Source organism: Pavona decussata, unplaced genomic scaffold (assembly GCF_977016875.1).
Source record: "Pavona decussata unplaced genomic scaffold, jaPavDecu1.1 SCAFFOLD_156, whole genome shotgun sequence".
Classification (NCBI taxonomy): Eukaryota; Metazoa; Cnidaria; class Anthozoa; order Scleractinia; family Agariciidae; genus Pavona; species Pavona decussata.
In genome coordinates, this window is record NW_028145568.1 from 375,664 (window position 1) to 447,752 (window position 72,089).

General features: G+C 39.1%; 1 protein-coding gene and 1 long non-coding RNA gene across 2 annotated transcripts; both read right to left on the minus strand.

The window, feature by feature from the left end:
- Nucleotides 1-15,878: 15,878 nt before the first annotated feature.
- LOC146465139 (uncharacterized) lies at nt 15,879-16,659 on the minus strand. The gene has a single exon (XM_085128793.1). The coding sequence runs from the start codon at nt 16,374-16,376 to the stop codon at nt 15,879-15,881; it is 498 nt and encodes a 165-aa protein (XP_084984919.1). The 5' UTR covers nt 16,377-16,659.
- Nucleotides 16,660-26,130: 9,471 nt separating this feature from the next.
- On the minus strand, nt 26,131-27,388 carry LOC146465140 (uncharacterized). Its single transcript, XR_014868342.1, has 3 exons — nt 27,194-27,388; nt 26,552-26,823; nt 26,131-26,338 (listed from the first exon to the last, which is right to left on the minus strand). It is a non-coding gene; the product is annotated as an uncharacterized LOC146465140 (long non-coding RNA).
- Nucleotides 27,389-72,089: the final 44,701 nt, after the last annotated feature.

Genomic DNA, 72,089 nt, shown 5'->3' on the forward strand with positions numbered 1-72,089 from the left:
GAGGACAGCCACCAAGAACTGATTTTTTCATTATGTAATTATTTCCTTGTGGACCAGGACTATTGCTTTCCATTATTCTATCGCTCACTCCGACATGATTACGCTCCTTAGCATGAACGGTACTCATACCTGCCTCCTGTTTTCTTCACGACACAAGTCAACTACGATGTCCTTGCATCACACTTATTAGAGTATTTTAACAAATTTAACAGACACATTTTTGTACCACAATCTGTTTTATTTTGTGCTCGTACTTTGGATGAGTTCCTTTCCCGAGTGCATACCTTTTCACCACCCGTCACTACCACAAGACGGAATCATGCTCCTTATATTTGGTCTTGCGCCTAAGAAGGAACAACCTGTGCCACCTTTTATGCAAGATAACTTTACAGTCTATTTTGTTTTGCTCCTTGTCTTTTTTTCTTCTTAAGTGCTGATAACTTTCACATAATTCTTTTTCCAATTTATATACAGGTTGTTTCTTCTTTTTTCTTATTTCATGTGACTTATTTTGTATGAACGTTTGGATGTTTGAAATATTTCGGCATACAGTAATCATATTTCATCTTGTGTTCGTCTACACTTGGGATATGAATTGATGTTATTAAGCAAAGCCAACGAACGACACACTAAATATTTCAACTTTAATATTCAAACCTAAACTGATTTTCTACAAGGCGTTTGTTATACACCATATTTCTTGCGTGATATTTCACGAAAACAAGAGGTGCAGAGGCCAATCAAATTGACAAATTACTCTGTATAAGAAAATAATTTAAAAGCAAACTCGTTTTCCATATTATTAACAGAAGAACAAAGGTTGAAATTTTTGATGAATGTGCTTTTGAATACAAAGAAAGAGAACAGAGCTCATCAATGAAAATCATTGATATTAACAAGATGCCTGCTATACTGGCATTACGCGTGATGCTGGGGCTGATGCATTTATTGCAACTGTATGCTTTGCCGATTGATAAAACTATCCAACTATCTGCATGCAAATTTCACAAGTTTAAAGATTATAATGTAGCGGCTCAGTGCAACAGAACAATTTAGTTACAAACTGGAACATACATGCCTGTGTACATAATTTACGTACACCATTACAACGCCTAAAATGTGCACGAATTGTATGAAATTCGTCGTCAGTTTTCAAATAGCGCGAACAATATGAAACAAATTTTGACAGTGCAACTCAAAAATACTTAACTGGAACAGGCCAACTTACTCGAATGGGAAAGGCTCTTCAGAGAGTACCACAATTTCGCACGCACTGATGTAGTGACCTTTCCCCGAAGTAACCCAGCCACTGCCATCCCGAACGCATTCACTTTAGAGAATTCGTGAATCATAGTGGTGGAAGACGCACCTTCTACGGATGTCCATTATCCGCGGCTTATCTATAATCTACCCAAGTAACCATAGACAAGAAGAAGCCGATTTCGACAGCATTCGTTTGGTGAGCCAAATGAATAACACCTTTATTTTCTTTTGATGACAGAGCAAATTCTTCTTTTATTGCATAAGTGAATACAATGCAAATTGGAAGGAGAATCTAGCAAATGATCAGGAGTAAGTTAGTGCTTTTTCCCATGCAGCACTTCATTTGTACAATTACCAACTTCAATAGCAACAATATTATATGCAACCATTTCTGCATATTTACTATAGCCAACTCATTCTAAATAGAAATGATATTATTAACATAATTTCAGAATATTATAATATTATTTTCAACTTAGCTACTTCAAAAAATGATAATACTTCCACCCATGCAAAATTTATCCTATTGCTTTCAAATTTGTAAGGAATGATTCCAGCACGGTAGCATTGGTTGCAGCAGTAATTTTTACTCAATACCTACAGAGAACTGTATACCAGGAATAGTATATATTGTATGATTTGCAGGCTAATTAGAATATTTACATTCCCCCTCTTTTGTTCGTTTTATTCTCCCTAGTGGTAGATTTTAATGCTGCCATCGTGGTTTGTAAATGCGAAAGCCACTCAGGTAAATGTATAAAAAAACCGAGGTTAGTGGGAGTGGGTGTTAGTTTATTGTGTCGAGAGTGGGAATACAATTTGGTCACTAGCACATACGTTAACTAAATAATGCTTTCTTTCACAGTTCAGAATCTCCTAGTCAAGCATTTTTGATGGCAGTGCATTACTTATACCTACGCTTAAAGGACACATCACCTACAAAGTGGTCTGAATTTACGTTGAGTTATGATGACATGTGCAATGTAGGAAAAATGTTGACTGCTAGGCAAAAATTGCCTCTGGAAGCACCCTACGACAGACTCTGGCTAGAAGTTAACAAAGTGATTGATCTGCTTCATATAAGAAACCACATAGATCTGAAATGCAAGGAAATCTTGAATCCCAATAAATTGAAACAACTGTATCCTCAGCTAAACACGCCTGTTGCGGAACATACTTTTATCTGGGCTTTGCGTTTCAAGAAAATTCTAGGTGCTATGCCTAAATCTCATTTTTTATTTTTTTATCATAGAATGGTGATAAGGAGGAATCGTTATACAGAAAAATGGTACAAAGCAAACACAATTCCTGTCTTGCCAAAATTGCGCTCAGTAAAAAGTTCTTAATGTTGAGATTTTATATTTTTATTTGTACTCGATAATTTATTACAATACAAATGCAATTAAAAAAATACATTGAAAATAAATGGAACCCCTACTGCTCTTTTCCGGTAACTTATCGTGCTCGGTAAATGGTTGTTGTGACAAAAGTTTTTAACAGAGGTCAATTTTAAATCCTATAACTCAATGAAAACATTGGCCAAGTCCCAAGCATGTAAGAACTGTGTAATGTGCAGATCAACTCGAAACTTCAACACCCCCCCCCCTCCCCCCTTCCTGAGCAAACACCGGGCATTTGAACTTTTGAAGATTGGATCGTTCAAATTTTGCCCCCCTCTGCCAAAAAAAAAAAGTTAAAATATATTTATCTTGCCTGATAAGTTACCGGGTCTTTCAAGAAACTGGTCCCTAGTAAAACTAATAATACCTGGAGTGCTTTACTCAGTTTAAAAATGGAATTTTATCGTTTGATATGTAACTGCTGTTGCATTGTACTTCAGTACCTGTAGAGTGGAAAATAAAAACATTTTTAAATAAACGTACACACCATTCTGTATTTAAAAGCGACGAAGAGAAAAGCCATGATTATTTACTTCAAATTTACTGTAAATTCTGAATTGAAATAAAATTGCCTGAAATTGTTTCTAGAAAAACTGAATGAAGTTCGAGAAGGTGTTCCGGATTTGAGTGATCGTTTATTTTAAGTCACGTCGAGTTCTGAAGAATTGTTTGAGCTCAATTTGTGGTTATGAGCTAATAAAATCTGAAAATAGTGCAGTGTGTTTGTTCTTAGGCTTTATTTCCACCATTCCACGCAATAAAACGCTAACACGCTTTTTGGTTTTCATTTTTTTCAATCACAAATGCGACAAATCCACATCCAGAACATATCTGCAATTTAAAGATTGCGGAATTTCGCACGAAACACCAGGAGGATGAAAATTCGCTTCACGTCGCAAAACAAATTTCTAGTACAACACTTACCGCAGATTTGGGTCCTCGATGGATGTAACTTTGTTGCTTATGTAGTGGAATCCTCCGGAAAACTTCGCTTTTCTTGTATTCTTACAGTTGAAAAAAAACGGCAGAAAAGTGATTGTTGAAATTAAGTTAAGTGTTTAAGACATGAAGATCACCACAGTAGTGCTTGTGCTCGAAGGTTCAAATTTGCATCTCAATAATTCATACCAACGCTCGCTATAACTTTCCAATAAAGATTCCGATATGTTTCTAATATTTATATATTTCCTGCCCTACCATCCCGCCCCATTCCGGAATCGCCATGTCACTTTGATGCCGTAGGTGAATTAACCGGAGGCAATAATATTTACTGTTTTCTGCCACTATGACAGGTACACTTATGGAATGCCCGTTTTCGCCCGTTTTCGTCGATTGATAAAACTATCCTTGCTAATGGAATAGTTTGAGTCACGACTAGCGCGTTACGTTGTTTTCCATGTGTCACGCTACTCAGACTATCAGCGGAAATTTGTCAAATTCCATTACGATAACGTAAGCTTCTCAATGACCTCTTTTCTGTCTCGCGTCGTGGCCTAATACTGTACAAATACAAAGCACGATTCCTTCACTAAGAACTCACCAATTACGTGTCGGGTGCTTCTTAGAAGTTATTCTTTCGATTTACCGCTTCAAAATGGTGAAATTTCCCTTTGAAAACGGCACACTTGAGTCCAGAATGTGTTAAAACAATATGGCGCGACTTAATCCGTCTTTAATAAATATATCAAATGATCCATTGACGTCACACAGGTAGGGGTGAGTGGGTCCCCTCCCTCGCGATATAAGCGACATGAATGGATTTTGATTGGCCTGCTGTTGTTGAAGACAATCAGAACAATACATCCCGAGTAGGAGAGGGGAGAGTTTAAACCCCCCCTCCCCCCTCCCCCCTAGCAAACACCAGGCATTTGAACTTTTGAAGATTGGATCGTTCAAATTTTGCCCCCTTTGGGCAAAAAAAATATTAAAATATATTTATCGTGCCTTATAAGTTACCGGGTCTTTCAAGAAGGTGGTTTCTAGTAAAATTAATAATACCTGGAGTGCTTTAGTTAGTTTTAAATTCCCCCTGTTTTTCAGTTGGATTCTCGAAACCGGTACGGTAAGCTTCTATGTAACCGCCGTCATCTTTGTTTATAAAAGTTAGCGTTATCTGGGGATAGTGTCTAAACAACTGAGGGAAGTAGGAATGGTTCTTAGTATAGTCCGTTTTCCCGCCGCCCCATAACTGCGCTCCCCTCCCCTCTGTAGTTTATACACTCTCCCCAGTTCGCGCTCGATTTTAGAAACCAAGATGGCGGCAGCTCCCTCGAAGCCTACCGGTTGATCATGGGCAAAAGGTGGATGGTAGTACATTTGTTAAAGTTCCAGTTGCAAATGAGTGCAGTATGCTCCTTTCTACAGTGGAGAAATTTAACAACAATATGTCCAAAGTTGGGAGGTTATCACAAAGCAATGAAAGGTAACTCTACAATCAGTACATATGGTGATTTTCCCTCAAATTTATCTGGTGAAATTTAGATTTATTGTCCTTTCTCTTAGCATGCCTTATTAGACCCCTTGGAGGCAACAAAATCCTGTTTTCTGTAGTACACTTGTATTGATGAGTTGTGAATTCCCTGTGTGAATGAGACAAATCCAAAAATAAGTTACTTAGTCATAAAAATCAGTTGAATAGTTTCTTTAATAGCAGTCCCTTAAACGTACACTGGCACCTCCCGCTGTTTATCTGTCGAGGCTAAATTCCCTAAGAGGTACCAAAACTGCAACCAATCAAGGATTGGTTTCACCTCTGTAAAACTTTTATAACACCACCTAACAGCCTAGGCATATGTATAAACATCTATTTTTTTTTTCAGTTATACTGTTTACATGACAGTTGGAATGTGTAGTGGTGAAGTTTGGAATATGGGAGTCCTTGCAAGCACCAGTTTGGCTTGGATTGCAATTGAAGAATCATTGCTTCTTTCTCATTATGAGCCTCTTCGAAATAAAGCGAGCAAAGAAAATCCAAACTTTATGTAGTTTAATAATGGATAACGTTAAATGATTCGAAAAACATGTACAAGTATCAGAAAGGGTAACTTATCAGCAAAGTTCACTTGTGGTTTTTTTAAGTCTTTCAAGATTGCGTCTTTGTGCAAAGACCTTGTTGCACATTTCACACTTGTATATGCTTAATTTTGTTTGCGTGCCTTTTCAATTTAGACTCGTTGTAAAAGGTTTTGTTGCAATCTTGACAAACACATTTTTTTGCATCCTTTTACGTTTTTTTGTACAGTATTTGTCCATAGCGAAGGACTTTCTGCATGTCGTATACTCCATCATATCAAGCAATCCAATGTCCCCTAAGTCCTCTCTGTATTACTCTGCTTTCTGCTTCCAGTCCTGTTTAATATACAAAAGTTATGTCTTAATTAAATATCAACATAATAATTGACACTAGAATTTCTTTTAATTATTAATGAGAGCTTTCTCTCATGCAACAACTAACAATGCATTTACATAATGATGTCAGGTAACATGTGTATATATTCTAATAGCATTACAACCAACGAGGGTGATGGTCTTCATAACAATTTAATTATAACTTCTGTGCACTCATTTATTATGCATTAAAATTTTTGAACTCTTAAGCACATTGGCTGAATGTCATAACCAGACAATAGATTCACAATACAGAAACTACTGTGAGAGTTAACCTTAGGCAAAGTACGTATGTACCATTAGTTGCGGAATCCCATTAAAAGAGCAATTAAATTTATATGAAGTGAGCATTTTACCAGAATAAAAAAGGTTTTGAAGGAGCTAAAAATTGTGGGGTAAAAATATTTGCATCTCTAAGGGGTGTGGGGTTTGGCAGTAGATAACAACTGGACTGACCTTATCTTTCCATATAAGTTGGTACCTAAAAGGTACCACAATCTCACTTGTGGGCTTGGCTTAAAAATTATACCCCTGCAAAGAAACCAATTATTGGAAATTTTAATAAAAGTTCCTGTCACAAATTCACTCTAAACTGGACAACTCGTACACAATAAAAGGTACGATGACCACCTCTGTAATTTTTATATGGGAATATCTCCCTAAGCCAAACACATTTCAATTGTATAAAGCAAAACAACGGAAAGAGAAATCAGAATGATCTGGAATTTTTAGAGGAGTGGTTGTCAATATGAAAACCCTTCTGTGGTGGAGGGACAACTCAATGCATTATTATGTAATTTCACAACATTTTCATAACATTGTGAAGTGTGATTCGTTGCACCGCATCTTTGATCAGCTTGTGTGCTTGTGTGTTTTATTTGAAAAAGAGGATGGTGGCTTCCATCTCTGAAATTTGGCGTACAGGTATTTACAGATCTGTCAACATCATACTTTTTAGGGAAATTTACACAAAGAGGAAAGGATTTTTGCTGTATGCACTCTGTGTTTTCCCCTCGAAAGACCAAGTAGAAACTAAACTTCTCTCGCTCATTACTCGATCGCGAACGCTTCAGTCCTGATCTCTTAAATTTTGCGTGGTTATCAAAAGAGCAGAGGATTAAAACTAGATTAAGCGGTAAACGCGAAGAGCTTACGATCGTTTTAAATACTGCACTTAGACGAACGTTTTAAATACTGAAATCTCCATTCTAGTATATGATGGACGAAAAACAGTTGCGCGAAAAGTGGTGAGGGAACTTTCTGAGTTACTTGAATTGACACGATTCTCTTCATCGAAAAAAGCAAGCCACTAATCTAAAATTTTAGAGTAAATTTGAGGGCGTCCCTGTCCCATTTGAAGTAATCCCGCACATGTGGTTATAAAAAGTGCAGAGGATTAAAAGCTACGAACTTGTGTATCGTGTTGAATACTGAAATCACCATAATCTCCATTCGAGCATTTGATAAAGAAAAATGGATTACCCAAAAGTGCTAAGGGAACTTTCTGAGTTAACTAGAAAAAGGCAAGCGAGTTTAATTTGATGTGAGTTCCGCTAGAGAGTCTAGCGCTCGAGTGAAAATATGCTGATGTAACCTAATCATTAAAAAAAATCATATCTTTTGCTTGGATTGTAGAAAAATTACGTTTTTTGCATGAAAATAAAGGCCAACTAAGATTTTAGAGAGAAATTAAGAATTTCTTTTCGCTCGAAACATTTCAACTCATGAAATTAGTGTAAACGTGGCACATCCGGTAGAGTTTTCGATTCGCTGCATGTTCACCACTAACGAGCACCATTTGATCGCATACAATTGTTAACTTTGAAAATTGATAATTCTCTTGCCATGAATCCGAGAACGGTACATTTTTTCATATTTCAAACTTTATTTATTGCAATTACTCATAACTTCAAAGCAATGTAAATTTTATCGTTTCTTTCCCTCCAAAAATTGACACAGATCCATAGTTGCCTTTTTTACAAATCCTAGTACGGTAGTTTTAGATATATTGAACAATTAATTCCTTTTAGTTTTCGATAACCGATATATGTAGATAGTAACGTTTCTGAAAAACTGAAAGCGTTTAGTTTCTTTCTTGTATTTGCACGGATCTAATTATGTTTGTCTGAGAATACGCGTGAAAATAATGTCAGTGACAGAATCTATTCAAGCGCTATGTACAATCTCTAAAGTGCCTATGAAGTGAAACATTTTTTGTAACAGATTGATAGTTAAGTGGTTTCTTTGTAAAACGTTCTCAAACATGCGACGTTCTCAAACGTTGAAAATAGCGCAGTAAATTGTGAGCCTACATATGTAGAAATGATTGTATTACAATGCAACATACACCAAAAATACGAGAGAGTCGTTTGTATGGACAGTTATTAATTACTTTTCCTGATTTTGCTGCTCTGAGATATACAAATTACTGAAATGAATTTTCTCTGCATCAATTACAGGGATCCAGTAGAGCACGAGGAGGATGCTTTGATTTTAATCGTTTGTATCGTAGGCTTGGAGGCCTGATAATTATCAAAATTCTTGATACGCCTTTCAACTGATAACATTCAAAGAGAATCGAAACTGCATTATTGCATAGGAGCAAGACTAGAAACTCGCAAGAAGGAATTTTACTAGCACTCAAGATACTCTTGGGGTGGGGTAATATCCTATATAAAACGAGAATCGTTCATTTTAGGCAGCGCTATAATAATTTTATCTGTTCGGTGATGCTATTTTCGAAATTAGTGGGGGCATTTTTGTATATTTCTCGAAAACCTTCGGTATTATTTCCTTTCCGAAAGTCTTACATTGCATTTTTTCGGGACCAGAAACAACATTTTTATCTCACGAAAGTTAGCAGTGAAAACTCCCTTTGGAAAAATGTAGGGGTATTAAGAACTTTCCGAACAGATAATTTACAGGAACTATCTGCTTGATGCCCAGGGGGGTACTCCCAAAAAAATTGGGTATGGGTGTGTTCCCCTCTTCCCTAAACCCTTACCTTATTTATGAGTAAAATCTGCGATTTTCCCTACATTATTTATGACCTGAAGTAGCTTGTTTTAAAACAAAACATTGAACCAAGGACTAGAGTGCTAAAATCTATACCTTATTTATTACCAAAATGGTAGCAAAATGGCTAAAAACGATATCCTATTTATTACCAAAACAGCAGAAAAACCATACCCTTTTGCCCCGCGCATATTTATATAGCCAACTCAAGTGACTTAAGGCTTGACCAGTCGACTCAAAATACCCCCCACGACGCTCACGGGTTCACGCGTGCAGATTTACACTCGCAATCCAAGATGGCGACCCCCTCGCTGTCAGTCGCATCCCGTTTTACGTGTAACTTTGTATAGCAGCGAGACGATACGAATTTTTTTTACAGCTTTTTTGCGAGGAAATGTTGGGTTACTGGCTTTTCAACGAGAGGTAGGTTTCGTTTTCTTCTGTTCTTCTCGTGAATGTAAATTATCGTGCCTGATCTGATGTTCGGTCGTGAAGCATGGAAGGCACTTCGGGCGACCGCTTTGAGTTTCATCAAATACATATTTATACCAAGGGCCTTTTTTTAGCGTAGAGAAGAATCATATTTAGATGCTGATTTTTTACCAAGCATTCTGATTTGCTCATTTATTAGGTGTTCCCTAAACCCTTACCTTATTTATGACTAAAATCTGCGATTTTCCCTACATTATTTATGACCTGAAGTAGCTTGTTCTAAAACAAAACATTGAACCAAGGACTAGAGTGCTAAAATCTATACCCTATTTATTACCAAAATGGTGGCAAAATGGCTAAAAACGATACCCTATTTATTACCAAAACAGCAGAAAACAGTACCCTTTTGCGCCGCGCATATCTATATAGCCAATATAAGGGATTACCCACCCACTTTTCAAAACATTTTCTTTCGCTTTCATGACATGGCTGTCAAACCACTGACTATCAGGTAAGTCGCGAAATTGTGTACTGTTCATGCAAGGCTGCAAGCGAGTCAACTCATGTTCATTTCTGCTTGCGCTGTGATTGGTTTTCTCATTGGCTGAAATCGTTCAATATGTTATTGTTTTAGATTTTCGAAAGACTAATTTTGTTGCAATTTTCGTAACAGCAAAATTAAATAAACAAACAAACAATTAAATCGCTAAATCAACGCAAAAAAAAATGTTCTTGCAGAAATAAACGACGCGAAGTTTTTTGTCTGGTTCAAAAAGTGCACCCCTCTGTGCTTGAAATATGCCTTTATACATTTCTTATGCATTAAAGATTTGAACAAATAAAACAGAGAAGAGACATCTTGTAAAATCCGACCTGTGTAGTATCACGTTAGAATCACTTGTAAAATGTGTAAAAATTTAAAAAATTATCTCAAAGTCTTGGCTAAAACATACCCAATCAAGAAAGACCGAGATGCGGTGTATCATGATGGGGAGTTACTTCTAGAATGCTCTTTTGTTATGCTGAAGGCCATACGTGCGCAATGCGCTGACATATTTCAGCCATCTTTACTATTTAGATATTTTTCCGGTTTCCCCCGGTTAATATATTTAAGTGTCCCTGTAGACTCAAACAAAGGCACCAAATAATTCGCTGCACTAAAAACATTCAGACCTATGGCGTCCAAAGAAAGCAGCCAAACTGGAGAATGCGCCTACGTAGGCGAACTGGATTTAACCCGTCTGGTGTACCGTTTTGAAAGAGAAAATCCTTGGCAATATTTCCAAGATGGTGTTTTTTTGTCCAGCTCTGTTGAAAGAGGACGAAAAAGAACAAGTGCTATGATGAAGAAAATATATGTACGCAGGAGTTACAGAGTTCAAGTAAGAAAAAATCGTCCTTACGCGAACCTTGCCAGGTTATCTCTGGTGTGTCCCTGCAGCCAAGGGTGTTTGATGAAACATGGTGCGGCTCAGGTTCGGCAAGTCATAAGGCAGCAGAGACAAAAAGTGTTCCAAAAGAGTTATAATGAGCAGAATTATATGCTTTCAAAGCTTTTGGAAGTCAAAATCTGTTTCAGTGGCAAAAGACGTATCACTTATCGAATATCACCCTTGGGAAAGGTATGCAAAGGTGCCTTCAAAAAGTGTTATGGGATATCAGACAAGAAAGTGGAAATTTTGCTTAAAAAATGGACGGCGATGGTGTCTCAGTGGAAGCTGACATTCGAGGCAAACATCATAATATGACCAGAAACCTTTCATCGCATTATCGAAGAGCACAAACGGCAAAAAGATACTTTGAATCTCACAAGTCAACGCAATAAATGTGGCTTGGGTTCATTGCTAGAAATTCTAGTTTTAAAACAAAACGTTCTGACAGAAAGAATAGAGGCCCAGTGATAAGCTATTCTACATTTTGGAACATTTTTAAACAGGATTTAAGAGTCCTATTCAGTTTTAGAAGATCTAGGGAAGATACTTGCCAGGTCTGTGACCCACTCAGAAAAAAATAGAACACACTGAAGCTGAATTAAGAGGCGACATCATTTCCAGGCAAAGTCGTCAAAAATTACAGCAGACTCTAAGGCAATATATAGAGGAACATCAAGAACATAAACAGGAGAACAAAGCGAGATTTGCTGCACTCAAACATGACATGCTCATCCTGACGAAACAACAGAGCATTGAAAAGTAGAGACTTGACAAGTAGAAAAAGTAGACAATGACAGCACCATTTCTAATAGAAACGTTAACCTGAAAAGTGTTTCCTGGAAGATATAAACTCTTCATGAAATTAATGCGATTTTTTCAATTCGTGTTAATTTTGTTTATGTTAATTTCCACATTAATTTCCGCGACCTTAATTTCCGCCCCAAATTCTCGATACATTCCCCAAGGAATAGGATATCTTTATCAGGGTGGAGATCCGCCGGTACCATACGCTTAATCCCTACGTTAAGTGACAATTTTACGAACATTAATTTTGCATTCCGGATTTTACACTAAGAGTTAAAATAAATTTATTCATGTTAAACAACTCATTGGAATTAGAAATTAGACTATACTGACTAACTGGAATAAAAGGGTTAGCGAGGCCAAGCAGTCAGGTATTTAAAGTATTAAATAAGTATGTCAAAGGGAGGCAACATTCAAATAAACAAAGAACGAGGAGCAACTTTGGTCTCTCACGCAAACTTTTCTTTTTATGCCTACTTTAAGATGGCGGGGAACATCTGACATTCAAAACTAAGCTTCCTTACTGTTTCTATCTGGAGTTGAAAAGGTAACAACGAATTACTGGTCAATGAGGCATAGGAAACGAAAAGAGTTCATATATTACCAAGATGCCACGAGAAGCACGCTAAAAAGGCTGGTTTGATAGAGGAAAAAGGCGTCTCCGTAATGTAAATAAACAGACACAGTATGGAATGGGATTGCAATTAATCATAATCATCATTATTATCATCGTCATCGTCGTCACCATCTTCACATACATGTAAAAAGAAAGAAAAGTTTATCTTTTCCAGCTCGCAGTATACGAATGCCTTTTCCACATTATTTTCTTTCATAATTAACGGTTAATTTCCTTATTTTAATCTTAGTTGCATGCTGTCCTCGCCGATTCAAGAGGGGCGGGGATATGTGCATTCGCAAGCAAAGATATTGAGGGGGGAAGTCATCCTGTAGTATGAAGGGGAGGTGATTTCACTGGAGGAGGCCGGAGAAAGAGAGAAACGTTATCAGAGGGAGGGGAAATCCTGTACAATGATGGTGCTAGAGAGTACAGGAAACCAAATAGCGTGAGTACTGTACTTAATGTAAAAAGAAAAATGAGAGAAACAAACTAGTGTTGCAAAGTTTGCTCATTACAATACAATACAATACTTTATTGACACTCCCCTGGTGGGGCTCTTCAGTGACAATATCTTTTCCAATTCAGACAGTCCCAAAATTATTTTTTATTCTTAAAAAACAATTTCTTTTTGTTTTAGGATCGATCCTTACAGAGGAAACACTTCCAATGAATTGACTTGGGCAGCCACCATTAACCAATCAAGAAGGCTTGCCAATCTGAGACCATTCATTTCCAGTCTTAACTCGTCTTTCCCCATAGTATTTCTGATTGCTTTAATGACATCCCAGAAACGGTGGAGTTCCTGTGGGATTACAGTCGTGACTTCCACTGGAACAGCCAAACAATACCATAAATTGTAAATGGTTTGAACCTAAATTTTTTTCATTTGCGAAAAGAATGTAAAGAACACTCTTTTGCTTGTATAAGGGCGCTAATGATTATCAACAAAATTGTATTGGTTGTTCATTGATGCTATTGACTGTTTAGCCATGGTTTAAAATTTTATTGAATATATTGTTCACTAAAATGAATGTCCAATCACGCAAAAGAATATTATTTTGATGTTATTAAATTTACAATGCGTGCAATTGAAAGTTGCTTTGACGAATTTGAATTTCACATTAATGAAAGTCTTGAAACTTAATTGAATGTTAACAATTATGCAGATATCCTTGTGGAATGCCGATTGGTGCAAATGAACATATTTTTGCATTATTGTCTGACTTTTAGTGCAAATGATTGCGTATTTTCTCTAAATGAACAGCAAAAGGTGTAGTAAATTACTTTTCTAAGTATTATTACCCAATCATGTAAGCTTGTACTCTTTGAAATTGTTCACAGACGCATGCTCATATGGTTGCACATTCGACTTGAGGTTGATGGAGGAGCTTCTCCATCTGAATGGAGTGCTACAAGGAATTTTACCCTTATGTTTGGCACCTTCGCAGGTATGTGTTAGTCGCTGCATACACAAGGATATGTTGTTTAATGGAAGTGGTAATCTGAGTCACCTTTCTGTAAAAAGTCATCATTTCATACACTGTACATCATAGGTTTGATTACAGAGTCATTATGACGCACTCTGGTCTGTATCCTAAGATACAAGCCAACCAAAGAGGCAGCAGAAATTTTAAGGTAGGCATAGAAGGGCTTATTATAAATATTATAGATTTATTGTATTGTGTAAGGGAGTGAGAAGGGTACTAGCTCTGTTTTGGCTTCTTCACAGAACATTAAGATCCATGTCTCTAAACTAATGAAAAAGACATAAGGGCTCCAAATAAACTCTAAATAAGCTGCAAAAGAAAAACTATTAGAAAAAAGAAATTCCAGATTTTTTCTTCTTTTCACATAAACATATACTATGAAAACAGAACTTCCTGTTGTTTCTTGCTCTTAGTAAGTACAAAAGAGCAGTTGCTGGAATTCCATGCAATGTGAGAAGGGCCATACCATCATGTACCTGAATGGAACAGCTGGTAGACGTTAATGAGAAGAGATAATAAATTCATTGTTTTTGGTAACCCAATTTGAGAATTGTTCTGGTTCAAAGGTAAACCAAGAAAATCCAGTGCATGATTGTGACTTCCCTGTCCACTCGTATAGAATCTTTCTTTTCCCTGCTCATTTTGTTCATATGCCAAGACTGATTGCCTATTTGAGGCTGATGAGTTGTTGTTATTTGAACTTGTGAACGTAAACTGCATGACTTGATACTTTCAACAAGAACTTACTAACTTCTTTATACATCTTTTATTGACAGAGAACTGATGTCAGAACGTATTGATGTTTTAAGCCGGTACCACATACATGTGGCACTCAAAGGCTCACAATTCGACAATGAAGGTACTGTGAGATAAATGTATCTACGCTTCTGCAACAATTCCAGACTTTCATTATCACTTTGGGCCTGCAAATAAAATCTATTTTGTAACAAGGCACTAGACTTGTTTTCAGTAATTAAATGGTAACACATTTTGCCTGTGGTGAATGAGCATATTAAAAAAACATAACATTTTCCATTTTATTGTTGCTAGAGCGAATAGGAAAAGACAAAAACAAACCTTAATGTTAATTCAGCTTGTGCTGTACAGTCAACTCTCACTAAGACTGACACCTTTGAGACCAGTACTATGTGTCCGTCTTTAAGAGAAGTCCATCTTATAGAGAGTCAAATAAGGGGAGTACAGTCAACTCTCCCTGAGACGGACACCTTTGGGACAAGTCCTATGTGTCCGTCTTAGAGAGAAGTCCGTCTCATAGAGTCAAATAAGGGAAGTAAAGAAAAGCAGGGACCAACTCTAGGTGTCTGTTTTACAGGCGTCCGTGTAATGGAGGTGTCCATTAAGAGAGAGTTGACTGTAAAGAAAAACAGGGACCAAATGTAGGTATCCGTTTTACAGGTTATAATTTCTTTCAATTTTATATTTCCTTCAAAAGCTTGTTATCAGAGTTCCCATAACTGGAAACAAAACATATATAACAGCAAATAAACATAGGTAACGGCTGGCGATATCACTTATATTTTATAAATTTCCCTTGTAGATTTTGATATTTCAGTGGTCTTAGATGTTGCTTTGCAAATAAACAGGCTAAAGACCTAATTATGAATTCCTGGGCCAAAACTTCACATTTTGAACTTGATATACAATATCTTATTACGTAGTGTGTGGAAAATAAATTTAGAAAAGTTTTCTGACAAACTTTAGCGTATTAGCGTAGCGGAAAAAGTCATTGCTTCAAAAACAATGAAATCACCTAATTTAATTGATTTCTTATTCTAAGTTTGAAATGTGAACTTTGCACTCTTCAAAATCGCAAAATCATCATGCCGAAAACAAAAAAAATAATGAAATTAAAAGATAATAATAATTGTAATAGTAATATTAAAAATAATATCAAGTTGGTATTCACTATAGTCATAATAGAATGCACCACTCCCCGCTCGAAGCGCTGTTGAAGTGAGCTCTTGTCTGGGGCAATGGGAAGCAAGAAGACTCAATAATTAGAGTCATGAAAGTGTACTCACGCTAAAGAAACTTGAAAGAGGCAAAGACTTCTTTCCATGAACACTTTGTCACTGGCCTCAACACAAGGTCGTTCTTCTTTATAAAAATGATAACCTTCTTGGATGTTGCCAAACATGGAATATCCATAGTTCAGTTTACAATCTTTACATTGAAGTGATAGCTTCATGGCAGTCCTCGCACTCTCCCCCGAAAACACAGTCACTGTGCAGACTTTGTTCTGTGCTACAAGCAAGGATTCACAATTGCAACAGTTGGTGACTGGTGGAATGAGGATTTCGATTTCTCTAACTTCATTGCACGAACTTCGCGGCAGATCAGCTGTGCAAAACAGAAGGACATTAGCCAGCTGTTCGATGTCAATATCCCCAACCAGACCTAACTTGAAGTAATAGGCCAGCAACGTATCTTTTGTTACCTTTGGAATAGCTGAAGGGAAGGCACATATGATTTCTGCTAGCCAAATAGCATTTGACAATTTTGCTTGCACAACCATAAGAATATCTTTTTTGTCAAGCGCCAAGCATAAATCGTGTAAATCTCAAATCGGAAGATTTCTTAACCTCTGCAATCCTTCTTTGATGTCACAACTCTTTCTTTTTCTTTCGGCGACACCGGATACATGTAGGAACGCTTTTTCGGATGGCGAAGCCATGACACAGTCATGTCCAATATAGACAAACTGATACGGTCTGAAAAAACAGCCTCACAATCCGTAGGGATTGTAAAGACAATTTTTGGTCCATATGCAGTCTGACAATTGCATCTCATTACCTGAGCGACGGGTGAACTTTTTGACAATCCGTACGGTTTGTATAGATCGTAAAGGCACTTTTCAGTTCCTATACGTCCCATAAAACGTATACAGTCTGACAATTGCATCTCATTACCTGACAAGACGAGTGAACGGTTTGACGATCTGTATGGTTTGTACAGATCGTAAATTTAAACGTTCTAAATTTGAAAGGCAAGAAACTGCGTATAACCTAAGAGACTCTGATAATAAGCTCAATGTTCCATTGCCGCCCACAAACTACTATAAGAATAGCTTCAGCTATAGTGGCGCCACCCTTTGGAACAGTCTTCCGTGTGACATAAGACAAGCAGAGTCCTTTGGGCTATTTTAGCGCTTAATTAAAGAAGTACCTTGAGGCACAGCATTTGTGGAAAGCAGCTTCAGTGAGGTTTAGGTTTCAAGTATAGTTTTTACAATTGTATCTTATCGATTCAATGCATGTTGATACTGATATATATTTTAATGTTTTATTTGTAGCTGATGAATTGTCCGTGGATAAATAAAGATTATCCAAAGGCACTTTTCGGTCCGTAATACAGCCTGACAATTGCATCTCATTACCTGAGCAACGGGTGAATGGTTTGATGATCCGTACGGTTTGTACAGATCATAAAGACACTTTTTGGTTCGTATACGGTCTATAATCAGAATGTAAGTTGAAAAGTAAACAAAATATAAACTAGGGGCTGATGCTGTAAAATACAACAACTATGTTTTCTTCGTTCTTTAGTGTGAAAAACCAAATGATGCATTTCTTACAAAACAAAACATTACAATCGGCTGGAGTTAGGGAACATGTTTTCCTGACGACTAATGCAGAATACTATAGAGTAAAATTAGTATTTTATGGAAAAAGTAGACTGTACAGTAGTACTGGTCAATAAGTTTAGTGACATTTGGTGGCTCCTAAAGGAGCCGTTGTGAGAGATCATTTTGTAATGACTCTCTTTTACTTCGGTAACCCACTCAGGTACAGAAATTTGTTGTAGTCTACATCATAGTAGAACCACAGATGGCTTTTCTGCTCGCCATTGTTGAGGACAAAATCGACTTGTCTTGCCCTCTTTTCTACTTTAACTGTTGATTCCGCCCAGTGCTACGCCAGCATTATCCATCTTCTGATAAGGCTTGGCTCACAACCGTTACTGATGAGAAAGAGAACCACCTTGAAGGTTTAGGTATCACCCATGCATAGGTTTTTTCCAGAATATGAGCCGCATTTCCTTTGGCCCCGATTTTAATGGAGAGAATGCGTCCCAGTCAATTACTCTGGTCAACTGCCTTCTTTCCTCTACTACTGCTGCTCGTGACAGTAAACGAGTTTCTTTCATATCCTGAAGACACCTTACAGAAACCTCTGAATTTCCATTCTTTTTCATTTTTCTTTCCTTTTATTTAATAAGCAAAGGACTCGCGTTGCCTGGTTGTCAATAATAAGTTGTTACAGTTGACATCAAACACCTCCTATGTCTTAAAATGATTTCTAATTTCATCTCACCTTTCTATCGGTCAAGTTCAATTCCTTCCCCACATCGAAAACAGGGAGAGCTTCAGTTTTCACTTGTGACCAAACGCGCAACAACAAAACATAATTTCAATCCTCCAAAATGGCAATTCGACTAAACCGTCTTGTTCTGGACCTGCAGACTTGCTACAAGTACGATTTAGACTGGTCCCGGTTATCAGTAAAGCTCCGTGAGGTATGTTCTGAACTTTAATTTTCTTTTTTGCTTTTCGTAAGCTGTCTTGTTGAAGCAATATCTTTCGTTGTTTCTGAGGTAAACAATAAATCGGTGAAAGCGGGCATTATGTTATAACTTTAGCTTGGCTCGTGCTTGGTTGTCATGGCCTTGGTTTTGATTTTCGTAACACGATATGTATGTTATTTCGACAGATATGTCAACTTTTCGGAAAAGAAATGAAGGAGCGAGAAACAACTGTCCTCCTTGGGTTCCTTATGATAATTTCCTTTTCCTTGGGGCACGCCAGTCTTTCCCTGAACAACTTTTAGACAGAACCGATCATCACGTGGATGGCCATCGTGCTTCCAACAGGTAAGGCTTCTTTAAATACTTGTCGCAGGCTCTTGTCACCATTTAAGAAACTAGTTTCCTTTAAAGATTGCACCTGGTTCTCGGTCAGTGGGGACAAACCCAAAAATGGGTGAGCAACTGAGATAAACAGGGAAGGTTTCGTACAAAATTCAGTTCCTCGAGTTCCCGGGCTCAAGTTAGAAGTTACATTTTTTTCGACCCAGGTGTATGCACACATGCATGACTTACTCCAGCACCCATCAATGCAGAACCTAGGTAAGACATTACTGAACTCTTTAATTAAGCCATTTGCCAATAATAAAATATTCATATTTAATACAATCTATCAGTAAATTACCTAATCAAGTATTTAGCTTTGTAAAAACCGAAATACAGTTTATCTTCAAAATTTTAATTTACACTTCTGACAGGCAAATATGTCAATGTTTCCCAGTCTGTAATTATATAACTAAATAAGTTATTCGCTTTCATTGCAGTTACTTTATCCTTTCAACACACACCATTTGTTATGACGATGCCTGCCATTTGAAAAAATTTGCCCAGAACACCAAACGTAGCCACCTGACCCCCACAGCGATAAGGATATGGGATATGGAAATTGTGTGTGACCGATTTCATTTCCTAAATCATGTGGATAAATGGTGTAGAAAAAACTGCAACCCACACAATACACAAAATCTAAAGGTAATAAACTAGCACAATTCAATTGCTCTATAACAGAACTTCTGTTATCTACTTTTTTATGTAGATAAATCAGTCAAGACAATCAACTATTTGACATTGTGCTGTTCCAATGAAACAACTGGTTTTTAGCCTAATGATCACAAATAATCAACCCCTCAATCACTTTTGGTGGTTTTTTTTTTTAACCTCTATGTTATATTTTGAAAATCCCTCTCCCTTTTGGTTACATGTAGTTTATTTCAATATTGATATATTTAAACAACAATATCTTACACTATCATCTCCTTGATTAATGTTTCTATTTCATCAACAGAATATCAACTCCGAAGTGTGCGAACAACTATTCTCCTGGTTGTCAAGATATGCCAAAATTACAAACCATATGAACTGGTGGAGGTTCATGTTTTTAATGCTTTTCCTTTTGGACAACCAGAGCAATGATGTAGATCAAAAGAAAACTCAGTGGTCATCACATTTGTGGATTAAACGCTTTATTTCCCCATTACTCAAATTTGACCTATTAGATTTAAGACAACACGTTCAAAAAAGTACATGTACAACATTTTGCCAATATCATTAATTAATCACAACACGATCATACTCGGTTTTTAACCCCTGGAAACAATGAGAACTGTACCAACAGTGACTTAGATATCGCTTTTCCATCCTTTACTGCCAGTCACGTCACTTATTTCAGTTGTTAATCCTAACCAGGTAATTTTGACTGAATATACAGCTGTATATCTTTCAACTGAAGCCAATAGACAGACCATTAAAGTTAAAAATAATAGATATTTATTGACTGCCATATCAGTGACTTGGTCTTATACCCTTAGCTTACGCACTTACAACTGCGAAAATCAAGGACCCAACTTTCCTTTAATTATTCTAAAATTCCAACCGACCATGCTAAACTGTATAGGCCTCTCACCAAGTATCATACGGACATCCAAGGACTGTATACGGACCGAAAAGTGCCTTTACGGTCTGTACAAACCGTACAAGCCCCTCTCTCAGATAAGACGTGGAAATATTTTAAGTGTCCCTAATAAGATACGGGCTGAAAGGAGTCTTTACAATCTGTACAGACCAGGCAGTTTGCTCAGCTCTTTCATCAAGTGTGCGGCAGGCCTTAAGGATTCTGTAATTGTGAAGCCAGCCGCATAGTTGAGCAAAGAGCTGGGCAAACTGCCTCGCGACGCGATTAGCTCAGTCGTTTCATCACGTGTGCAGTTGTGTTTTCTTGAGTTTTTCGCCTTGCGAGTCTGACGAAAATATCTGTCGCGTTTGATATTTGAGATTTCGCCTCGCGAGGTGAAATTCTCACGAAAACTCAACCACACGCTTGAGGAAACGCTGTGCTTCGCAATGTCTCGTAAGGCAGTGCAGTTTGCTCAGCTCTTTCCTCAAGTGTGCGGCAGGCTTTTAGGAGGCAAACATTGCAAGGAAGAAATGTAAGGCGCAAAGTACCTTCTTCGTCAAGACAAAGAAAGAAAAAATAAAATGCCTGCAACTTAGGCCTGGTTCATATGTCGAATTTCTGCTGTGTTGAATTCAATTAAACTAATTAAATTCGACAGAAATTCGACGTCTGAATGAGCTGCTGAATTTCTGCGAACGTTCGACTGGTCTTGTCACATTATCAGGCAGCAATGCGGCACCGCTTCAAACGTTGCATTTCTGCAGTGTTGAATCAAATTCACACATTTACATACATTATGTTAATGTATGAGCATGCGTAAATCAAGGCTGACCATCAATAATGGCGTCATGGCACACGCGCGATTCCATCGAAGAAGAAAGCTCATCTGAAGTAGAGAAAATCTTCGCAGAAAACTACATGGAAGTACTGCAGGAGAGCTATTGCAGCTCTGATGATGACGTTGATGAAGAAGTGCACAGTAAGGAGAATATTTTGGTCACGCGTATATTCATCCACCATGATGGAAACTCTAGCTTTATAATAGGTATAAGTATAAAGTTCTGACAGTGTTGTATTCCCAGACAATCGGGGATTTCACTATTTCCATTCCGTCCCAGATTTTGCCAAGATGGGAAAAAGTGAAATCCGCGATCCTCTGGGATTTAGCCCACAGATAAAAACTAGACTTTGTTACAATACCAAAGTGTGTAAATGTTACTTATTTCTTTCTTTCTTCCTTTCGTTCTCTCTTTCTTGTTTGTTTTTTTGTTTTGTTTTTGGTTCTCTGTGTTGTTAACAAGCTTACATTTGTTTGTTCACCTGTTCCTTTCTGTTTCTAATTTTCCAAAAGGGAGTTCTTCTATCCAAAAGGAGGTATGCCAAGAACAAAGGTGGACCACTTTATTTCGTTGCTTAATATTGACAAAGAATGTGACTTTTTCAAGCGTTTTAGTCTCCAGATGACCAGCATTCAATTAGATACTCTTCTGATGGCACTGGAAACTGCGGTGGAAATCCTGTCCTCATTCCAAGGGCTGTGTCGATTGTTGGCAAGAACATCAACGCAGCAAGTGAAGAAATCTGGGCCCTTAAATGTGATCAACTTATAGATGCCAGAGGCCGCTTAGCAGATCCGCGCAATCACAGTATATGCTGGATGGGGTATCTGGTCAAGGACCCAGGGAGCAAAATCGCGAACGAAGATCGAAGTGCAGATGTGCATCTTCCCTTGACAATGAAGTATTTTGACCTTCCTTGCCACTTGTTGTGGGGAGATAGTGACTCAAACATTCCCGTCTGAAATTAAGCGTAAAACACGTTTTAACAACCACTTTTTTGTCGCTTAAGTATTCAGACTGGGAAAATGCAGAAAGGAAAATTAGAAGGGAGCAGCACCAGCACCAACACATCAACCCAAACACTCTCCGTCACAAGCACTTCACTTGATGGTGTCATAATGGACTTTTTCACAGGCATAAGGCCCCACCTACGCCCATTTATCCAACTTTCACCCGCCCCGTACACCCCACCCCATATGCATCATGTCAACCCCACCCCGTACGCATCACGTCCTCAAACGACATCCACTACCACCCACGCCACTCCAGGTCCATCAACCACTTCTACTACCACCCACTCCACCCCATCTTCACCTATCCGTTTCCTTTCCCATTATCACACACTAGTCACTTTCACTCCCATCATGCCACCTGCAATGTCGCCTCTCCCTCCCCCTGGCCCCATCCCCAAGAAACGTCGCCGGACATCACCCTGCCCTTCTATTATCTACCCTAACCCTAACCCTCCTCCTTGCCGTATAGAGCCTCGCCCAAACATGTCCACCATCACCCACCTTCCCATTATCTACCCAAGACCTACCCCTCCTCTTTTCATTCTTTCAAGTTCAGCCCTACGACCATTTACCCAAGCCCACCCTATGCGCCATCCCATCCCAAGATCATCTACTCCTCCTCTTCGCCATATACAGCCTTGCCCCACGGCTTCCACAATCACAGGCCCCACCAATACTGCCCCTATGCCCGCATCACCTGGGATGCATTCGACCCCCCACACCTCACAACCATTCCCCAGCACCTATTCGCTGGTTTGGAGTACCCATTACAGCGCATTCACCGTCACAAGCACCTACTTGTCACAACACACACTTCAATCCAAATGTCGTTTATTCTTGACGCATATGCTGTCGACCCTCCCCCCAACAAGATCAAGAACAGTGGGGACCCACACCCAGCCACAACGCACTCGCCGCCATTCCATTGAGATGTTACCTGTTGCGGCCGACAAATGTATATAAACGTGCTCTAAGATGTTGAGTTTACAAGAAAAGAACAAGAAAAGGAAGAAAAAAAGGTAAAAAAAGAAAAACAAGAAAAAGTTGAGTTGATAGAATTCACTGAACACAGTTGAAGTGATGTAACATGTGAACGTATATAGAATTGTAAATATTGTTATAATTCATTGCATAATTTATTGTACATACAGCCATGTAGATAAAATTGTAAATATTTTAACTTCTTTGGAAATAGTCAAATGTCTTCGTTTCTGTGCCATAAGTCTCGGCCCCTGTTCATTCTAGTTAGGGATAAAACACGAGCTGGGGTAACCAACCCCTGGGGAGTGCCCCACTTGAAAGCAACAGGTGTGCCATATATTCCTGGCTACAATGAGTCAAGCTGCTCACTTGATGAAACCCCCTGAATTACCTTTGATACTACCATTTAAGTATCAGGTATCAGGATAATACTCTCAATGATTCCATCGAAGTGAGGGGGGGTGGGGACCAGGAAACCAATCTATCTACACCATGCCTGAAACTTGATAGACACACCAATATTGCCCTTCTGAATTCAACGGTGTTGTCAAATTCACTAAATTGATGCTGAGTCAGCATTTTTTAAGCGTTGAATTATGAGCCATTAGGAAAAGTTGCTCCCTCATTATCATGTTTTCTCTTATTCAAAGGTAATAGTGAAAACGGTCACTGCTCAGAAATGATAATAGCTGGAGACCTGTAACTTGTATAGATGAATGAAAAGGACACGTACATTCCATAGATTATTTCATTATAACTAAGTAACATTAAAAAGTGGTTACCAATACCAAGAAGACAGTTAGATTTTATGGGTGATTTCCCTACAATTTTGGAGAAAATCACTTAAATCTCCAAGGAATTGCCGGGTTAAGCAAAAACATCAAACGAGAGTCACTTTAAAATGTACATTCTACCACATACTCCTTTTTTGGAAGTAAAGGTGAAATAACTTATGTTTAATGTTTACTAAGATAATAAAGATATGTTTAGGTCATGGGTGATTTCCCTACACAAAAAAACCTAAATTAACAAACTTTGCTTTGACGTATCTTGATAATGCTACACTAAAAAAATGTAAAAAAAAATTCTCTAGCTTCCAGTTGATAGGGTTAAGGTATGTTGTATTTCGCTTTTCTTAACCTTTCAACCCTGTGCGATAAGAATTATTAAACATAAGCAAGAGCACTAGTCAAACATTTTGCTTAGTCTTCCCGTTATTCATATTGATGTAACTCTTTGTATTTTTCTCTTTTTTTTTTTATGTACCTTTTCAGCAGCCTATGCTTTGATACATTGTTAATTCTGTGTGCAAACGGTTTTGCGTAAGGTTATAGTTTTAAGAAGATTGAGGTGTTTGAATCAAAGGTGGTTTTCTGGTGCTTGGCAAGAAAAAGTTGGGTTTTTGAAGGACATAAAATTAGCTAAGTTTAGACATTCCAAAAGGAGCCATGCTGTCTAGATATCAATTTGAAAATTTCAGAACTACTAAACTAGTCTTTGATCAATACAAAAACAATAAAAATGTCTCAAAAGCAATTCATTTCAATTTTTAACAAATTTTTGAAGTTTGTAAGGTTTGACAGTTGCAACTGGCGCGATTTTTGTAGTTAACTAAGAGTTTAAATTTCTTAGAAATGACGCCATCAAGAGCACAAAAAAACCACACCACTTTGTTAACAGGACATCAAACTTTCTACCAAAACTAATTTTATCGACGTGAAATACGTTTTCAACGTGTTCTAGCCTTTACAAAACAATGTACGAAAAAGGTCCATTATGGGTGATTTCCCTACAATTTTTGTATTTAAACGTTAATAAAAGGCTATAAGTAGGAGGTTAGCACTACAAAATTTGCCAGTTTGTTTCTTAAGATGTTTTGCCTACGTTAGTATAAGCAACAAGTCCAAAAGCCGAACATGAAAGTGTTTTTCAACGTCAAACTCATGGCTGATTTCCTGACATCATTTTCAGAACCACTGGAAAGACAAAGATAATTTTATTTTTATAAGTTTAAAATAACGAAACCCAATCTTTTGGCATGTTGTTCTCGTTCATGTATACAACTCTATAGTTTTTTTTTTTAAGCTTTACCTCTTATTACTGAGGAGATATTACAATTAAAAAATGATTTCTAGGTGTCACAGAAATGAAACCGACTTTTCTGAATTTGTGTCTAGTACAAGACTTGCAACTTTTCTGGACTTTTGTCAAAATTCGAAAAACGAGCTTTAGAAAATACGGGGTTATCCCGGGGTATTACCAAGGTGTTGCTCAGTACAGAAGACAACTTAAAATTCCGAAAACCTCAGGATTTTAGGGTTTTTCCTGTCCAATTCCCCATTTTTGGGTGGTTTCCTGACACTTTTAGCTTGTGAAGTTAAAAAACAAGAAAATACAAAATTCCCCGGAAAATTCACACATCTCATTGGAAAAAGAAGCTTTAAAGCTACAAATGCTGAAAGTTTCAGCTTCAGAAACCCAACTGGTGATTTTTTACAAATTTTCGAAAAAACCGGATTTAAGAGTAGGGGACTTTGTGGACCGGGAACCTAATTATTACAATTAATATTACCAAATTTCCTTACAAAAAAATGCGAATCTGAAGGGTTCGCTTGTTCTAAAAAATTGCATTGATTATCTAAGTATGCAAAGGTTAATTTTAGAAGAAAAACGTTCTTCTGGTCTAATGAATTTTTAGGCTCAATATGCGAGCCATCGAAAGAATATGAGACAGAAGTCGACACGAATAAAGCTATAAATAATGATTATCAAGTTGAAACTATGTTAACCAAAATACACTTTACTGAACCTTCAGTTTTTAAGAACGGATTGCAAGACCTCAAGATTATCCGCAGATGGCAGTCAGGAGGCAGTGATCGCCATAAGAGGGGAGCAATTTCAGGAAAGATGCCTGGAAGGGGATATAACGCCCATCAAACCCAAAGATTTATATACCTGCTCTTTTAGTGATTTCTCTGCAACAGACTCGACCTTAGCTACCAGGCGACTCATAAAATGTTCTTTTCCCTGAGAGGACGGCTGGCTAGATGGTGTAGCTACTCCGTACTTTGCATGAAGGTTTCTGAAATCTCATTACATGGGGCACAATAACGTTCATGAAAAAATTAATGATTGCCTCCTCTGAAACTGCTGTTGTTCGCTTCTGCATCTGTTGAACAAAAACAGCATCACAGTATCAATGCAACATTCGAAAACTAATTTATACAGTGCTTACGTTAGCAAGAAGAGTAAAGGACACTAAAAGTTTTTTGCAATAGTAAAGAATGGAACCTTAGTATGTGGGCTTGATTTCGCACAAGAAAGAACTAACGAGGAAAGTGCTAAAATTCGCCTGGACTAGCTATAGACGACCCTCGATTACCTTTAAAGTTGCCATGAGAGCAATGGCCCACATTTATGTGAAACGTGTGCCCTTTCCTTCTTCTCCCAAGCCTTGCACCACAATCGCCAGACAGTTGTTTAACTTCTGACGACCCTCGTTCGATGTTAGCCACTTTCCTACAGACATAACTTGTCTGAGAACTGCGCAGACTTTAGATAGTAAGTTAAATTTGCTGCCATAGGGCTGATTGCTCTTCTGTGATCACTTACTGGACACTTGCAAATAAAATGAAAATTATTCGGGACAGCAACCTGCAAAAAGAAATTTGAAAGTTGACAAGAGAAATTATTTGACAAGGTTTCGAACAGAAATGTCCAGAGGAGTGCTGCCTTTGTAAGGACAATACAATGACGGAACACACTATCCTGTCACTGTAAAGTTGTGTGTTCCCACACATGATGTGATAAGGCAGCAGACTACGTGATCTGTCATGTATTGAGATCGTATATTTTATAAAATCAAGTGAAAATGCCATTTTCACGGGTGCGATGCTCTGAACGCCTTGGTTCGCACAAATATTCTCGAGCCGTGATATTTCCTGCGTATGGCTACATTTAGTTCAGATATCACTGCCATAGACAACGTTAATTATGTTTCATCCTGTCAACTTCATACAAGTACCTCTGTCTTTCTGGCTTGGATAACCAGTCCAGAACATGGTTATTAATGGAAAAGAGGGGACAGCACTTGGGGCTCCAGTCCGGCAGTTAATGTTAGTGCCATCGTTAAAAAATCTCTTGCCGCTTCCCCTACATCCTGGGGCCTAGTACGGTCATCTATCACAAATCCCATCAGTCTGACTTGCGACGTTTCGAGTAACCTATAAGAGACAAATTAAATTAATAATGACAGAACATTGAGATGTGATGATTCTATTATACCACTGATGAAAAGTTGATTTAAACTAGTGGACAAGGAAAAAAATTCAGTAATACGCGTGTTACAATATTTATACTTCACAGACTTGTCCGAAACCAGAAACTGCACTTGAAAATTCTATGAGATGGCCCAGGGTAACAAAAGAAAGAGAAGCAAGGAATTTATATTTGGAGATTCTTTCCTTGTAGCAGCTTTTACACTGCTAGGAAGACGTTAAATAAGAAACTTTCCCTTTTGTAGGGAGGTGTACAAGAAACCCTAATGACAAAAGGACATATTTAAGAAGGAGCTTCTATAATGCTTGTAAATACTTGACCTGTGTTCCCATGTCAACTGGCGGAATATAAAGGAACATCAGGCCTGGAATGTGAGAACGAATCTTACTCTAGCTGCCAAGGGGAGAAATGACAGGAAAAACATACTTATACTGCTTGGTCAAGATACGTTTCCCATAAAAAGAAGTCCATTTCATCTCTGGCCCATTCACACGAAAGAGACTGATGATAGCCTCTTAAGTTGTACTGTGCTTTAGGATTCATGAACTGGTATGGTTTATTGTTATCACTCACCTTGTCATAATGAATAATAATCAGGCTCATCACAACAGTATAAAATGAGGACAGGAAGTTTCCATTTTCCAGTGTCATCATGAGCTGTTAAACTATATCGATTTATTCCCGCATTTCTTAAAACATCTAAACTCTGCGATAGGGTGTCGCCTTTATCAGCAGCATTGAACATATTGCGAGTTCCACCATATCTCCAAAAAAATAAATCGGATCGATGAAGTTAAAGTCTTTCTGAACTCAGAAAAGCCTACACTCTAAAATGAACAAAAATTAGTAGTGTACGACTAATATTTACCGAGATATCAGCAAAAGTTTCCATCCACATTGTAACTGAAAACATGTTTTGAGCTTAATTTCCGACGGGAATGTTTGAATCACTATTGCGAGTTCCACCATATCTCCCAAAAAAATAAATCAGATTGATAACGTTTAAGTCTTTCTGAACTTGGAAAAGCCTACACTCTAAAATAAAAAAATTAGCAGTGTACGACTAATGTTTACCAAGATATCAGCAAAAGTTTACATCCACATTACAACTTAAAACGTGTTTTACGCTTAATTTTCGACCGGAATATTTCAAGAATATTAATTGGATTGATAACGTTAAAGTATTCCTGAACTTGGAAAAGCCTACACTCTACAATAAAAAAAAAATTAGCAGTCTACTACAAGTATTGACAGAGATATCAGCGAAAGTTTACATCATTGTGGTAACTTAAAACGTGTTTTACGCTTAATTTTTGACCGGAATATTTCGATTACTTGTGCGCTTTCCATTAAAACTCCTACAATATAGATCGGACTTACAATGTTAAACTATCCCTGTATTTGAAAAACTTTTCACTGTGCAATAAAAGAAAATCAGCTCTGTACAGCAAATATTTCATTAGACATTACTCAAAAATCACTCAATGTAAGGAAATCACCCAAAAATGTCGGGAATTCACTTAAAGTGTAAGGAAATCACCTAAAGTGTAGGGGATTCACCTAAAGTGTAGGGAGGTCATGTCGTCCGCAATGAACCCTAACTCACTTAAAATCATTCTTACAATGTTAAACTATTCCTGTATTCGGAAAACTATTTACTGTGCAATGAAAAACAAAGCAGCACTGTACGGCAAAGGTAGTTAATGATAAACTAAAGCACTATAAAAGCTTCTGAAACACGAGCCTCTCCCTCTTGTTTTGTTTGTTTCGGCAATCAAGAGTTTCCTCGTGGATTGCTACAAGCTACAACTTTGCTTGAATTTCATCTTGCGCTGTGTTTAGCTTTGTGTTCAGCTTCAATGGTGAGTTTTCAAAATTTGTTTACATAGTTACTTCTTAACGTAATTGAAACGCAATGACTAAATGTACTTTGAGGCCAAATGTTAACTTACACAATTGTTTAGCTGCAATGACTTAACTGTTTCCCGTTTCCTTTTAGATTCTTCGAATTTTCATCAATCTATTTGTTCATCTTCATTAATTATCAACGGATTAAGGTATGTTTCATTCCTTATTCTATTTAAGCATATTTCCTTTAGTTTCGAACGCTATCGAATATTGCAAAATGCTACACATTTTACATTTTTAAAGACACGGTGACAAATTCTTCCAGTTTTCAGCAAACCTGAAATTCCGTTTATGCTTGCGGCGCAACACAAATCTTTCCATATTTGAATTCTACACTTCATTAGCTTTTCATAGAGACCAAAATGGAATTCATAGGACATATATTTATTGAGATACGAATTTTTGAGTTTTTACCTCGGTTTCGATAACGAACTAGATTAACTAATTGCAGTGACTTCTGCATACGCAGTTTGAATTTGAAAGTGTTTTCCTCCAAAGCACATGGATAAATCAACTTTAATTGAACACTACAATATCTATAGAAGTAATTGAGTAAATGAAACGTTTCTTTGACGGCGAATTGGTCGAAAAATAATTTTTGGACCTTTCAAAACAGCAGGCGCTTACATTTTTAAAGACACAGGGACAAATTCTTCCAGTTTTCCGCAAACCTGAAATTCCATTTACACTTGCGGCGCTACAAAAATCTTTCAATATTTGAATTTTACACTTCTTTAGCTTTTCATAGAGACCAAAATCGAATTGATAGGACATATATTTATCGAGATACGAATTTTGGAGTTTTTAACTTCGGTTTTCATAACAACCAGATTAGCTAATTGCAGTGAACCCTAACGCGCACTTGAACTTTAAAGTGTTTTTCTCCAAAGCACATGGTTAAATAAACTTTAATTGAAAACTACAATATCATTGGCTTGGTTATTTTTCCAGAGGAAAATGTCAGACACCACCGAGACCTTGGCAGAATCTTATCAAAATTTAACGCTGGCTAAGGAGCAGTGACTTCTGGCCTCCCCTCGGCCAGATTCTTTGGCCTTGGACCCTAGGCCAGACAATGCAGTCGCGCCGATGAAAATTGAGGAAAGGGAACACAGGGATAGAAGCGAGAGTAGAAGGCGCCATGAAGAAAGAAATGAGCGGGAGAGGCGACTGGAGACTGAGGAACACAGGGAAAGGGAACGAGGGAGGGATAGAAACGAGAGTAGGAGGCGCCGTGAAGAAAGCAATGAGCGGGAGAGGCTATACCGGATAAGAAGATGGGAGGAGAGAGAGGAGAGAGAGGAAAGAGAGAGGAGAAGAAGACGCGATGAAAGAAAAGAAAGATATGAGAGAGAGAGAACTGAAGAACGAGACAGAAGAGAAAGGGAGCGGAATCAACGTGGTAAGAACATCTAGATTTGATTTAATTTGTACGGAAGTATTTGCATTCATGTTATTCTCTTTTAGTGCAATGCTACATTTGTGGGCAAATGGGCCACAAGAAGGCGGAATGCTGAAATTCACGGAAAAGACGCAAGCCGCAGACCTCCAGAAACACATACATCTTCAATGGGCAAAACATTACTTTTAGAAATAAATTAAAGAAGGGGTAAAAATACAAAAAAATTAACAAAGAGGTGGCTTTGAAAAATGCTACAATAAAGTAAAGAACATGTCCCGCCCAAAAAGCAAGTAAAGCAATCTGTGGACTGCAAAACGCTGAAACTGTGAAAAAACAAGTAAAGTAATTGGTGGATCCTGAAAGGATGCCAACAACGAGTCGTTCTCCTGGGTTATCAGTAGAGAGGTACGATCGTTGGTGCAGATAACTTGGAGAGAATGGGACAGAAATCAACGTGGTAAGAACATCTAGTTTCCTTGTATTTGTATTCTTTTTTCTGCTTGGCAACAATGAGTCCAGTTGATGAGTGGATGATACCCTCTGGTAGATATCCTGTATACAATTGTTTAATTACCATTGCACACAAGATATCTAACACAGACTAATAATGGAGTAAAGAACTTCGTGGGGACCAGGAAACCTGAAAAAAAACCAACAAATAACGACTGACGATGACTATACATATTGTGCATTTTAACTGATGTTGCAATTTCCCAACAGGTAAACGAGAAAATGTGATAACGAGGAAAGTGTTTAACATATAACAGATGCCAAGAAGAAACTGCACAGACATTTTATAAGGCAAACGCCATAACAAAAATGCAAGTGAAAAAAAAACAAAATTATTATATTAAAGAGAAAATAATAAAGAAATAAAAAAAAGGACAAACATTCACTTGACTGTAATAAGTATTATAAAGTACACTTATTCCTATTACTAATAAGGGGTAAAAAGTGGAAAAAAAGCATATAACACCTCCAGAATAAAGTTAATTAAATTTTAGATTTTGCCCCCAAACCATGGGTGAACCATCAGAAGGTAGGCAAATCACCCACTAACTTTTGTGTCAATTAAAAAGTTAAAAATATGAGGTTAAACAGATATTAACCCATGAATCGTTTCAGTGCTTTGCTCTGATACGCTCTGTGCAAAAATGTTTTCAAAAAACTTAATCGGGATTTTTTTACCAACTTTTTTCTGTACAGTGGTAACGCATGACTTTTCGTGACCACTACATGATGATCCTTTCCAGCAAGTCCTCAATTGGTATGTACACGCATTTTCTAGCTCTAATAATTAATTATATTTTTGTCCTTATTTGACTAAACTCAAGCAATTCAAGTGTTGGAAAAGGTTTATAAGGTGCCAGAGGACCCTTAGAGTACATTTACTACCAACAAATAGCAGTTGCTATGCCGTAAAAAGACGTTAAAAGTTAAGGGTGCTCTGTGCCATATGAACTGTTAGCATAAGTGCTTGTAGAGTAGCTTACAAAACTTTTTATGGGGTTTCATGCCCTTAGTAACTCGAAGCACATAGAAAGGAACTCCCCAGAAAAAGTTTTGGACTAAGACAGTAGTTATGACGTCATTTATGTTCAAAATTGAACCGTTAATAACTCTGTTAATTATTAAATTAACTTCAATGAAACTGTTGATGTTTGTCCACCTTGCTGCAAAGATTAATCGTGCCAACACTCAAAGCAATCGGATGAAAACAAGCAGAGTTATTAACAGTTTAGTTTAATTCCAATATGGCGGATAATATAAGTAGGTGCTAGTATCCTATTACCACGTTGACCTGAAATCGAGGAAAAACTTTGAAGGCTTATAAAACAAAGGCATTTTAACGGATTTTATTCAAATTCGAGAATTAGGTCCTCCTATGTAAGAACTCTTCATAAACTGGTACCTGCTTCACCTTACTAACCTTAACTTTATGTAAGATGCACCGAAATAAATCCAGTAACCAAGGTGGTTCTTTTAGGAAAAAACAAGAAAACAAAGATAAAACCAACATGGATGCTCTGCTGCAACTTTGCTAGAAGGCCACAGAAAACGACCTTGAAGCCATAGCCGCTCTTGGCCTCAGTAATGCTGACATCAGACAGCCAGACGATAACGAAGAATTTAGCGTGGAAGGCTTGCACCAGGACTACATAACAGCCTGCAAACATTACGATGTGGGGGTGGAGCTAGGAAGAGAATTGCAGACGGAATCGAGCAAAACTATGCTAAGCCTGGTGCATTTTGCTTTTCGGACCAAATTTAATAAAAGGGCCAGCATCAAATTAAAGGCTGACACAACCCTAAAAGTTGTGCAGTCTGCCATCCAAGACATCCAATCTTGGATGGAGAAGCATTACGTTGTCGAGATCACCCATATTAGAAACCTAGCCAGCATTATCCAAAATGCCTTAGATGGTAACGACCAGGCATGAAACGTCTTGGCGATGACGTCCAACCCAGAGATCGACTTTCCTCGCCAAAAATCTTCGCCCTCAGGTCAGGACTTAACCCTGACCTACATGACCGCAAAGGAGTTAGAGCTGGTTGGTCACATCATGGATGACAGCGGTTTAACCACCATCAACCATGGTGTGAAAAGGTATGCAAAGTGACTCAATCGTCAAAGACCTAACAACGAGCTTGAGCTACCATTTCATCCAGATGACGCTTCCCATTCCTTGGAGAGGGCCATCCAAGAGCTAAAGAAAGTCTCCATTAACGCAGAGCTGAAATACCGCAAGCTGAACCAAAGAGGAACAGCCAGGGCAGTAGATGACATCCAAGACGAGGTCAAACACCCAAATTTTAATCCTGACAATGAACATGACACCTCATCGGGGTCAGAAAGCGACACCACCTCATCTGAGTCCACTAGTGAGGACGGTTCATCACGTTGAGCAACAAAAAAAAAAAGAAAAAAAACCTGACCCTAAACATGGCCTTTAACCAACAACATCAAAACAACGAAAACCCGACCCAGCTACTCCTGGCCCCTCTTCCTCTAAGAGAAGAAAGAGCCTCTCAAGGAGAAACTTCGGAGCAATTCCTGGCCCTTCCACCTCGAAGGGAAACAGGGTACACTACACAAACCGAAGGTGTGCCCTCTGTCTCAAAGAGGTCGTTAATATTAGGCGACATGTTATCGAAGTGCACACCAGGAAGAACGAGAGAATCTCCATGGCTCGTGCTGACGCTCTTATTCAGATGTCGATCCATGGAGACAAAACTCGTGGAACTCGGAGAATAGAGAAGAAGGGAGACAAGAAAATAGAATTTGCAGGTCGGCGCAAGGAAATCTGCCCTTTGTGTGACAGAGTTCAGCAGTATCTAAGTACACACCTCCGTCGGTATCACCGACTGGACGACTCAGAGCAGTACAAAACCGCAATTCGTATCGCCAGGCCATACCAGGGAGTACACGGCGAAATCCAATGGGATTTTCATCTAAATGCCATCACCAACAAGACAAGGCGGACCCGAGGAGCAGAGTGAGATGAATCTGACTTTGTACCTTCAAAACAAGCAAAAGACGACGACACGCCTCATCCTATCAAACAGCTGCTTGCGGAACTCCAAAGCAGCGATAGTGATGAGGACTACAAGCGTCCTCAAGAAAAAGAATTGGAAGATATTATACCTCCATCCCCAGAAAAAATCCCTTTGTCAAGAACCCTTCCCCTAACAAGGAGCAATGACATCGCACAACAGGAAGGTGAAACCTCCAATGCAGAGCTCCTTGCAGATGATCACCATCAAGAATCGGCAGGGAGCAGTGACGACGAAGAGGATGTAGAGGAAGAGGATGAAGAGGAAGACGAAGACTGGAGCAAAAGTGAGTTGGAGGAAGAGCCAGAAGAGTACGCCACCCTTCAAGAATTATACCAAAGGCAAAAAAAGGGGCAGACACTCCTGTTGATGTTTTTCCGCCATTTGCAAGACATCAATGGAGGAGCTTGCAAGGAACGGCAAGCAATGCTTCATGCCCAAAATGTGCGAAAAATAAACCAGGCACTGGATGCCAATGGACAAGATCACGACATTGAGTGCCTCGTGAAGGATGGCGGGTCGTCCATGTGGAGGAACTGGGCGAAACCTCTCCTGGACAACAAATCCAAAAGACCTGGTACCATCAAGTCATATTTCTGTTCTGTGGCAAAATTCCTTGACTTCATTCTCGACCACACCAGGAATGAGGTTGAAGGAATGCCCGAAATCTTAGAAGACTCCCTGAGAGGTGTCGAGCAAGTCCTCCCACGAATCAGATCCTGGAGTTCATCCATCAATAAGCTGTATGCCACCGACCTGTGGTCAAAGATTCTGAAGGATAGGAGCGAGCCCATCAGCCCTCAAAATGTGGAGGACATGACGGGCACCAAGGTTGCCACAGAAGCTATGTCCCTTCTCAAGAAATCGCAGGTTGCCAAAGTAAACGACAAGGAATTTGTGGCCATCCGAGATTTCCTAATAGCAAGACTGCAGCTAGAGAATGGTCAGCGACCAGGGCTCATTGAGTCAGCCACTCTTGAGGAGTTCCAAAGAGCAAAACGGCAGAAAACAGGATACATCATGCATGTTGCTGGCCACAAAAATGCCCGGTTGGGTCCTGCCCCAATGTACATGAGTAACAATCTGTACAGCAACATCAAAGTCTACATTTCTCATGTACGTTCATCGTTCGCTGACCAAAAGGCCAAGAAGTGTTTGTCAAAGCCAACAGCGGTACAGCCTTCAAAGAGGGGAAGATTGGGAAGCGGGTGACCGAATGGTGGCTGAAAGCAAAAAATCTTCATGTTTCAACCACCAAAATACGAAAGATGGCGGCCTTGACCCTTCATCACACCGACGACATCGATAAAAGAGCTGTCCATCACCTCATGACACACAAGCCCTCTACTGCTGAAAAATATTATATGATAGATAACCTCAATGAGGCAGCAGAGAGGGATGCGTTGGTCCTGAGGAAAAATTTAAACATCACTGACACGATGGAAACGCTAGAAAGTGACTTCCAGGCAGGCTTGTCCCAACGCTAACTGGAGGACATTGACCTGTTATTTGCAGAAATAATAGAGTCAAATGGCCTCCTAACCATAGACATTACCCGTAATTTCATGAGTGAAAACCTGGAATTGATGCCGTTAGTTGCTGATCAGAAGATGGTCAAAAAAGTTTATGACAGGGTGGCATACCTTAAAGGCAAAAACTTACCTTCCAAACTCGCGCAAATAGAGGAACAAGCTCCAGAGCAGAGAGCACAGGAATGGATCGCTGAGGAAACATCAAGCAGCCTGCAGTCGCGAGCAAGGTCCAAGTGGCACAAGAATGACAAGGATCGCGGCTGTGTTTAGTGCCTTCAAAGTGTGTCCAGGGAAAAAGATCATCGAGGAGGCCTTCAAACACCATGACAGCTTGGCCGAAATACAGAAGAGAAAAGGTTTCACTCGCTGCCACAAAAAGGTCAAGAACCTCTTTAAAAAATGGAACAAACCAGTAGGAAGATAGATAAGTGTTAGTGGTCAGATTAGATTAGATTATAGATTAGATTAGATTACAGGTTCTTGACCTCAACCAAAGTTCCCAATAATTGGGAACAATTATTGAGTTTTAACAATTATTGTTACTGGAGTTTGTTCCTATAAAACCCTTGGTTTGCGTTTGTCGTTCTGTTTTGCTCCTGCATGGTTTGACTGAGTGTGTCGTCCTGTTTAGCTCCTGCGAGGTTTGTGAGGGTGTGTCGTACTGTTTAGCTCCTACATGGTTTGAGTGAGTGTCGTCCTGTTTAGCATCTGTTTTGAGCGAGTGTGTTTGTGTTGTGTTTCAATGGAAAACTAATATCTCAAAGGGACAGTGTCACACTAAGTGACAGCACACGTACCCAATGTGTTTATATATTACAGTGTTACAGTTGGGTTTAGTTAATGTGATTCGGGTTAGCTCATTTCAATCTAAAACTAATTTCTCAAAGCAACAGTATCACATTTGGTCATGACCAATGTTGCCAATTTTAATCTTAGGCCGTTTTTATATATTACAGAGTTTTATCAAGGCGTTAGTGTGATTATGGTTAGGTTATCTCAATGGAAAAATAATTTCTCAAAGGGACTGTGACACACTAAGTGAAACCACACGTTCCCAATTGTAACTGTAGATGGTTTTTATATATCGCATGGTTTTGTCAAAGCGACAGTATCACACTAAGTGACACCACACGTACTCAATGTCTTTATATATTACAGTGTTACAGTTAAGTTAGGTTAATATGATTAGGGTTAGCTTATTTCAATCTAAAACTAATTTCTCAAAGCAACAGTATCACATTTGTTCACGACCAAAAATGCCAATTTTAATCTTAGGCGGTTTTTATATATTACAGAGTTTTATCAAAGCGTTAGTGTGATTAGGGTTAGGTTATCTCAATGGAAAAATAATTTCTCAAAGGGAGGGTGACACACTAAGTGAACCCACACGTTCCCGATTGTAACTGTAGGCGGTTTTTATATATTACAGAGTTTTATCATGTTAAAATCATGTGTACTTTTCTGTGTCTTTTGTAAGTTTTGGGTAATGCTTTAAAAGTTCCAAATGGCCTCCCTCCAGACTTAAAATCTCCATATATGGTGAAAATAAAATTCAAAACATTCCAAAATATCATTTTCACTTGATTTTCTCTTTAGAAAAAGTTCGAGAAATTTTAAAACTTGACCCGAAATCATAGGCCAACCCCTTTGGAAAAAAATTCCAAGATGGCTCCAGGGGGTTGTCAAATCTCCATACATAGCTAATATGACATTAAAAACACTCAACAACATCGCTCAACATAATCACTACGCTTTTTTTTACAATACACAGACTTAGAAAAAATAAAAAAATTTCAACCAAATCAAGAAAAAAAAATATAAAAAAAATGTTCAAAACATCTTCAGTAGAATCCTGCACTAAACCCCTCTTAGAAACAAGCAGAACATCACGATTCCACACAAATTTCGAGAATCCTCCAGGGATTAAAAGTTAACCCGGCCAATAAGTATGTAAATCACCCACTTTAACGTAGGCAAATCACCCACGTAGGCAGCTCACCTTAACGCGTAGGCAAATCACCCACTCAAGTAGGCAAATCACCCATACGTAGGTAAATCACCCAAACGCGTAGCCAAATCACCAGAACACCAACCATCACCCTAATAATTTTAGGATAAGTTTTAATCGATCTTAATTCTTATGTTTTATGAAACATGACCATCTATACCGAAGATTTTTTCACTTTGCTGCTGTCAGAAGAAATACAACATCTTTTGGAAGGGTTTTCACGATTGACAAAAAGACGATGACACACTCCAAACGCAAACTAAAAGACCTACCGTTTGGGAATTTTATTTTGGTGTTTTATAATGTGTGCCTCTATAACCGGACTACAATTTGAAAAACATTAACTAACTGCATCAGAGAGGCAATTTCTGTCTGTTTTCTTCTGCTTCTGATATGTTTTGTCGAGTGCAAAGGAGAGCGTTTTCTTTTTCCTCTAATCCTTTTTCAGTCTGAACCAACTCGTCTTGGAACTTGGTTTGCACGGTGTTAAGGAGGGTGTGGAATAAATGCAAGCCTATTTTGAGATGCATTACTTTATTTTTCAGTTTGAGCCTGTGTACTGAAAATACTTAATAACTGGGGCTTGTGTAACAGCACTTTTGGAGACTGGAAGGCAAATTGGGGTGATTCATCTTTGTACGGTCGAGTTCCTTACTTCTAACTTTCTTTAATGAGATTGAATCTTCCAACTTATCTTTAGTAATGTTATAGTGTTTTTGGATAGTACAGGAGAAAACCAATAATTGTTGCTGTTAGCGCTCATTCCTTAGTAAGCTGTACAGAAGGCGTCGACATATTGGGCAGATGCGACTGCAAAGCAGCAAATGTTCGCTGCATCATTATCATCATCGTCATTATCGTCAAATGTCAACTTTTCCTTTAACATGCGTTTTGGACTACTTCCGTTTTCTGACAACTTGTTTAAAAGAACCGCGCACATTTTTTCCTGTTTGTACAAGTGGCACTTGTTTGCTGATACGGTTGTAGTAGTTGGTTTGTTTGTACTTTTGCTTTATCAGCTTGTCATTCACATCTGTTTGGATCTTTTGTTTTAACAACGAACTGCTGGTGGGGTGAAGAAGTTCTCGACGAAGCTTTCCAATTTATCAATACGGTACTCTTCCGCCAAAAGGGGGCTCCTGTAGCGTTTGGCCAATAGACTACCGTTGCGTAGCCAAGAGGTTGTTTCATCACTTTTCGACGATAAAACGGGTTGGAAAGCTGATCCAATACGACGGAGTTTTGGATCAAAATTTTTCGTTCAGGTATCCTGGTTCGCTACAATTTCTGGCTGCATCACATGTTCGTCTCGTGCATTTGCTATAATTTGGTTGCAGGTCTCCTCAAGTTGTTTCAATAGCCTTTGTCTTCTTTCTTCTCCTTCTGATGTCCGCTGTCGAGTGCGAAGGGGGCGTTCTCTTTCTCCTCTTATCCCCTCTCAGAGGAAGAAAACATATTAGGCAGATGCCACTGCCAAACAGCAAAATCAATCCATATCCGAGAAGGTTTGAGTAGTTCTTTGGGGCGTTCATCGTTCCATATTCTTCTATATTTTACTATATTCTTCTATATCTTACTATATTCTTCTATATCCTTTATATTCTAAATATCGTTCTTTATAACTTGCAATAAATTTCTAAAGACGCAACGCAAAATGGAATCTATTTGTTAATTATTGTTGTTGATGGATTAATGTTCAACACTTACCCTTTGGGAATCTGATTTTGGTCTTTTATAATTTTTGCCTCTATAAGTGGACTACAATTCGAAAAAACATCAGTTAACTCCTTGGCTGTAGTTTGCAATTAAAGCAAATAACACTTGTTAAAATTATTCGTCTTCGTAACTTGCAATAAATCTGTGCATTATCATGTGTTTCTGTTAGCGCTCATTCCTTATTAAGCTGTACAGAAGGTGTCCACATATTGGGCAGATGCGACTGTCAAGCAGCAAATGTTCACTGCATCATCAACGTCATCATCGTCATCATTATCATCAAAACGGCACTTTATAAATTGATGAACGGATAATTACAAGATACATCTTTTCCTTTAGTATTAAGTCATGATTGGTTTCTTGACTTATTTTGAAATGTACTGAAAAAAACATCAAAATATACAGAATACAATCTAAATACTGAAAGAAGCCACTAAATAAAAGCTAATACCTATGTTATAAATCTATATATGAACAGTAGAACTTACTAATTATTAAAGCAGTTGTCATTTTTATGAATTTTTACCTGTTAACTAAATGCTTAACAGGATTTAATTGATATAAGCTACTTGTATATTTTAATATTAACTTAGCTATATGTTCATCGAAAGTTGCATGTGAATAAGCCCCAATTTTTTTCCAGAAAGGGATTAAGTATTGGTATTCATTCAAAGTTGATATAGATGTTGTTTCTGCGAATAGCATTGGATCTGTTTTACGGAATAAAAATGCTCGATGTTATTTGGGAGTTACTTTGGATGACGTTTGTTCAACTGTTGTGGGTGATGTGCAGGTCTAGTTGTCTTGGGGTTGCACTACAGATGTGGTTTCGGCCACCTAAGCAAATGGTTTCTTGTACTTATGAAGATGTTTACGATTTCTTGTGTACAGTTTGCCATTTCAGTCCGTAGTTTATATGAGGAAATGTCAATTTTTCCTTTAACATGGGTTTTGAACCACCTCCGTTTTCTGACAACTTGTTTAAAGGAACTGCGCAAATTTTTTCCTTACTGTAAAAGTGGCACTTGTTTGCTGATATGGTTGTAGCAGTTGGTTTGTTTGTACTTCTGCTTTATCAACTTTTTTTCACATTTGCTTGGATCTTTTGTTTTAACCACGAACTGCTGGTTGGAAGCAGTGTTCTTGTTTCCAGTTGTCTTGTTCAGCGACCGAAGATTTTTTGTATCTGCTGCTGTTTGTCTGCATGCGTTTTGGAGTAGCTCCGTTTTCTGACAACTTGTTTAAAAGAACCGCGCACATTTTTTCCTGTTTGTAAAAGTGGCACTTCTTTGCTGATATGGCTGTAGCAGTTGGTTTGTTTGTACTTCTGCTTTATCAACTTTTTTTCACATTTGCTTGGATCTTTTGTTTTAACAACGAACTGCTGGTGGGAAGCAGTGTTCTTGTTTGCAGTTATCTTGTTCAGCGACCGAAGATTTTTTCTGCCTCCTGCTGTCGAAAGAAATACAACATCTTTTGGAAGGGTTTTCATGATTGACAAAACTACGATGACACACTCCAAACGCAAACTAAAAGACCTACCGTTTGGGAATTTTATTTTGGTGTTTTATAATGTGTGCCTCTATAACCAGACTACAATTTGAAAAACATTAACTAACTGCATCAGAGAGGCAATTTCTGTCTGTTTTCTTCTGCTTCTGATATGTTTTGTCGAGTGCAAAGGAGAGCGTTTTCTTTTTCCTCTAATCCTTTTCCAGTCTGAACCAACTCGTCTTGGAACTTGGTTTGCACGGTGTTAAGGAGGGTGTGGAATAAATGCAAGCCTATTTTGAGATGCATTACTTTATTTTTCAGTTTGAGCCTGTGTACTGAAAATACTTAATAACTGGGGCTTGTGTAACAGCAGTTATGGAGACTGGAAGGCAAATTGGGGTGATTCATCTTTGTACGGTCGAGTTCCTTACTTCTAACTTTGATTAATGAGATTGAATCTTCCAACTTATCTTTAGTAATGTTATAGTGTTTTTGGATAGTACAGGAGAAAACCAATAATTGTTGCTGTTAGCGCTCATTCCTTAGTAAGCTGTACAGAAGGCGTCGACATATTGGGCAGATGCGACTGCCAAGCAGCAAATGTTCGCTGCATCATCATCATCATCATCATCATCATCATCATCATCATCGTCATTTTCGTCAAATGTCAACTTTTCCTTTAACATGCGTTTTGGACTACTTCCGTTTTCTGACAACTTGTTTAAAAGAACCCCGCACATTTTTTCCTGTATGTAAAAGTGGCACTTGTTTGCTGATACGGTTGTAGTAGTTGGTTTGTTTGTACTTTTGCTTTATCAGCTTGTCATTCACATCTGTTTGGATCTTTTGTTTTAACAACGAACTGCTGGTGGGGTGAAGAAGTTCTCGACGAAGCTTTCCAATTTATCAATACGGTACTCTTCCGCCAAAAGGGGGCTCCTGTAGCGTTTGGCCAATAGACTACCGTTGCGTAGCCAAGAGGCTTTTTCATAACTTTTCGATGATAAAACAGGTTTGAAAGCTGATCCAATACGACGGAGTTTTGGATCAAAATTTTTCGTTCAGGTATCCTGGTTTGCTGCAATTTCTGCCTGCATCACATGTTCGTCTCGTGTATTTGCTATAATTTGGTTGCAGGTCTCTTCAAGTTGTTTCAATAACCTTTGTCTTCTTTCTTCTCCTTCTGATATTCGCTGTCAAGTGCGAAAGGGGCGTTCTCTTTCTCCTCTTAACCCCTCTCAGAGGAAGAAAACATATTAGACAGATGCCACTGCCAAGCAGCAAAATCAATCCATATCCGAGAAGGTTTGAGTAGTTCTTTGGGGCCTTCATCGTTCCATATTCTTCTATTTTTCGTCATCATTTATCATCGTCATTATAATCGTCATCATTATCATCAAAACGGCACTTTATAAATTGATGAACGGATAATTACAAGATACATCTTTTTAGTATTAAATCATGATTGGTTTCTTGACTTATTTTGAAATGTACAGAAGAAAACAAATCAAAATATACAGAATACAATCTAAATACTGTAAGAAGCCACCAAATAAAAGCTAACACGTATGTTATAAATTTTTATATGAACAGTAGAACAACTTACTAATTATTAAAGCAGTTATAATTTTTCTGAATTTTTACCTATTAACTAAATGCTTAACAGGATTTAATTGATATAAGCTACTTGTATATTTTAATATTAAGTTAGCTATTTGTTCATCGAAAGTTGCATGTGAATAAGCCCCAATTTTTTTCCAGAAAGGGATTAAGTATTGGTATTAATTCAATGTCGTACAGAGAGTTGATATAGATGTTGTTTCTGCGAGTAGCATTGGATCTGTTTTATGGACTAAAAATGCTGGATGTTATTTGGGAGTTACTTTGGATGAAGTTGGTTCAACTGTTGTGGGTGATGTGCCCGTCTACTTGTCTTTGGGTTGCACTACCGATGTGGTTTCGGCCACCTAAGCAAATGGTTTCTTGTACTTATGAAGATGTTTACGATTTCTTGTGTACAGTTTGCCATTTCAGTCCGTAGTTTATATGAGGAAATGTCAATTTTTCCTTTAACATGGGTTTTGAACCACCTCCGTTTTCTGACAACTTGTTTAAAGGAACTGCGCAAATTTTTTCCTTACTGTAAAAGTGGCACTTGTTTGATGATATGGTTGTAGCAGTTGGTTTGTTTGTACTTCTGCTTTATCAACTTTTTTTCACATTTGCTTGGATCTTTTGTTTTAACAACGAACTGCTGGTTGGAAGCAGTGTTCTTGTTTGCAGTTATCTTGTTCAGCGACCGAAGATTTTTTGTGTCTGCTGCTGTTTGTCTGCATGCCTTTTGGACTACTTCCGTTTTCTGACAACCTGTTTAAAAGAACCGCGCACATTTTTTCCTGTTTATAAAAGTGGCACTTGTTTGCTGATATGGTTGTAGCAGTTGGTTTGTTTGTACTTCTGCTTTATCAACTTTTTTTCACATTTGCTTGGATCTTTTGTTTTAACAACGAACTGCTGGTGGGAAGCAGTGTTCTTGTTTGCAGTTATCTTGTTCAGCGACCGAAGATTTTTTGTGTCTTCTGCTGTCGAAAGAAATACAACATCTTTTGGAAGGGTTTTCACGATTGACAAAAAGACGATGACACACTCCAAACGCAAACTAAAAGACCTACCGTTTGGGAATTTTATTTTGGTGTTTTATAATGTGTGCCTCTATAACCGGACTACAATTTGAAAAACATTAACTAACTGCATCAGAGAGGCAATTTCTGTCTGTTTTCTTCTCCTTCTGATATGTTTTGTCCAGTGCAAAGGAGAGCGTTTTCTTTTTCCTCTAATCCTTTTTCAGTCTGAACCAACTCGTCTTGGAACTTGGTTTGCACGGTGTTAAGGAGGGTGTGGAATAAATGCAAGCCTATTTTGAGGTGCATTACTTTGTTTTTCAGTTTGAGCCTGTGTACTGAAAATACTTAATAACTGGGGCTTGTGTAAAAGCCGTTTTGGAGACTGGAAGGCAAATTGGGGTGATTCATCTTTGTACGGTCGAGTTCCTTACTTTTAACTTTCTTTAATGAGATTGAATCTTCCAACTTATCTTTAGTAATGTTATATTGTCTTTTTGGATAGTACAGGAGAAAACCAATAATTGTTGCTGTTAGCACTCATCCTTAGTAAGCTATACAGAAGGCGTCGACATATTGCGCAGATGCGACTGCCAAGCAGCAAATGTTCGCTGCATTATCATCATCATCATCGTCATTATCGTCAAATGTCAACTTTTCCTTTAACATGCGTTTTGGACTACTTCCGTTTTCTGACAACTTGTTTAAAAGAACCGCGCACATTATTTCCTGTTTGTAAAAGTGGCACTTGTTTGCTGATACTCTTGTAGCAGTTGGTTTGTTTGTACTTTTGCTTTATCAGCTTGTCATTCACATCTGTTTGGATCTTTTGTTTTAACAACGAACTGCTGGTGGGGTGAAGAAGTTCTCGCCGAAGCTTTCCAATTTATCAATACGGTACTCTTCCGCCAAAAGGGGGCTCCTGTAGCGTTTTGCCAATTGACTACCGTTGCGTAGCCAAGAGGTTGTTTCATCACTTTTCGACGATAAAACGGGTTTGAAAGCTGATCCAATACGACGGAGTTTTGGATCAAAATTTTTCGTTCAGGTATCCTGGTTCGCTGCAATTTCTGCCTGCATCACATGTTCGTCTCGTGTATTTGCTATAATTTGGTTGCAGGTCTCCTCAAGTTGTTTCAATAGCCTTTGTCTTTTTTCTTCTCCTTCTGATATCCGCTGTCCAGTGCGAAGGGGGCGTTCTCTTTCTCCTCTAATCCCCTCTCAGAGGAAGAAAACATATTAGGCAGATGCCACTGCCAAGCAGCAAAATCAATCCATATCCAAGAAGGTTTGAGTAGTTCTTTGGGGCGTTCATCGTTCCATATTCTTCTATATTTTTCTATATTCTTCTATATCTTACTATATTCCTCCACATCCTTTATATTCTAAAACTCGTTCTTCTTGGTAACTTGCAATAAATTTGCACAGACGCAACGCAAAATGGAATCTATTTGTTAATTATTGTTGTTGATGCATTAATGTTCAACAATTACCCTTTGGGAATCTGATTTTGGTCTTCTATAATTTTTGCCTCTATAAGTGGACTACAATTTGAAAAAACATCAGTTAACTCCTTGGCTGTAGTTTGGAATTAAAGCAAATAACACTTGTCAAAATTATTCATCCTTGTAACTTGCAATAAATCTGTGCATTATCATGTGTTTCTGTTAGCGCTTATTCCTTAGTAAGCTGTACAGAAGGTGTCGACATATTGGGCAGATGCGACTGTCAAGCAGCAAATGTTCACTGCATCATCAACATCATCGTCATCATTCATCATCATCATTATAATCGTCATCATTATCATCAAAACGGCACTTTATAAATTGATGAACGGATAATTACAAGATACATCTTTTCCTTTAGTATTAAATCATGATTGGTTCCTTGACTTATTTTGAAATGTACAGAAGAAAACAAATCAAAATATACAGAATACAATCTAAATACTGTAAGAAGCCACTAAATAAAAGCTTATACGTATGTTATAAATCTATATATGAACAGTAGAACAACTTACTAATTATTAAGGCAGTTATGATATGAATTTTTACCTGTTTACTAAATGCTTAACAGGATTTAATTGATATAAGCTACTTGTATATTCTAATATTAAGTTAACTATATGTTCATCGAAAGTTGCATGTGAATAAGCCCCAATTTTTTACCAGAAAGGGATTAAGTATTGGTATTAATTCAATGTCGTACAGAGAATTGATAAGGATGTTGCTTCTGCGAATAGCATTGGATCTGTTTTACGGAATAAAAATGCTGGATGTTATTTTGGAGTTACTTTGGATGAAGTTGGTTAAACTGTTGTGGGTGAAGTGCACGTCTAGTTGTCTTGGGGTTGCACTACAGATGTGGTTTCGACAGACTAAGCAAATGGTTTCTTGTACTTATGAAGATGTTTACGATTTCTTGTGTACAGTTTGCCATTTCAGTCCGTAGTTTATATGAGAAAATGTCAATTTTCTCTTTAACATGGGTTTTAAACCACATCCGTTGTCTGACAACTTGTTTAAAGGAACTGCGCAAATTTTTTCCTTACTGTAAAAGTGGCACTTGTTTGCTGATACGGTTGTAGTAGTTGGTTTGTTTGTACTTCTGCTTTATCAACTTTTTTTCACAGTTGCTTGGATCTTTTGTTTTAACAACGAACTGCTGGTGGGAAGCAGTGTTCTTGTTTGCAGTTATCTTGTTCAGGGACCGAAGATTTTTTGTGTCTGCTGCTGTCGAAAGAAATACAACATCTTTTGGAAGGGTTTTTACGATTGACAAAAAGACGATGACACACTCCAAACGCAAACTAAAAGACCTACCGTTTGGGAATTTTATTTTGGTGTTTTATAATGTGTGCCTCTATAACCGGACTACAATTTGAAATACATTAACTAACTGCATCAGAGAGGCAATTTGTCTGTTTTCTTCTGCTTCTGATATGTTTTGTCCAGTGCAAAGGAGAGCGTTTTCTTTTTTCTCTAATGCTTTTTCAGTCTGAACCAACTCGTCTTGGAACTTGGTTTGCACGGTGTTAAGGAGGGTGTGGAATAAATGCAAGCCTATTTTGAGATGCATTACTTTGTTTTTCAGTTTGAGCCTGTGTACTAAAAATACTTAATAACTGGGGCTTGTGTAACAGCAGTTTTGGAGACTGAAAGGCAAATTGGGGTGATTCATCTTTGTACGGTCGAGTTCCTTACTTCTAACTTTGTTTAATGAGACTGAATCTTCCAACTTATCTTTCGTAATGTTATAGTGTGTTTTTGGATAGTACAGGAGGAAACCAATAATTGTTGCTGTTAGCGCTCATTCCTTAGTAAGCTGTACAGAAGGCGTCGACATGTTGGGTAGCTGCGACTGCCAAGCAGCAAATGTTTGCTGCATCATCATCGTCATTATCGTCAAATGTCAACTTTTCCTTTAACATGCATTTTGGACTACTTCCGTTTTCTGACAACTTGTTTAAAAGAACCGCGCACATTTCTTCCTGTTTGTAAAAGTGGCACTTGTTTGCTGATATGGTTGTAGCAGTTGGTTTGTTTGTACTTCTGCTTTATCAACTTTTTTTCACACTTGCTTGGATCTTTTGTTTTAACAACGAACTGCTGGTGGGAAGCAGTGTTTTTGTTTGCAGTTATCTTGTTCAGCGATCGCAGATTTTTTGTGTCTGCTGCTGTCGCAAGAAATACAACATCTTTTGGAAGGGTTTTGACGATTGACAAAAAGATGACACACTCCAAACGCAAACTAAAAGACCTACCGTTTGGGAATTTTATTTTGGTGTTTTATAATGTGTGCCTCTATAACCGGACTACAATTTGAAAAACATTAACTAACTGCATCAAAGAGGCAATTTCTGTCTGTTTTCTTCTGCTTCTGATATGTTTTGTCCAGTGCAAAGGAGAGCGTTTTCTTTTTCCTCTAATCCTTTTTCAGTCTGAACCAACTGCTCGGTGGAATCATTTGACATCCGTGACTATATAAAATGAAATTTTAAACATTACTTTCATTCAAGTCTTTTATATTTCTGATAGCAGTATAAACGAAGCAAGCAGAGCGTGTGAATGCGCAAGTTCACGTCAACTCCGTCGTAAACAAAATGTAAAATAATGTTGACGCTAAAAATAGACGCGGCAAGAAATTGTGTGAACAGTTTGTTTTCATTTTGCGCTCGTTGACTATGTTTACATGAAAATATTTCAAGCTTTTATGCCTATACCGATCCGGCCATTTCGCTCCACGACAACCTAAAAATTAATTTGCTTCAGACTTTATTCAGATCTTGTCAAACGCTCCTCAGTGAAAACATTTGACATTCGCGACTATGCAAAATGAAATTTAAATTTTCGTGTGTGGTTTTTTATACTTCACATCGTGCAACGTGATTGTGAGATATTCGGCAGTTCGTGAAAATCTTGTCGGTACACTAGACTGTATCTACCGTTTCTAACGCTCATGCAAGTCGTTAATTTAAGCGTTAGATTTTTTCTCGGCCGTTTAACGCCTCCAGCTAAGCGTTAGAACAGGTTGCGTAAGCGTTAGAAAGTTTTCATGAGCCGTTAGCCAGAATTAGTTAGGCGTTAGAGCGTTAGTGTTAAACGTTAGAACGCTCAAATGATCCGTTTGCCATGACCAGTTTGCCGTTAGACCGTTAGGACAAACCGTTAGAACGCTTTCAAGGCCGTTAACTACCCGTTAACTACCCGTTAGTTTTTAGCCGTTTAACGGATAAGCGTTAAAGTACGTTTTCCCGTGTACGGTCACATTTTTATTTATATACAATATGCGCAAAATGCATGCTTGGCAGAATGCGGTTTCTTTCTGGATAGTGAGCTAAGATAACGTTGCTACCTTCTAGTAAATTCATGTGCGAGGAATTGGTGACAGCGTTACAAGTGTGGTAAAGAAACCTTCATACCATGATAACTCACACATCGATTTTCTTAAAACCTGAGCTCAGGGCAAAATGTTTTGCCCACATCAAATTTGTACCAAACACAATGAGGTTATCAATTCAAGGGCCAAATAGGATGAACTGACACATTAAAATCAACTATACAGTCATGGAAATTGCTCACGTGATTTCATTGATCCACTTGTAGATTAATTCCTACAAACCGACCATGGTGTGAGAACAGCGTCACCAACAGGGTTTATAGGAAAAACCTGAGCAAAATCCTAAATCGATCAGCTTTGGTGGCTTTTTTATTTATTGCACACTAAGTTTACAAGAGTGAAAAAATCCAAAATTTGTCGGATTTAAGATAGGAAGCATACGCAGCTGGTTGCTGTTTATTATTGTTGTTGTTATCATTATCATTATCATTATCATTATCATTATCATTATCATTATCATTATCATTATCATTATCATTATCATTATCATTATCATTATCATTATCATTATCATTATTATTATTATTATCCGGCGTATCCTTGTAGCTTTCTTTTCAAGACGCCTTCATATGTATTATTTTTACATAAATAAGGCATCTTAAATAAGGTGTGTCAGTTCATCTTATCGGAAAGCAAATTAGTGTTTCGCCAATGAGAATGTGGATTTCAAGTAACAAGTATTATAGCCCAATCATGTTAAAATCACCAGTTGTGACAAAAAATGTCAACTATTAAACAACAAAAGTAACGTGATTAACGTACTTTCGAGTTTGACTTATGATTGTGCAGTAAATGATTCTTCTTTCCGTTTTCATGTTCAGGTTGTGTGCGATAACAAGACTCAAGGAATTTGATGAAAGGTATCTTTATTTGACTTTACTACCAACGATTTCTCTGCCCAGTTCAAGTCTTGCTATGCAGCAAACACTTTTGTTAAGTGCTATGAGGAAATACTATGCCGTAGAAGCGCAGAATCAATTATTCAGGAGAACAGTTTGCCAAAAGAAGACCTGGAAGAGCTGCCGCATAAGAAAGCACGTACTTCAACAACTGATGAAGTAAGTGGGAATCCGCTTGTTCCAACGAGGAAACCGTCACCAGTGCAAGTCACTCCGAAAGTAAAAGTGACAGCAAGGACACTAAATTCAGCAAGAAAAGAACGAGACTTGGTGAAGCAATCGAATAAGAGAGTACGTTCTTCTGCTACTGATGAAAAAAGTGAGAGTTCACCTGTTCCAGACAGAGTAGTTACTGGTACAAGTCATGACTCAAAAAGTGAAAATGAAGAGGACACAAGTTCATAGGATGGTGCATTTCTGAGTGAGATTACCGAGTATGCGGTTCACGATAAGTTATAAGACATTATCGTTTGTGGTTTGAACAAAAGTCAGAGTGACTAACAATGCATGTCGAATTGAAGTGCTGATATGCTATTTTAGTTCAAAATTTGATGGGATATTGCAGCGACAAATCGCCCTCAAATCGCACTGAGAAAACACCTCCATGGTACATTCTTCATTGCTAGGTTTAGCCCACTTAAGTCCATATTTTTAGTTTTTCTACTATGTTATGAACCCAAATATGCAGTATTTTGTTGCTGTTGTTATTGTTGTTGTTAGCTTAAGCTCACGATGAAATAATTGCCCAAATTCACTCTACCGTGAACTTTTGTTTCAACGCTTAAGAATGCTGAAGGCGCCAAAGTATATTTTATTTCATAGTTTTCATACCCAAGACTTGCAAGACTTGGGGATAATCCATGAGTTGCAAACATAATCCGGTCATTCTCTAAAGAACCCTGAATGTGGGATTATAGAAAAAATGAAAAAAAAAAAAACAAGAGAGAAACAGTGAAAATATCACCTGTCGAGGTAGTTAAATTTCATCACTTGACTACCTTACCCTGCCTTCTTACCATTTGTTCTCGAGGTTAAATTGGTCAACCTAAAGTACACGCAATTGTTTGACTTTTTTGTACTGCAAACATGAGGTGGCTTATGAATAATGTGTTATTTGTTGTAGGAATGCATAGAGTACTGGCGACATCACTTGTTTCGCCTCAACCAGACAGTCATGTACAATACTTTCAACAACATTCCAGTGGACAAGACCTGGAGTCCAATGGAGTCCAGTTGTGCAATAGAACCGTTAGTACAGTCGAGTCTACTTGAATCATCGGAAGTCTAGTCATAAGATGAAACCGGAAGTGTAAACAATACAATGAGGAGGGTTGGAAAGTCGTCCGATGTACTCTATTGGATCCATTGGAAATACATCAATTCAAATGGAATCTCCGGAAGTCTAGTCGTGCCATGAGCCAAAACTAGCCCACTACACATGTAACATAACTCGTTCTTAAAGCAGTGAATCGATACAAGCATACTACACACCTAACGTAACTGGTTCTAAAAACCGTGAGTCAATACAAGCATGCTACAGTTGTAACCTAACTCGTTCTTTAAGCCGTGAGTCGATACAGGCACGCTAAAGACTAAGTCGAGACTAGCACACTACACATAGGTAACATAACCCATTCCTAAAGCGATGAATCGAAACAAGCGCGCTACACATGACTTAACTCGTTCTTAAGTCATGATACCATACAAGCAAGCTACGTGCATGAAATACGACTAGTTTTCTTTTTTAGCGCCCTGTGTCCCCCAAGCCAGAAGTCGAGACTGGCCACTCCACATAATAGCTGAATCGAACAATCACACTACACATGTAAAATAAGTCCTATTTAAAATTCATAACTGGTTTGTCAATGATCGGTAAGGGTACAAATTCAAGTTGTTAAAACAGCGGCTTTCGCTGTGGGGTATCATTATTTTTTATCAGCCAGTATTTCTATTCTTTGGATACCTGAGATTGGTATGAAATGCAAATCGTGAATAGACCCTTCTCACTCGGCGGCCATGTTGAGTCTCAGGAGAATAAAAAGCTTTGTTTTTTGCAAGGCAACCCTCGCACTGAATTCGCCTGTGATTCAACATGGTTGCGAGTGAGTGCAAAGGTTGCAGGAGCATGGGTACAGCAATTGATCTGTGCACATTCATGAAGTTGTCATCAACGAGACCATCAACGATTGTTTGTATCAGCCATACTTGTTGATACCATTTCGCTTTGCAAAAATGTTGCTTTTCAAAATGATTACCTACGCTTATTTTGATTGAATTTTGTATTTCACACTGTAGGGTTTTTTTTAACGTTAGTAGTTTTGCTGCTATCGTTAAAAAAGTTTGTTTCTGGAAGCAGGAAGATTCGTCCGTAAATGGCATGGAGTCTTTTATCGCCATGTGCAAAAATATCAGTTTCTTAGACCCGGAATTAATGTCTGCGATGACCAAACAAGCAGCTGTGGTGCACAACCGTTCCCAAAGCCAAATAACACCAGTTTAAATGTATCCTTGTCGCCAATAGGTTTGGCCAAAAATATCCTCTGGTATTCTTGTGGCCAAGCTTTTAAAGTAAAAAATGCATCACCGTTGATGGTTTCAAACAAGTTCCTTCCTTCCGTCATAACTTCGTGTTTGCTAAGCAAACGGAACTTCCTACAATACTCATTCAAAGTTGCCATTTCAATGGATACCTCACGAGCGTGTGCATGATTGTTGTCTTATAACGTTTCATTGTTTAAAAAATCGCATGTTCTTTGTTTTATCATATCAATGCCACAGTACAGTTCTTGCTGGGTCACTCAACATGGCTTCTAATCATCTCCATCATCTAGATAAAAATCTGAGCCATTGCCATAAACGCGATATTGATTGGGACGTTCTACCTCACTCTATATGGCAGGTTAGTTGGAAATAAATTTTCACATAAATGTTTTTTTTTTTTTTTTTTTCACAAATAGTAATACATTGCTTACGAATTCCATGTATCATTCTTCTAGGCAAGCAAACTCTTGGGAAAAGGAATGAAGCAACGAGACACTTCAATCCTCTTTGGAGACCTTATCCCCGTGGCATTTAGCATGGGACATGCCTGTATGAAATGTTCATGCCTTCTGGACGAAACCGGTGATTCTGTGGGTGGCCTGTGTCATAACTACAGGTATTTACACATTTTATCTATCAAAAAGAACTACTAACCCTCACAAAACGCCTCAAAACAATTGTCAAAAAATATTTTAACCTACGATTTTTCAAACTTCTTCCAGTTCACAAACCATACCTGCTAAAAGAAGACAACATAAATATACACTTAGGTACCCAACTACCCAACATCTTTATTTACAACCATCTTTTGCATTATTGTTTGAAGGGCGTTGTAAATCTATGTCCCACAAACACCTCGTCGAAATCCTAGAGCTGGTGGCAGACCGTGTGATTGTTTGTGATGTCTCACCAAAGTCTATGATTCTATCCCATTGCACATGGGATAAATTTGGTGAGATTCTAGCTGATGGGGGAGGAAGATCGCTTGGCTTGTTTGATGAGTAAATGTCATTTGTAACTACAATGAACATGTACTCATCAAACAAGATGCAAGTCTCAGATACACGGGAGTATCAGGATTTTCTACAACCGTTTACAGGAAAAGTCTACAACAAGAGAGTCAGGTAAAACCACATCCTTAAGTTTATGGTGATTATTGTAATATTGAACACAATTTAATGTTGCATTCCAATTTTATACTCCCCCTTTTTCTTTTCAATGCATCTTAAGAGTTCTGCCACTAAAATCTACCATCAATTTATTGTTTACAAAATATCACATAGATTTTAGGAATAAAGAAAGTAATAATAAGAATAAAAAAGGAAAAAGACAGGAACAAAATGAGAAGAACAAGAAAAATATAAATTATAGCCTGCAGAGCAGGCATATTTTTAGTGGGCAAGCGTTAAAGGCTAGGATACAGGAAACAAATACTCTATGCCGCCATCTTGGATGATAAAGCTGACAGAGGGTTGGGGCAAGCCCAAAAAGGATTCCGAGGAAGAGATTTAACAAAGAAGAGGGGAAGGGGAAATGCCCCTCACCCGCCCCTCCTCTACTAGTCCCAATTCTCTACAAGCTGTGCATTTAAAATAGCGGCCTCTTAACAAGCGTTCAAATAAATGAGTGTTCCTACACCAAAATGCCTGCTCCGCCATATAAATTATTATTATTATTATTATTATTATTATTATTATTATTATTATTATTATTATTATTACTCCCTCAACAAATGAAAAATATACATGTTATTATTTACGACCTGAATTAATTGTGCTATTTTCCAATCAACAGTCACCAGCAATGCAAATTTCAATATGCAAAGAACCTCATCTAACTTTGTGGGCTTTACACAACCATACACAGCATTCTCAGTGACAGAGGATGCTTCAAACAATGCCAAGGGATTTTCTTCCCGTATTCTGTGGTATTTTCTAAAACCAGTATTTGCCACCCTCAGAGAACCCATTTTAGCTCCAGACGAATGCGAAATCGGGACCACATTTAAAGAGAAATTGGGTAAGTTTTTACATCCTACAACATCTTTTTGATTCCATATCTACCATGTAATTCTCTACATTTCTTAAAAATAATCAAGTCATACCATTGCAAAAAAATTCCAATTAGACAACTTCATCTTGCTTTCCACAATTCAGCCATATTATTTCTTAAATATATTTGTTGTGTTTTTAAATTTTAAAACTCAATACAACCTGTTACCGCCATAAAATCGACAGACTTTATTTTGATTGCTTACATCTTAATGACATTTCGTGTAATCGGACATGATTTTGTTTTTTGTTTTTTGTACCCGGATGAGAGCACATGGCATGGTTTTTGGAGAAATGTACTACGGATTGAAAGTTTTTTTACAGCTGGTGTAAAAATGCTTGTAGTCATTATGTGGAGAACGTTAAACGGACATTAGGACTTTGTTTGTTTTGTCATCTTTAAGCTATTATCTGATTTTCGTGTTGATTAAATGTTGTTGATTAAGTTATTAATAGGGCGATTCATAGGGTTCATTGTTTTACATAGAACATTCTAGAACATTCCAGAAGGACTCAAAATATCTTGTAATCAAACCTTTTCCGGTACGCGTGAGTTTTATTGACAGATGAGTTGTTGTGCACTCTAGGTTTTAGTTGATCGACAGAGAAATACAGATCATGTAAAAATCATACTTGTGAGTCTTCAGTGTCACTGGGAGTTAGGGACAGGGAAACTAGGAAAATTCCCCACACTGAATGGTGGCGACCCTGCCAGGACAGTATTGGATCGGCCTTTACAGACTTCTTCACACAGACTTCAACGTGGACAATAGCTGACAATAGGTACACTGTAAATTCCTTTCTTGCGTAATAAGCTGAGTAGCAAAATCATCAGAAATATGGCTTTCATAGAGGACAAATTTAACAAGCAACTAGAGGTAGCTAAACTCAAACTCGAGGAAATAAGGAAACTGTCGTTGAGTGAGCATATGGAGGATATTTCACTAGCTCATGACCAAATTCGAGCATTAATCACGACGCATGAGAAATCGAAGGAAGGGACAGTTGAATATTTGATAGAGTCAGATAAGGACTTAGAGTACATCAAAACGTGGCAAACAGAAAACAAGGGGGCCTTCCAGCCGTTTCGAGATGCTCATCTCGACATTAAAAAAAAATTAGACGAATTTATTAGGGCAGAACACCAAGCGCAAAAGATAAATGAAGAGCAAACAAGGCTCAAATTACGTCAACAAAAGGAAATCGAGAACGCGGTAATGGAACAGCCACAACGGGAAGAAGAATGGTATCTCCGAAAACTGGACTTCGAAAAACAAATTGGGCAAAGTCATGCGGAACACGCTAAAGGGGCGGATTTCGGAAAACCTGACAAATCATCGCCACAGTCAGTAAAATTGCAAAAATACACCATTACACCCTTCAATGGAGACTACAAAGATTCGCTACGGTTTTGGAACCAATTCTCGGTAGAAGTAGAGGGCTCGACAATATCGGAAATTAGCAAATTTAATTACTTACTGGAGCTCGTGAAGGGGAAACCTAAAGATGATATCTTAGGACTTCCACATAGCGAAGATGGTTACAAGGAGGCCAAGCGGATCCTAGAGCCGACCTATGGGAAGGACACCAAGGTGCAAAGGGCACTCATCAAGGAACTCGAAGATCTCGCCGGAATCACAAGTATCCACAGGCTCAGCAATATCCACGACTTCTACAACAAGCAATGTTTAATCAAGTTGCTGTCCCGCCAGAGGATCAAGTTGCCCTTCGTTTTCTGTGGCGTCAATCACCTGGATCTGAAGCAGAAGTCTATCAACACCAGCGTCACATCTTTGGAGCCAAGTGCGCACGAACTTGTTCTAACTATGCGCTTCTCAGAAGTGCAGAAGAAAATAAACTGCAGCCCTTGCAGTAAAGCGAAACTTCTACATGGATGACTTTTTCAAGTCCGTGGAATCGAGCAGCGAAGCTCTGGAACTGCAACAGCAACTGGTTGCAATGCTGAAGTTTGCAGCATTTAACTTGACCAAATGGATCTCAAATGAAAAGGAAATGATCGAGCGTATAACAGTATCAGAGAGAGCTCCCTCTGTAAAGGTGGTTGAAGAAGAAACTGTCATGCCTGTGGAACGTGCTCTTGGTGTCATTTGGGACACTAACTCTGACTGTTTTGTCTACAAGGTGGTTAAAAGGGATTTGGCAGACACGCAATGCAAAATTTTGAGTCTGATAGCATCATTGTTCGATCCAATTGGGCTCCTGGCTCCATTCCTGGTGCGAGCAAAAATCTTTCTTCGACAAGTGTGGCAGTTTGGTATTGGCTGGGATGATGCACCACCAGCAGAATTCCTCATAGAGTGGTCCAAATGGCAGGAGGAACTGGAGGGGCTTTCAGAATTCTTTGTTCCCCGGTTTTATCGTCATGTTGTGGACACTCCATCTGTTATTGAGCTCCATGTATTTGGAGATGCCAGTGAACTGGCATTCTGCTTAGTAGCTTACTTTAGATTCAGCTATGCTAGTGGAGCTGTGAGATGTGCCTTTGTTACAGCTAAGATGCAAGTAGCACCCAAGAAGCCATTGAGCATTCCTAAGCTTGAACTGCAGGCCGTAGTATTCAGTGCGAAGTTATCTGCTGTAGTAATCAAGGAGCATGATTACAACATTGATTCTAAATACCTTTGGACTGACATTAGCACTGTATTTCAGTGGATTCGTGGAGAGTCAAAGTGCTACCCTGCATTTATCGGTAATCAAATTGGTGAGATTCTGGACATGACGGAACCCAGTCAATGGAACCACTGTCCAGGTCCATTAAACCTGCAGATGATGGTAGCAGGGGACTTCCGGTTAGGTCAATCGGGTCAGAGAGCAGGTGGCTAAATGGTCCTGCCTTCCTGCATCTCCCTGAAGAGAAGCGGCCAAAGGGGAATTTACAACTTGAAGCCTCCAACCAACCCATGAATGACCTGCAAACCCAAGACATGGCAGTAAATTGGACTGGTGCAGTGCAAGATTCAAGGCGTAAATTCATTTCCTTGGATAAGTAGTCATCCTTGACGCGACTCCTCAGAGTAACTGCCAGCAGTTTTTGGTTTATTTACAACTGCAGACGCGCAGCGGCTAAACATCGAATTCGTCAGTTGTCAGTTGAAGAGTTGGAGCAAGCTCAGAAATTCTGGATCCGCAAGGCTCAAGCAGAGTCCTTTCCCCAAGAAGTTGCCACTCTCAAGAAAATTCTACCCATTTCAAGCAAGAGCAAATTGGTTTCTCTTTCACCCTTCTTGGACGAAGAAGGAATGGTTCGTGTTGGTCGGATTGAGAGAGCCAATATACCATATTCTGGCCACCACCCTTTGGTGTTGTCACCTGAGCATGAGCTGAGCCGTCTTATCGTCATAAACTGCCATGAAATCATTAAACATGAAGGCGTTGGACATGTCCGAAACGAATTAAGACAACAGTACTGGATTCTGCGCTGCCGTGCAACAGTCCGAAAGATTCTATATCAGTGTTCTTATTGCAGAAGGCGAAGAGCAAAACCAGAAGCACCATTGATGGCTGGCCTTCCCTCTGATCGTCTACAAGTTGCACCGGCATTCTCGAAAGTTGGAGTAGATTTCTTTGGTCCACTGAAAGTGAAGCATCTCAGGAAACAAGAAAAGAGATATGGTTGCCTCTTTACTTGTCTCGTGACAAGACGTGTGCATTTGGAAGTTGAGCACTCTTTGTCTACTGACTCTTTCATCATGTGTCTTCGACGGTTTATAGCAAGACGAGGTAAACCAACTGTCATCTACTCTAACAATGGAACAAACTTTGTGGGAGCCAACCGCGAGTTAAAAGAATGCCTTTGTGAGTGGAATCAAGATCGAATTGCAAATACACTGAGTCAAGAAGGAATTCAGTGGGTATTCAATCCACCCGCCGCACCCCATATGGGGGGAGTATGGGAGCGTTTAGTGAGGTCCTGTAAGAAAGCCCTTGATGCTGTCCTGCAGAATCAAGTCCTCACGGATGAAGTATTAGTGACCGCCATTACTGAAGTTGAGTGGCTAGTCAACAGTCATCTTTTGACTGAGGTGAGCTCTGATGTGGACGATCTTGGAGCGTTGACTCCGAATCATTTTATTATTGGTAGAGCATCTCCTAATCTGCCACCTGGTATTTTTGCTGACAAAGAGATATCGTCTCAGAAGCGTTGGCGTCAGGCACAAGTTATCACCACCCATGACTGGAATCGATGGTTGCGAGAGTACCTGCCTGGTTTAGCTGTTTACAAGAAGTGGTTTCAGCCTATGGCGAATGTTAAGATTAGTGATTTGGTGCTGGTAGTAGACTATGGAACCCTGAGAGACTCCTGGCCTCTTGGCAGAATTGTCAGAGTTTTTCGCTGGCCATGACAATGTCGTAAGATCACCTGAAGTGAAGACCAAGTTTGGTTTGATGAAACGTCCTGTTGTGAAACTAGCCCTCCTAGAAGAGTGTTCGTCCATTTAACTCAGCCGAACACCGGGGGTGGATGTTACCGCCATAAAATCGTCAGACTTTATTTTGATTTACATCTTAATGACATCTCATGTAATCGGACATGACGTTGTCTTCTGTTTTTTGTACCCGGATGAGAGCACATGGCATGGCTTTTGGAGAAATGTACTACGGATTGAAAGTTTTTTACAGCTGGTGTAAAAATACTCGTAGTCATTAAAAAGTCATCAAAATGTTACCCGAGGTAAGAGATTTGGATTTGGGAGCCGCGGGAACACAACCTTTACAATTAAATTGGAGCTATGATCAAAATGACTGTCATTTCATTTTCCAACACAACTTAATGAGATGCACTGTTTTTGAAAATATTTCAGTATTTAGCTATAACTCACTTTAATTTAATACTTAATAGCACTATTTTAGAAGGCTAAATAACACATTTAACTGACAGTTTATCACAAAGCATACTGCCCTATTACCAACAACATTATTATGCGATTTTTAAATCTCAATCCAAAACGCATTTTTCTTTTTAGCGGACTTGTATACTCATGGCAAGATGACATACAAAATAGAACAAAAAGGCAAACAGAAATCAGTTACTGTCAACCGCACAGAGTATACATTGACCGAAGAAGCCCTTGAAGCATTTGAAAAAATCCAAGACTCATGAGAAAAGGACATGTAAAAAGAACCCAAATGACACATTAATAGGAGGTAATTAAGAGCGGCTGCCTGTAAGAATCGAGAACTGCATTTCAGCGACCCCTTGGTCGAATTTCTGATATTTCGCCAGAGGATACCCTTGGATTAACTATTTTCGAAAATCATATTTTAAAGTTCTAAGGTATTTTATTTTTTGAGAAAATTGCGAGAGTTTGAAATGCGGCCTAGGTGCGGTCGCGGGCCGATGAAAACCGCGAAAATTTAGGTCAAAGGACGAAGCCCCGTTCACGGTGTAAAATAACCCAATAAACTTGAAACTTTACACAAACCTAGACCAACCATCTCAAAAGAAAATTAATACAATAAACATTCCAAACTCGCTGGCTGCTTTCTAAAGCATGCAGATTTGTGTGCGCTACTCAAAATGGCCTCGAAACTAATGCCAATTTTCATTAAAATAAAAGTGTTTCTGGTATGTAATTTTCTCTAAATTAAATCTCATATCTCGAAAGATGATGAAAAGAACTTTATTTGTTCCAAGTTTCAAGCTCTGATTCAAACTCTTTCCCACTCAAGAAAGATCGAATATACGTGGGATACTTCCGGCTCGCAATCACGTCACGAATTATGAGATCAGAACCGATTCAAAAACACTTGACATCTGGAGCCCGTGAATGTTTCCAAACATCACATCTTGAGCCCCAAAACTAATCAGACTGACTGAAGACAGCCATTCAATGTTTTTCGATCCCAGATTTCTTTCCTATTCTGCTCTAAAATAATATAGTTATTCTGGTCATGTTAGCCTACGAAACATGTGCAACAAATTTGCATACCATTTCGATGTCGTAGGGAAAAGTAGTGCAAATCAAACTTTACAGCTCCTTTGTCTTCTTAAATGAAGCAGTCGATCAGTAAAATGGAGAAAAACGTGTGACTTTGTTCTTGCCGTGTTGTTTTGAGTGTTTGTTTTTAGCAGCGACGGCTCAAATCAATAAGCCGGTGTGACAAAACGACTGTCACTCGATATTCACTTCGTTGATGTAGGTTAAACGCGCACGTGATCCTGGCCAGGCACTTGCGCGTTCAGGGCGCTTTTAGAAAAGTACTGCTTGTGGGCCAAGCTATGACTACCCTGGTGATGATGACCTTGTCAAGCTTAAAGACTGAGCAAGAGATCTGAGAGCCCACCTATCCAGCTTTGGTTTTTTCCGCGAAAAAACTCGACGTTCAAGTATTAGTGCCAGTTTTTGGTTTTTTGATTTACAGTAATGAAAGATCCTGGAAAGTCGATTTTTTGCAAAAAAAAAATCTATCCATAACCACCATCCCCACAATTAGAAATATAAAATTTGTAACTTTGAGGGTATCAGAGAAGTGAATTCCCAACCGTCCAACCCGACCTCCCCCACCCTCATCCATACCCCCCTGGCGATAAGCGTCAATTGTGGTTATTGTTTACTTTGCTAAACCGGTTTTCTCGCTGTTCCTGTCAGCTTTTTCCCCAGAATATAGGAATCTTGCCAGCCTTGGTCTGTCTGATGATGGCCTTGAAAACTAACTTATTACTAGCGCAAGCGGGTGAGCGCTGTAACTACCCTGTTCAGTACTAGCACGTGCAGGTGGGGGCCGTATTTCGCCTATACATTTTCCATTTTCAGATTTCCTGTTATTATTTTTTCACAGAGTTAAAAAAAATATAGCAGGGGCAGCGAGAAAACGCTTTAGGAAAGTAAACAATAACCACAACATTATTGACGCTATACCTAGGGGGGAGGGGGAAGGTCGGCAAAAATTCACTTCTATGCTCTCAAATATACAGATATTTCGCGAAAAAAATCGACCTTCCAGGGTCTGTATAACTGTTAGTTAAAAAATGAAATGACAATAATTCTTGAATGTTTTTCGCAAAAAAAAAAAACAACCAAAGCTGGCAATGGGCTCTCGTATATCTTGTACAGTCTTTTAGCTTGACAAGGTTTTCATCTCCAAATAAAGTTCTTTTCTTCATCTTTCGAGATATGAGATTTAATTTAGAGAAAAGTACTACCAGAAACACTTTTATTTTAATGAAAATTGGCATTAGTTTCGAGGTCATTTTTAGTAGCGTACACAAATCTGCATGCTTTAGAAAGCAGCCAGCGAGTTTGGAATGTTTATTGTATTAACTTTCTTGTGAGATGGTTGGTCTAGGTTTGTGTAAAGTTTCAAGTTCATTGGGTTATTTTACACCGTGAACGGGGCTTCGTCCTTTGACCTAAATTTTCGCGGTTTTCATCGGCCCGTGACCGCACCTAGGCCGCATTTCAAACTCTCGCAATTTTCTCAAAAAATAAAATACCTTAGAACTTTTAAATATGATTTTCGAAAATAGTTAATCCAAGGGTATCCTCTGGCGAAATATCAGAAATTCGACCAAGAGGTCGCTGAAATGCAGTTCTCGATTCTTACAGGCAGCCACTCTTAACTATACCATAATACACATGACATTTTTTAACCAATCAAGTCAGGCATAGATAGGGTACCGAGTCTTCACATAATCAAACCCCACTTTACAAGCCCCCTCTTAAATCAGACCCCTTATTATTAGGGAAAGTTTGCTTTGTCTCCAGTGAAAGAAAACTGTTACTTTTCGTCTAAACTCAGTTCACATTATGCAGATACGCCATTATTATGGACCCTTCTGTGACTTCCACAGTATCAGTATAACAGGGTTAGAAATACTTCTATCCTCTCATAAATTCATTTTCTTGATTTTAAAAATAATTTCCTACAGTAACTGCATGATCTTAGGCGGGAGTAGCTATGACTCTCTTAAGGGAGGTTGCATGTTACATCCTTACCCCGAAGGAAGTGCCTTCACGAGTTGAGGCAGTCGTACGTGGGGGGAATTTACCATCTTCGCACCCCCTCCACGGTAATCATCGGTCTATCTCCGGCAGGGGCCGTTAGTACGGGCTTCGGCGCTAAAGCTAAAACTTCCCAGGCCAGCGGGGTGGTTCCAATCACCTGGTACGAGACGTAGAAGAAGGAGGGGGGCGGCCACCGCTGCCCCCTCAGATAATGTACGGCGTGGTGGCGCGGCGGCAGACGTGGGATTGCTTTCCGTCTGTCCCGAATCCAAGAGAGCATTCAGGTTGGCGAGAGGTCTGTCCCAGCACCGGCGCCAGGTGCACCCCACTGAGTACCATGCAGAGAAAGTGCCCACTGCCAGGGTAAAGGCAAGTTTGGATCACGAGGAAATTGTTCTCCGGGTGTCGAGGGTGAGCAACACCAATCAACAATTGGTGCAAATCACCCCTGGCAGGACTCTCGAAGCCATCAAGGGAGTCCGTAAGAGTACGCGTTACCGGGAGCTGCTGGCCTCTTTACAGCCGGAGGTGGAGAGCAGCAAGTTCATTGAACACGAACCGGTCGGCCCCAACCCGGGGTCTCCGAATGACTTACCCGATGATACCACTCCCGACCCTAGCCCTTATCAATGGGCAGTGGAGGTACGGACGACCATTGAACAACTTGGCGTCCCTGATGGCATTGACATCGATGCCATCAACCCTGGACTAGTGATCAACCGTACCAGGGACATGCTGGATGCGGAATATGCCAGGTGGTTGCCTCCACTGGCAGGACGTAAAAGGAGGCCACCCAGACGACGATCTGGAGCCCCCAGGGTACGGACTGGACTACCAGCGAGCACAGTGAGGGTGAGGCGTAGGACTTCCTACGTCCAAACGCGGCGATCTTTCAGACTATCAAGGAAGCGCTGCGCTCACAACGTCCTTTCTGGTACCTGGGAGGAGCAACCTTCCCCAGTACCGATGGCTACACAAGAGCCGTACTGGTGTGGCGTATTCCAACCGGCATCCATGCATGACGATCACAGACCTCCACCAAAAGGGCCGGTTGAGTGGGACCTGGTCAATCCCATCACCATCAAGGAAGTGACCAAGGCTATCAGAGGGATCTCTGATGGGGCCCCAGGGCCGGATCGCTAATCCCTTAGCGGCTTGAAAGAGCTTCGGTGGGTAGAGGTAGCGGCCCACTTCAATGTGTGGCTGCTGACAGGCTATCCGCCTACGCCTCTCTGCCGCGGCGAGACTGTCCTGATCGCCAAAGAGCAGGATGCCACGACACCCGAGAAACACCGCCCGATTACATTATTAGACACCATCTTGCAGTGCTTCCATAAGATCCTTGCTTCCTAGTTTGAGGCAATGCTGCCATGGAACAGGCGCCAAAATGCGTTTATGAAAGGGGATGGCATGGCTCATTCGATCTAGCTACTGCAGACGATCATTCGCTAAAATCAGCGGACGCTCAATCCGCTGAACATCGCCTTTCTTAACGTTAAGAAGGCCTTTGAGTCTGTCAGCCACCAGAGTCTCTTGCTCGCTGCTGGGAGGATGGGAGTGCCACCTCCATTGCTGGGCTATCTGGGCGAACTCTACAGAGACGCCTAAACATGCCTACTCATTGGCCCTGACCGCAGCGAGCCTATCAAAGTGTCGAGGGGATGAGACAGGGCGATCCTCTCTCTGTCCACCTTTTTAACGCAACTATCGACTGGGCGCTGGGTTCTGGATCGTCTTGATCCTGAGCTTGGTGTAATGGTTGGGGAGACGAGAGTGTATGCTGGAGCATTCAAAGACGACATTGCACTGATCACAAGGACACCCGGCGGCCTCCAGCACTTGCTCAACGACCTTGCTGCTGAGTTTAGGTTCAGTGGCTTGGAAGTTAGTGCGGGGCTGGATGGAAAGTCAGCCAGTCTTCAGATTGTTGTTGATAGCAAGAGGAGAGGTTAGGGAACATATCCCGAGCCCCCCTTAAGCCCCAGCAGCGGCTGTTCATCTTCAACAACAATCTCATACCAGCCTTATATCACCAGTTGGTACTGACCTCGACAACTAAGAAGTACCTGAAGTGGCTTGACAGATCTGTCCGGGCGGCTGTACGATCCTGGTTGAACTTGCCGCGTGATACGCCCAAGGCCTTTTTCCATGCTAAGATCTTCGATGGTGGCCTTGGAATCGTCACCATTGAGCATCAGGTCCCGTTGATGAAGATCAAGCGCATCGACCGTCTCTGGGCCAGCAATGACCAGTGATTAGGGAGATGCTGTCAACGGACGGTGCTGAGTCCCTGCTGGCTAAGCGAAGGGAGCCTAGCCGTTACGGTGGGTGGAGATCGCAAGCGGGTCCAGCCTTCTGGCTGCACTGGTGACTGACCTCCATTCCTCTGTTGACGGCAGGGGCTTGCGCGAGAGCGACCTTGTCCCACCACAACATCAGTGGGTTGCTGAAGGCACGAATCTGTTGTGCAGCTTCAATTATATTGGCGCGGTGAAGGTGCGAGGCAACCTTCTTCCCACAGCAGTTCGTACCTCCAGGGGTCGCACAGGTGTAAGCATCCTTTGTGGCGCTTGCCAGCGACCCGGATCACTTGGGCACATACTTCAAGTTTGCCCTAGGACTCATCGCTTGAGAGTTTCCAGACATGATAAGATTGTCTTCCTAGTGCAGTCAGCTGCGGGTAAAGCTGGGTGGTCTTGCATCAGAGAGCCTGCCATTCCAACAACGGCATGCCTGCGTAGACTGGACCTGATTTTTCATCACGAATCGTGGTCCACTCTTGTTCTGGATGTGACGATTGTTGCTGACAATGCGGTCCTTCACGAGGTGCATGCGCGTAAAGTCCAGTATTACGATGTCCCGGACATCAGAAACGGGAACACGCGGAATATCTCTGACAAAGCTGTACAATTCTCTAATGTGTTGCTCAGCTGGAGAGGGCTGATGGCTCGTGCATCAGCCGAGACCTTGTGCTCGTGACTGGGTCGGCAACGCTTAAGTCTCCTCACCGCGGTCACCTGCAAGAGGAGCCTGTGGATCTGGCAACATTTCCACAGAAGCAATTACACGTTCCGTGGATGACGGGCACTATGTGCCCCGACTTTCCACTGTGCCTCCACGTCGGTATGTAGGGTCAAGCTCCCCATATAAAAGAGCAACGAACACTTATTTACCACGACATTGTCAGTTAATGTTATCTTTGTGTCTAGTCTAGCCTGGGCGTAGTATATTGTGCAAAGGTAGTAGTTTTTACAGCCTCTCTTTATATTAAACAGCCCTTTAAAATTTTGGATCAGCAGGATTGATTACAATTTGAAATCCCCAAAATACTTCAATTACCCGCTGGACAGTCATTGAAAACACAATACGTACTACTCAATAGTAACACACATCCCTGCCAGTTAGCTGAGATGACTTTCTTTGCATGCTGCTCCTACATACTCTACATTAAACTGTATATAGTATATATTTTAGAATCTCTGTTTTGACACTTCACTTTTCTAGCATGGCAATGTTACCACTACTACTCAGCACACTAGATAGGATGACTGGTTCACACTAGTTCCGAAATTTTTTGACCTAATATTTATAATTAGTGATTTTTGTTTCAATAATTTATTTACTTTAACATGTTACTGTCAACATTACACTTATATCCTCAAAATGACACCATAATGAAATATGTTTCAATAGTCCATCAAGTAACAGTGCTTCCAACTATTACCTTCTGTACAAATAAGTATCACCTTTTTCAAAATACTGTATGTCCATAATACCTAAGGTGCTTCTTTAGTAACACATTCAACATTCAACCGGACAATAACTTGTATACCCGATTTATTTGCTGTGCAGGTGTATTTCCTTTGCAAGCAAGCTCCACCGCAAAATCGGAAGAGGTGGGGGAGTTTTCAACAAAGTTAGCAGATCTTGGAATGTCCATACAGAAATAGATAGAATAGTAGCAATATGGAAAATGATCAAAGGTAAGATTATGATCCACAAGCTATAATTATTTAACAAATTTACCCAAAAACTCTTTCCAATAGAGTAATACAAAGCAAAAAAACAGGTATTAATCATTCTACCAAATTAATGAAATCATAAAGTGCAAAATAAATACTTTAACGGGGAGGGTGATTAGGTTCGCAGATCAACGGATTTGGCTCGAAAAACTGCTCGGATTTCGATATATTTTACGAATTGGCAGATTTTGAACATTAAGCGGATCACGGATTTCTTCAATATCTCAACAAGTCAAGTGTCCGTTTTGTTATAATTGGTTCTGGATGACAATATAAGTTTATAATAATCTTAAGAGTCAAGTTAGAGCTGAGTGTTGGTTTTTGTGTTTAATGAATGATCGAGCTATCTTTCCAATTAAATCTTTCGCGGTCCTTTATCGACTCGAGTACTTTGTGAGACGAGTGGATCTGAATGTCACTGAGAAGAGAAAATTTTAGTTGGGCTACCCACGAAAATGTAGTGACAAAGCATTTTTTATTGTTCTCGATTGTGATGTTATTCAGTTCAAAGTGGTTACTTCATAGTGTTCCTAGTGGGCTGAAAATGCCTACAGATGTGATTAGGAGATCGTTCACAAGTTGTGCCTTGAACGTTCCAGTTGACGGTTCACTCATATCACAAGCTAATTACTGCTATTTTTTTTGTTGTTATTATTTAGCTGCGAATGGATGTCTTGCAAGTGGTGTGCTTGTGTTTGGTTTTCCTTTGTTTTTTTGGCGTTTGCGCCCTTATTTTTTTTTCTTTATCGGATGTATAGTAAAGTAGTTGTTTTGAAGAGGCAGCTTCGGGAAGCGTTAGGGGAGCGGGACACGCTGTCTTGGCACCGCGACAGTCTGATACGGCAAAGGGATCGCGCGTATCGGCTGCGAGACTTTGCCGTATCGCGACTGAACCGTGCCGAGCAGCGGTATCGCACACTGGTGTGGGTTCTAAATGTGGAGCCTACTCCAGTAGAGAAGGAGGGTGGGGAAGATGAAGGGTTCGCTTCGTTGGAGGAATAGGCTTGCCTTACCTCTAGCGGGCATTTTATTCTAAGTGTCAGCCGTAGTGGCGGATCCAAAATGCCGTATAAAGCAAATTATAAAAAAATATATATACGTATATCAGAATAAAGAATTAATTTCTGATAAAATTCATCCCCTCAGCTTCATGACTGACACTTAGACTAAAGGATGCCCGAATGTCCAAATTTATTTATTTCTAAACATTTTTTGACAGTTTCCTAACCAAAAACCAAAAAGAGATTAAAATCTACAAAAAATAAAAGGCGTTTGGGCACTTCATCTTCCTCTCCCTCCCTTAATCCCCCTCCCTTTCTTTTCTCCCTTCCTTTTTTTTTTTCGATTATTTTGACTTAATTCTTTGCTACTTGCTCATTTTGTTTGTTTATTTATTTATTTATTTATTTATTTATATCTCTCTATTTTCTTATTTACTTACGTACGTATTTATTTATTTATTTTCTATGTCTTTCTTTCTTTCCCTCCTTTAATTTACTTTGTTTTATAAATTCAATTATTTTTATTTGTTCGTTTCTACATTACTACACTCACTAGCTTGTTCACATCATCTATTATTCTTTATTATTTATTTCTCTTCTTCTTCTGTTTGTTTCTTCCTGTCTTCCACTTCAAAACACTACTTTGCCTCTCCTTCAAAGAAACATTTATCTTTTTGCCGTTTCATTTAGGTTCATGAAAAATCAAAGAGACGGTAAAATGAAAAACAAAATGGTGAAAATTTTAAAGATAAAAACATGAAAAGTAAAACGAGAAACTAGAAAAGAAAAGAAAACTCTGTTGGATAACGATTTTAGCCATAGATTGTCTTTTAACTAAAACTGTATGGATAAGCAAAACGAGAACGAAACAAAGCACTTCCACTGCAGTACCATATGCAGACTTGACCTGAGAGGACACCCTACAAACAGACAAAGGGACAAAATATGCAGAAAGGTCGCCCTGAAGGACTCTGTCAATACAGTATAGAGGTACCATTGAATTGTGGACCAAGAAGCATCTATAAGGAATGGAGTGACAAGGTGATGAGAAAAGAAAGAGAAAGGAAAGAAAGCGAAGAAAGAGAACACTGAAAGAAAAGAAAAGAGATGGAGAGAAAAGAAAACTCTGATAAAACTATTTCAGCCATAAAAATTGAACTTTGAACCAACAAGCATATGTGAGGATTGGAGTTGGCGAAGGGAAGAACCATGGCGTATCTTACTTCTTCGCGACCGTATTTACTGGAACATCATCGTCAAGCTTGCCTCTACCTCTATGAAGGGAAAAATCCCCAAAACACGAACTTTTTTCAAAAATATTTTGTACCTGCTGTAAATATTTCAAATTTTATTTGTCAAGATATTTTTAATTATTGAAAAAGTGTTTTTTCAGTTGTTTAATTTATTGTATATATGAAAATTTTTTCCCGAGTCTAGATATTTTTTATTCATTACAGACATTTCATGTTCTTTTCCAGTTCTTTTTGTTGTCAATACTTCGTTCTTTTTGTTGTAAATATTAACTTTTTCGGTTCGGATTTTTTCAAGACCATTGTAAATACCATTTTCAATAAATTATTATTGGCGAAAAACCCAGTGTCTTGCTTTTTGGTGCGGTTGTGTCTTGTCTTAATGCTGCAAAGATGTTCTCGATCTGTTACCATGGTAACATGTTTTTTGTGTAACTTTATTTTTACCTCCTATTAGACCACACACCAGACCATGTTCACATTTGAAAGGCTTTTCACCCGTATGTAATCGTTTATGATACCTGGCAGTATTGTAATGCGCGAAACGTCGATCACAGATATCGCACTTGAATGGTTTTTCTCCCGTGTGCAAACGGGTGTGAGTTTTCAGACCTCCCGCTTGGTTGAACGACCGTTTGCAAACTGTGCACGAGTATGGCCGTTCCCCTGTATGGATTCGCATGTGAATCTTAAGGGCTGACTGGCGGGAGTATATCTTTTGACAGAAATTACACCTATGAGATTTTGGTGATTTTTTCTGGTGCCTGACTGCATCTTTAAATTCCCTCGCTTCTTTTTGGTCTTGATAAGGTGCCTTCTCTTGGACACTAGGAACATGATTTATTTTTCTCGGTACTTCCTCGTAAACAGGGTTTTCCTCTTGAGGCACGTGTTTTGGCATCACTAACAGGTTAGCTGCGCGAGACATGTACTGAACATCTGGATACTGTGGGGTTGTTTCCCTGGTAACAGATGGAATAGGCGCCTGGCAGCCCATTCCTCGAGGAAGCTGTACGTTAGACACGTAATCTGACGTGTACTCCACAGGGTTAGTCTCAGGACGCATGGCTGTTTGAAGAAACGAATTGAACATCCCTGATTCGCTTGAAGGGCTCTGGCGCGGTGGACACTGCCAGTTCATCATGGGTGCAAATTCAGGCTCGAGAAACGGGGCAAACTGCGCGGCCACGTCGAGTGTAGATACAGGAAAGTAGGGAAAGAGATTAGGGTCTATTGCTCCAGCAGGCAATGGCGAAGAAAACCTGTCTTGTCTTCTTTGACCTATGGAGCTGAGAGTTTCGTTGTAATTTACACCATAGGTCGAAGTTGATCCATTGTGTGTTTCAAATTCAGGTAGCCCCAAAGCTTCATTGGGAGGCATTAGCAAGTCTCCGTGAGAAGCACTGTTCCAAATATCACAGTTTGGCAAGGTGCAATGGTTAAAGTCACAGGACATAGAAGCCGACGTTGTCTCTACTTGGTATTCCATTGGAGGACTTGGAGAAGGCCGGGAGTAATCTGTGAAAATTACAGTGGGATACTGCTTTGAACAAACCTATTAAAAAAAGGTAAGAATTAAGAAACAAGCAAATAAACAAAAAGGTTTCGCTATGGACGTTATTTCCACAATGCCTGGAACTATAAATGTCGTCGCGAGGCACGAAAAGACTTTAATTTATTTCTGCTTTCGCTGATTTGCGCTCCGTTTTAATTTTGAAGCGGAGAGGGTGTTGGAATCTGTCGGTTACACAATTAACAGTGTAAGCGTTGCAGCGCCACCAGTTTCGACGGTCTCATATTACAAACACGATTTCGTCCAAATTACTTTGAAAATGGAGTTTCAAGAGTTTGACATGTGGAGGGATTACCTCAGTCTAATCAACGTGATTCAAGACCATTCTAATCAACCTAACCGATCTAACCCACCGGCAACTAACCAATCTAACGAACTAACGAACGAACAGCGTACCCAGGCAAGACAGTTCCAAATGATGCTGTGGGAGTTCATTCAGGGCTCCCGCCGCAAGAATTGAAAGGTTAGCGCGTTCTGTGAAAACAGTTATTACATATTGCTTACATGTTGACCACTTTTTTCGACAAACACGTAATAACATTTTAGTGATAATATTTATTAAATGGTGCAAAATAATTCAGAAACCAAACTGTGCATTTAGTTCGGCTCTTTTGGGTCTAGTTCATGCTCTTCGCCCGAGTTGTTATCCACGTGTACTTGCAGAGATCTTTTCAAGTTACTTTAACGGGGAGGGTGATTAGGTTCGCAGATCAACGGATTTGGCTCGAAAAACTGCTCGGATTTCGATATATTTTACGGATTGGCAGATTTTGAACATTAAGCGGATCACGGATTTCTTCAATATCTCAACAAGTCAAGTGTCCGTTTTGTTATAATTGGTTCTGGATGACAATATAAGTTTATAATAATCTTAAGAGTCAAGTTAGAGCTGAGTGTTGGTTTTTGTGTTTAATGAATGATCGAGCTATCTTTCCAATTAAATCTTTCGCGGTCCTTTATCGACTCGAGTACTTTGTGAGACGAGTGGATCTGAATGTCACTGAGAAGAGAAAATTTTAGTTGGGCTACCCACGAAAATGTAGTGACAAAGCATTTTTTATTGTTCTCGATTGTGATGTTATTCAGTTCAAAGTGGTTACTTCATAGTTTTCCTAGTGGGCTGAAAATGCCTACAGATGTGATTAGGAGATCGTTCACAAGTTGTGCCTTGAACGTTCCAGTTGACGGTTCACTCATATCACAAGCTAATTACTGCTATTTTTTTTGTTGTTATTATTTAGCTGCGAATGGATGTCTTGCAAGTGGTGTGCTTGTGTTTGGTTTTCCTTTGTTTTTTTGGCGTTTGCGCCCTTATTTTTTTTTCTTTATCGGATGTATAGTAAAGTAGTTGTTTTGAAGAGGCAGCTTCGGGAAGCGTTAGGGGAGCGGGACACGCTGTCTTGGCACCGCGACAGTCTGATACGGCAAAGGGATCGCGCGTATCGGCTGCGAGACTTTGCCGTATCGCGACTGAACCGTGCCGAGCAGCGGTATCGCACACTGGTGTGGGTTCTAAATGTGGAGCCTACTCCAGTAGAGAAGGAGGGTGGGGAAGATGAAGGGTTCGCTTCGTTGGAGGAATAGGCTTGCCTTACCTCTAGCGGGCATTTTATTCTAAGTGTCAGCCGTAGAGGCGGATCCAAAATGCCGTATAAAGCAAATTATAAAAAAATATATATACGTATATCAGAATAAAGAATTAATTTCTGATAAAATTCATCCCCTCAGCTTCATGACTGACACTTAGACTAAAGGATGCCCGAATGTCCAAATTTATTTATTTCTAAACATTTTTTGACAGTTTCCTAACCAAAAACCAAAAAGAGATTAAAATCTACAAAAAATAAAAGGCGTTTGGGCACTTCATCTTCCTCTCCCTCCCTTAATCCCCCTCCCTTTCTTTTCTCCCTTCCTTTTTTTTTTTCGATTATTTTGACTTAATTCTTTGCTACTTGCTCATTTTGTTTGTTTATTTATTTATTTATTTATTTATTTATATCTCTCTATTTTCTTATTTACTTACGTACGTATTTATTTATTTATTTTCTATGTCTTTCTTTCTTTCCCTCCTTTAATTTACTTTGTTTTATAAATTCAATTATTTTTATTTGTTCGTTTCTACATTACTACACTCACTAGCTTGTTCACATCATCTATTATTCTTTATTATTTATTTCTCTTCTTCTTCTGTTTGTTTCTTCCT

Excerpts from the sequence above, each read along its gene's own strand:
- LOC146465139 (XM_085128793.1), bottom strand. The coding sequence starts at position 16,376 with ATGGTTGTGCAAGCAAAATTGTCAAATGCTATTTGGCTAGCAGAAATC.